Source organism: Eleutherodactylus coqui, chromosome 8 (assembly GCF_035609145.1).
Source record: "Eleutherodactylus coqui strain aEleCoq1 chromosome 8, aEleCoq1.hap1, whole genome shotgun sequence".
NCBI lineage: Eukaryota > Metazoa > Chordata > Amphibia > Anura > Eleutherodactylidae > Eleutherodactylus > Eleutherodactylus coqui.
Genome location: NC_089844.1, coordinates 208,953,141 through 209,025,229, shown reverse-complemented (window position 1 = coordinate 209,025,229; position 72,089 = coordinate 208,953,141). Strand labels below are relative to the sequence as shown.

At 48.2% G+C, this 72,089-nt stretch overlaps 3 protein-coding genes across 3 annotated transcripts; all 3 read right to left on the bottom strand.

Annotated features, from left to right (window-relative positions):
• Positions 1-44,547: 44,547 nt before the first annotated feature.
• Positions 44,548-44,988, bottom strand: LOC136577843 (histone H2A type 1-like). The gene has a single exon (XM_066577766.1). It carries the CDS (start codon positions 44,986-44,988, stop codon positions 44,596-44,598), a length of 393 nt encoding a protein of 130 aa, XP_066433863.1. The 3' UTR covers positions 44,548-44,595.
• Positions 44,989-48,145: 3,157 nt separating this feature from the next.
• LOC136578122 (histone H3) lies at positions 48,146-48,556 on the bottom strand. The gene has a single exon (XM_066578026.1). The coding sequence runs from the start codon at positions 48,554-48,556 to the stop codon at positions 48,146-48,148; it is 411 nt and encodes a 136-aa protein (XP_066434123.1).
• A 1,261-nt stretch (positions 48,557-49,817) lies between these two features.
• On the bottom strand, positions 49,818-50,498 carry LOC136578121 (histone H1B-like). The gene has a single exon (XM_066578025.1). The coding sequence runs from the start codon at positions 50,496-50,498 to the stop codon at positions 49,818-49,820; it is 681 nt and encodes a 226-aa protein (XP_066434122.1).
• Positions 50,499-72,089: the final 21,591 nt, after the last annotated feature.

Sequence of the window (72,089 nt, the reverse complement as noted above, 5' to 3'; positions counted from 1 at the left end):
TATAGGGAAAGTGCTGCTGCTACTATAGGGAGAGTGTTAGTGTAGGATCCTGTCTTCAAGAACCCCAACAGTCCTTCTTAGGGCCACATCTGACCGTGTGCATTACTGTTGTGGCTGCTGGGAGCAGTTTTGCACTTTTTTTCCCCTTTTTTTTAAATCTCGGGCTGCAGTCGATTATGCAGAGTATAGTTAAAGTGCAGCTGAGATAGGGACAGTGGTAGTGTAGGATCCTGTTTTCAAGAAACCCAACGGTCCTTCTTAGGGTTACATCTGACCGTGTGGATTTTACTGGGTGGCTACTGGGAGTTGTAGTGATTCCGTTTTAGTATTATGCAGCTTGGTGGGGTTGAGATCGCCGCAGTTACCAGCACTCTCCACTGGCTTTACAGTGTTCTCCCACTCCACACAGCCTCTATTATCTACAATTCTCTGCGAGCAGTAAATTACCCCTAGATACCAGCGCAAGACAGCGGGTTACTTTTTTCAAGCCACAGCATAGAGCCTCCGCTATCTACAAGTCTCTGTGTGCGGTGAATTAAGGCCAGGTTGGTCAGTGCTGTACAGTGGGGTACTTTATTTAGCCCCTGCTCTATTCTTAATCCGCCATGATGAGGAGTAGGTGTAAGGGTCGAGGACATGAACGTGGACGTGCAAGTGAGGGTGTGGGCACAGGCCGAGTTCCTGGTCCAGGTGAATCACAGCCGGCTGCTGCGGGATTAGGAGAGAGGCAAGTTTCTGGGGTCCCCAGCTTCATATCCCAATTCATGGGTCCGCGTGGTAGATCTTTATTACAAACAGAGCAGTGTGAGCAGGTCCTGTCGTGGATGGCAGAAAATGCATCCAGCAATGTTTCGACCACACAGTCTTCTACGCAGTCCACTACTCCCAGATAGGGACTGCAACTCTGATTCCTCTGGCTGCAACTCATCCTTCCTCCCAGCCTCCTCACTCCATGAAAATGACATATTCTGAGCAGACAGACTCCCAGGAACTGTTCTGGGGCCCCTGCCATTAGTGGGAAAAAATGGTTCCTCTCTCACCTGAGGAGTTTGTCTTGACCGATGCCCAACCTTTGGAAAGTCCCCGGGGTCTGGGTGATGAGGCTGGGGACTTCCGACAACTGTCTCAAGAGCTTTCAGTGGGTGAGGAGGATGATGATGATGAGACACAGTTGTCTATCAGTGAGGTAGTAGTAAGGGCAGTAAGTCAGAGGGAGGAGCGCACAGAGGATTCGGAGGAAGAGCAGCTGGACGATGAGGTGACTGACACTACCTGGTTTTCTAAGCCTACTGAGGACAGGGCTTCAGAGGGGGAGGCAAGTGCAGCAGCAGGACAGCTTGGAAGAGGCAGTGGAGTGATCAGGGGTAGAGGCAGGGCCAGAGCGAAGAATCCCCCAACTGATTCCCAAAGCACCCCCTCGCGCCAAGCCTCCCTGCAGAGGGCTAGGTGTTCAAAGGTGTGGATGTTTTTCAGTGAGAGCGTGGACGACCGCTGAACAGTGGTGTGCAACCTATGTCGCGCCAAGATCAGCCGGGGAGCCACCACTACCAGCCTCACCACCACTAGCATATGCAGGCATATGCTGGACAAGCACCCCACAAGGTGGGACGAAGGCCGTTCACCGCCTCCGGGTCACACCACTGCCTCGTCCCCCAACCTGCCACTCAGATCCAACTCAGGATACAGGCACGTGCGCCTCCCGGCCTGCACCCACACCCTCACCTCCACTGTCCTCCACCCCATCCAGCAATGTCTCTCAGAGCAGCGTTCAGCTGTCGCTAGCACAAGCGTTGGAGCAAAAGCGCAACTCCGCCACAACGCACCCGTACGCACAAGCTGTAAACGTGCACATTGCAAAATTAATCAGCCTGGAGATGCTGCCATACAGGCTAGAGGAAACAGAAACTTTCAAAAACATGATGGTGGCGGCGGTCACGCGCTACTCTATCCCCAGTCGCCACTATTTTTCCCGGTGTGCCGTCCGAGCCCTACACCAGCACGTATCCCGCAACATAAATCGCATCCTCACCAACACGGTTACTGGGAAGGTCCACTTAACCACGGACACATGGACAAGTACTGGCGGGCAGGGCCACTATATCTCCCTGACGGCACATTGGGTGAATTTGGTGGAGGCTGGGACCGAGTCACGTCCTACCCACACCCAGAATAGCGGGTCCTACCTCAGTGCTGGTATCTGTGGCGGTCTATGCCACCTCCTCTAAACCCTCCCCCTCCTCCTCCTTCTACGCAACCTCTACCTCTCAATTAAGAAGTGTGAGCAGCACGTCGCCAGCAGTCGTGTGCGCGGCGCGGCAGCACAGCGGTGGGCAAGCGTCAGCAGGCCGTGCTGAAACTACTCAGCCTAGGTGACAAGAGACACACGGGCCCCGAACTGTTGCAGGGTCTGACAGAGCAGACCGACCTCTGGCTTTCGCCGCTGAGCCTCCAACCGGGCATGGTCATGTATGACAATGGCCATAACCTGGTGGCGGCTCTGCAGCTCGGCAGCCTCACACACGTGCCGTGCCTGGCCCACGTCTTCAATCTGGTGGTTCAGCGGTTTCTTAAAAACTAGCCTCACTTGCCTGACCTGCTCGGCAAGGTGCGCCGCGTCTGCGCACATTTCCGCAAGTCCACCATGGACGCTGCCACCCTGAGGACCCTGCAACATCGGTTTAATCTGCCAGAGCACTGACTGCTGTGCGACGTGCCCACACGGTGGAATTCTAGACTGCACATGTTGGCCAGGCTCTATGAGCAGTGTAGAGCAATAGTGGAATACCAACTCCAACATGGGCAGCATAGTGGGAGTCAGCCTCCCCAATTCTTTACTGAGGAGTGGGCCTGGTTGGCAGACATCTGCCAGGTCCTTGGAAACTTTGAGGAGTCTACCCAGATGGTGAGCGGCGATGCTGCAATCATTAGCGTCACCGTTCCTCTGCTATGCCTGTTGGGAAGTGCCCTGCAAAACATAAAGGCTGACGCTTTGCGGTCGGAACAAGAAACAGGGGAAGACAGTATGTCGCTGGATAGTCAGAGCACCCTCATGTCTATATCTCAGCGCGTTTTGGAGGCGGAGGGGGAGGGGGAGGAGCCTCAGGAGGAGGAGGGGGAAGAGGCAGCTGGGCACACTGCAGAGGGTACCCATCCTGCTTGCCTCTCATCTGTTCAGCGTGTATGGCCTGTGGACGAGGAGGAGGAGGATGATCCAGAAAGTGATCTTCCTAGTGAGGACAGCGATGTGTTACATACAGGTACCCTGGCACACATGGCTGACTTCATGTTAGGATGCCTTTCTCGTGACCCTCGTGTTAGACGCATTCTGGCCACTACGGATTACTGGGTGTACACACTGCTCGACCCAAGGTATAAGGAGAACCTTTCCACTCTCATTCCCGAAGAGGAAAGGGGTTCAAGAGTGATGCTATACCACAGGGCCCTGGTGGACAAACTGATGGTAAACTTCCCATCTGACAGCGCTAGCGGCAGAAGGCGCAGTTCCGAGGGCCAAGTAGCAGGGGAGGCGCAGAGATCAGGCAGCATGTACAGCACCGGCAGGGGAACACTCTCCAAGGCCTTTTCCAGCTTTATGGCTCCCCAGCAAGACTGTGTCACCACTCCCCAGTCAAGGCTAAGTCGGAGGGAGCACTGTAAAAAGATGTTGAGGGAGTACGTAGCCGATCGTACCACCGCTCTATGTGATGTCTTTGCTTCATGCAACTATTGGGTGGCAAAGCTGAACACGTGGCACGAACTTGCGCTGTACGCCCTGGAGGTGCTGGCTTGCCCTGCCGCTAGCATCTTGTCAGAGAGGGTGTTTCGTGCAGCTGGGGGAATCATCACGGACAAGCGTACCCGCCTGTCAACTGCCAGTGCCAACATGCTTACACTCATAAAGATGAACAAAGCCTTGATTCCCCCAGACTTCTCTTCTCCACCGGCGGAAAGCAGCAGTACCTAAAGATTATTTTCGCTGCAACCGGATAAATAAGCATTCCCTATCACCAGAAAAAAAAGGGAGGGATTAGCTTTGTCAATCACTCTTGGATATTAGTCCTCCTCCTCCTACTCCTCCCCCTGAAACAACATGTCATCATGCTGAACTGCCAATTTTTCTGTGGCCCAAAAGGCTCTGCTTACATTTTTTTTTTTTACAATTGTTCAAAGTTTCAAAAGTATTGATACTTTACCAGAAACCATTTTTTTTCCCCACTGGGCTGCCTCCAGGCTCTGTTGAAAATTAAGCAATAGCGAGCTGTATCTTTAAAAAAATATTTTGGGGGCGTGGCCTGACTGCGGACAAAGACGGATGCCATCCTTTGAGCACCACTCTGATATAAACCTCCACAGCAATTAGAAAAGCACCAGCGGGACTTCCCTCCACCACAAAGACGTACCTGAACCTCCTGTCATCCCGATATGACCCGGCGCAAGCCTTCAAAGGCGCCCCCGCAGCCTCTTCCTGACTTCTTCTCTGCCCGCAGAGGCAGAAGAGCTCCGGCGACAGCGCTCCCCCCCCCTCCTCGGACGAACCTAGCAATGCTGCTATCGGCTCTCCCCAGAGGCAAGCTTCATCAGCAGAGAGTCCCAACACTGACCGGAGGGATGCATGCCGACTTCTAATCCTGGGAGAGGTGAGTGAGACATCGGCAGCCACACACGCAGCCCCACTATCCCAGCCAAGATGGCGCCCAGCCACATGTCACACACAGAGGACAGTCGTTCACCCTCAGCTAGCCCTGAAAAGGGGAGACAGAGGCTAGCGGAGGCAATAAACATATCTTTGCCCCCACCAAATACCGCAGAATTTTTAGAAATGGTCCCAACATCAGACCAACCTGCGTCGGAGGCCTTTATAAAGGAGATGATGCTCGCTCTAAGGAGCACTATAAGAGAAGATCCCCACACATGCTCGTCATCATTCAGCTCCACCATAAATGAGATTGAGGAAAGAACCTCCCATATAGAAAATTAAATGGAGGAATTAACTAAATCTCACAACTCCCTGATTGATGCACACTACTCTCTGGAGGAGGAGGTAGACCAAATTAAAGTTAAGATGGCGGATCTGGAAGATCGCAACAGACGCAATAATGTAAAATTTAGGGGCATCCCAGAAAAAGTCAGCCCAGCAGATTTGAAGGGCTTTCTGGCGCAATTAATGAAAAAACTCCTGCCTTCTACTCCAGATCAGGAACTCATAATTGATAGGGCACACCGTCTGCAGAAACCGAAATTCCTTCACGACAATGTCCCACGTGATGTCATAGCGCGGATCCATTTCTATCACATCCAAGAGGCACTCATGTTTGCCTCCTGCAAAATGACTGATCTACCTCCACAGTTCTCAAATATTAAATTATTTGTGGACCTATCTGCCGCTACCATACAAGCTAGGAAATCCTTCTTCCGTATAACCTCATCCCCCAGGAAAGAAAAAAATCCTTACAAATGGGGCTACCCCACCAAACTTATACTCCACAAAGAAGGCACTACATATGTATTTAACAAGCCAGAAGAAGGCAAAAAAAACCCTCATCTCGTGGGGCTTTCAGCTCACCGAAGAACCCCAAAATAAATCTGCCGCTCATCGTCCCCTAGAGCGTTCAGGAGAGAATACGCAACCTCGCTCACCCCGCTGATTTATAACCACGCAGGATCACAAACCTGCGAGAACAGCTCAATATGGGCAGCTGTTCCCAACAATTTTCTGGCTATTAAACACCGCATCCAGAAACAGTTGTATATCTGGTCATACTAGTTGGCGTTTGTGGCCAGCTATCTCTGTTATGATTGTTCATGTTGTCTTTCCCTTCCCCAACCCAACAACAGTCAGCAAAAATCCAAGGTTCCATAAGTACAACACTCAGCAGCTTCCTAAAAAATGGTGTTAAAAATACCTTCACTCAATGCAAAAGGGCTTAACTCTCCCTATAAGAGGTCAGCAGTCTGGAGAGATGCGATAGATGAAAAGGTCGACATCATATGTCTCCAGGAATCACATTTCGTCGCGGCAGCACATCCTCCCTTTCTCCACAAGACATGTCCCAATATCTTTTTATCCTGCGCTGAGAAGAAGAGAGCGGGGGTTATAATTGCAATTAAAGAAACCATAGATATAGATCTCACCGAAAAGATCATAGACCCCCAGGGTAGATATGTTATCTTAGTAGGTCTATTTAACGAGGTACAAATGACTCTAGTAAACATATATGCCCCTAATTCCTCGCAGATCTCGTTTTTAAGCAAGATCCTTAAAAAAAAGTACGTAAAGTCCAAAAAGGCAAACTTATCATATGCGGCGACTTCAATATCATCCCTGACAAACAACTTGACTCAACCAGCACCGCCAATAGACTATCACCCACCCTCGCCCCATGGCTTCACAAACGAGCACTGTTCGACTCTTATAGATGTCTCAACTCCACATCTAGGGAGTATACCTTTTACTCCCCTCGCCATAGATCCTTCTCAATCGACCTATGCTTGGTGGACAAATGGACATTAGCGGGAGTTAGAAGTGCAGACATTGGTAAGACTACATGGTCAGACCACTCCCCTATATATCTTACGTGTGAGACATCCAATCCTCTCCGCCCACCTGGGAACTGGAGAAACAATATCTCCCTCATGAGGATCCCTGAATTTAATAAGCTGATCAAAGAATCCCTGACAGAATACTTCTTGTTTAACAGGAACCCAGACACAGATGTCCTCTCCACATGGTGTGCCCACAAGGCATACATGAGGGGCATAATGACTAAGATTAGCTCTCAATATAAAAAAAAGAAACAACTCCAAATAAACAATATCCTAGCACAAATTGCTAATACTGAGCAAAAAATTCAAATCTCCCCCTCAATTGGGCTCCACAGGGAACTAATGTATCTACGCCATAAACTTCGCCAAGAATTAATAGAAGACTACGTCAAAACTCTAAATTTCTCAAAAATGAATTATTACACAGCGTATAATAAGCCTTCTAGAGTAATGGCTAGGATAATGAAACAACGCCAGTCACCATCCAAAATTCCTTATCTGGTAAGGCAGGATGGATCGGGAACGAAAATAATACATCCACAAAAAATAGCGGATGAATTCAGTCTGTTCTATTCCAATCTGTACAATTTGAATAAAGATGGCTCCACCCCTCAACCAGATATCCAGCAAATCAATAATTTCCTGGGGAAAATAACTCTCCCTACTGTCGCTGAGGACCAACTAAAGTCATTAAACACCCCTATCTCTCCTGCGGAGATCTTGGAAACAATTAAGATACTGAAAGCACACAAGGCTCCAGGCCCGGACGGTTTTTCAAATGAATATTATAGAGACTTCGCTCCGGACCTGGCCCCTTGTCTAGCCGAAACATTCAACAAAGCAATGCTCAGTGGTAGCCTACCGGAGGAAATGTTGAGAGCCACTTTGGTCACAATTCCTAAACAGGGAAAAACCCTGAATTCTCCAGCAAACTTTAGGCCAATTTCATTGTTAAATTGCGATACAAAAATATATTCAAAAGTATTAGCCCAACGCCTACTAAAAATCCTTCCACAGATTATTCATAGCGACCAGGTCGGGTTTACGAGAGGTAGGCAGGCGTCGGACGGCACCAGAAGAGTACTGAATCTGATGGCAATGGCAAAGGCGAATCATACCCCAACCATCCTTTTGGCTTTAGACGCCGAAAAAGCCTTTGATAGGCTACATTGAGGGTTCGCCTTCGCCACCTTGGAGAAATTTGGTTTCCAGGGAAATATTATCAGGGCCATTCGAGCTCTCTATGGCTCCCCCTCCGCCAGGGTTCTAGTGGATGGGGTCCTCTCAAAACCCTTCCAAATCACTAACAGCACCCGACAAGGGTGCCCGCTATCTCCATTGCTATTCGCGTTAGTTATGGAACCTCTGGCGGAGAATATTAGGCTCAATACAAACATCAGGGGGATCCCTGCTGGCGCTAGACAGCACAAAATAAGTCTGTTTGCGGATGATGTCCTGCTCCTCCTTACAGATCCCATAACATCTCTAAAAGAAGTAAGCAATACAATCCAAGAATTTAGCAAAAATTCATACTACAAATTAAACATAGACAAAACCCAGATACTCCCCATTAACATAGACAACCCCCTAAAAATCACTATCCAAAAGGAGTTCCCTTTCCAATGGGGAAAAAATACCATCCCATACCTGGGAATAAAATTATGCACCCCGCTGGCTAATAGTATCCCAGCGAACTTGATACCCTTGTTAGTTAACCTTCAAACGGAGCTAGAGTCCCTGGCGACCAAAGAGCCGTTGTGGATGGGCAGAGTTATGCTCTACAAGATGCTGATTCTCCCTAAAATCCTATATCTTTTTCGAACAATTACCCTTCCGATCCCTAGATCTGAAATCTCAAAATTTCAAAAACAATTATCTAACTTCATATGGAAGGGAAAAAGACCAAGAGTCGCCGCTCCTATACTCTACCTTAACAGGAAGCAGGGAGGCCTGGGAGTGCCGAATTTATGGTCTTACCTCCACGCGACTAATGTTAATCAAACCAGACATTGGCTGAAACCAAGGCCGGGTCCAAGCTGGCTTCAAGTTGAGACCCAATTAATCAATGACAGGCCCATCCGCTCTCTTCTCTTGGCCTCCCTCTTATCCTCTCTCCCCTCGTCTGTGCCGCCGATCCATAATCTACAGTCTATTTCCCCACCTATACAAGCTTCATTAGAATCCTGGAATTGGCTGGCTCGGAACACCAGCCCTCACACGGTGAAAACTAGGGAATGTATCCCAATTTCTACTCTCGAGTTTCTTATCCCCAACCTACACTTGGGGTCGTGGATGGAGAGGGGAATACTAAATCTGGGGGATGTGCTGCTAGATGATGACATACTGCCTTTCCAAATCCTGATAGAAAATTCAATCTCTCTTCAAGAGATGCATTTAAATACCTTGAAGTGCGGTCCTTATTACAGTCCGCCCAACTCTGGAAAGTGACGTTCACAGACGACATGCTGAGAGTCTTTAACAATCCTTCTCCGACCTCCCGCTCCCTGGTGAGAGTCTGCTACGACATGCTCTCTGGAGACATGAGAAACATAAAACGTGCTCACATTCTCAACTGGGAGAGGGACATAGGAAAGAGATTCACACCAGACAGGTGGCTCTCGGCCTTCACATGGGCCAATAAAGCAACTATCAACTCCAATATGATTGAAGTGCATATCAAGGTCTTAACTAGATGGTACTTCACTCCAGTGGCGATGGCTAGGGCCTTTACAGACTCAGACAATCATTGTTGGAGACATTGTGGCCACATAGGCAACCTATGTCACATATTTTGGAGTTGCCCAAAACTCCTAGGCTTTTGGGACAAAGTTTTTTCCATACTGAGAAAGATCACAAAAATATATATTCCCAAATCTCCTGAGTTAGCCATCCTTTTGCTAGACAATAAACATATCCCCAATTCAATGAAAAGTCTGACAGGCCACATACTCCTAACCGCCAAATTATTGGTGTCAAGGAAGTAGAAATCCGCCAAAGCTCCGAACATTTTGGAACTAAAACAGACAATCGCGGACCATATTACATATGAAAAATGATATGCCCTAAAAAACGGAAGCTATGCTAAATACCGAAATAAATGGAACCCATGGTTACAAAACTACCCTACTTAATGACTAAAAGCTGACACCATATTCCCTTTTACTCCCACCCTACTGTACCACTAACGGTTTTTTTTTCTGTCTTGTTATAAGTTAGGAACGAAGGAAAAAATAAAAATGTGTGTATATATGTATGTGTATATGTCTGTATATATGTATGTATGTGTATATATGTATGTATGTGCATATGTGTGTATATATGTATGTATGTGTATATGTGTGTATATATGTATGTATGTGTATATGTGTGTATATATGTATGTATGTGCATATGTGTGTATATATGTATGTATGTGTATATGTGTGTATATATGTATGTATGTGCATATGTGTGTATATATGTATGTATGTGTATGTGTGTGTATATGTGTGTATATATGCATGTATGTGTATATGTGTGTATACTTGTATGTATGTGTATATGTGTGTATACATGTATGTATGTGTGTGTATATATGTATGTATGTGTATATGTGTGTATATATGTATGTATGTGCATATGTGTGTATATATGTATGTATGTGTATATGTGTGTATATGTGTGTATATATGTATGTATGTATGTATATATGTGTGTATATATGTATGTGTATATGTGTGTATATATGTATGTATGTGTATATGTGTATATATGTATGTATGTGTATATGTGTGTATATATGTATGTGTATATGTGTGTATGTATGTATGCATGTGTATATGTGTGTATATATGTATGTATGTGCATATATGTATGTGTATATGTGTGTATATATGTATGTATGTGTATATATGTATGTATGTGTATATATATATATATATATATATATATATATATATATATATATATATATATATATATATATATATATATATATATAAAAGCATCTAATACTAAGTAAAAATACACATGATCAGTTTTGTTCGTGGTTTTATGTCTAAAATTCGCTTTTTTTACACAGGATATAGACATGGACTCTACAAGGCTATTACACAAGTGAAGCTATTAAACAACAATTTGCTCCATTGTAATCAAGTATGACCTACTAAATTCATGTGCACTCACACGTATATTTAATGTATGTCCTGTAAGTGTTTTTTCAAAAATGCAATAAAGAACAAATGGAAAAAAAAATATATATTTCTGGGTTTCACCTGCCCTCTCGGTTGATACATTTTCAGAGTTTCACTTGTACTCTTGTTACACTAATTTTTCTAGCCTTCGCCTATACTGTTATCTAGCTTTTTTTTTTCCGGACTTCGCCTACACTAATGGTACACCAATGTTTCAGGGGTCCGCCTATACTTCTGCTACAGAAATGTTACTGAGGTCTGCCTATACTATTACTACAGAAATGGTACTGTGGTCTGCCTATACTGTTACTACAGAAATGTTTCAGGGGTCCGCCTATACTTCTGCTACAGAAATGTTACTGAGGTCTGCCTATACTTCTGCTACAGAAATGGTACTGTGGTCTGCCTATACTGCTGCTACAGAAATGTTACTTGGGTCTGCCCATACTTTTGCTACTGGAATGTTACAGGGGTCTGCCTATACTGCTGCTACAGAAATGTTACAGGGGTCTGCCTATACTGCTGCTACAGAAATGTTACTGAGGTCTGCCTATACTTCTGCTACAGAAATGGTACTGTGGTCTGCCTATACTGCTGCTACAGAAATGTTACAGGGGTCTGCCTATACTGCTGCTACAGAAATGTTACAGGGGTCTGCCTATACCTTTGCTACTGGAATGTTACAGGGGTCTGCCTATAACTTTGCTACTGGAATGTTTCAGGGATCTGTCTATACTATTGGTGCACAAAGTCTTCCCATCACAGTGTTTTACCTATCTGGCCCAAAAACACTGACTGACTAGGGCATGAATTGTGGGCTGAGGCCAACATGTATTTTCTCTTGCGTTACCACAGTTATCCGCGGCACTGGTTTGGGCCAAACAAGAGGAGCGATACTGCACAAATAAGACGTTCACAGCTGCACTAGCATTGAAGTCCGCTCTATGCCCGCCATTGCTGAGGGTTTGTGCAGAGGCCTATGTCATGATGGAAATGCAACTGCGCCAGGTTGGGCCCATGGAACTTGGCCCTGGTTAATCCAGTCTTTGGAACGGTGAAAGCAACCGCAACAAATTAAATGAGACGTTCACTGCTGTACTAGCATCAGAGTCTGCTCTATGCCCACGACTGATGAGGGTTTGTGCAGAGGCCTATGTCCTCGGTGCAGTGAAAGTCTGCCATGTTTGGGCACTCTGATTTCTTCATGGTTCATGTCTTGGGATTCTTTGGACTCACCTATGCTTTGGGTGCACACAGACTTCCCATAGCAGGTGATTTACCTGTGTGGCACAAAGACACTGACTGACTTGGGTAGGCTGCAGAGTGCAGATGGTTCTCCCCTTGCGTTGTCGATGAGGTACCCGACACCCAAACACAATGAGTAGTGTGCGGACACATGGAGTCCCTACTGCTATGTCATTGGCGGTACCTTGGGTCACACAAAATGGAGTCTGGGACCAAGCCTGACCCAGGGCCTGCTCACATACTTCCCACACAGGGTATTGCTGCATTGTGGAAATGTGTAGAAGTGCTGGGCTGGCACCTGAGTCCCCTGTATGCCCACGTTTGCGGCTCCTGACAATTTTGCGATACAGGTGGCACGAAATTGGAATGATGATCGTACGCCAATTTATCATCAATTCTCAACAATGCACCCCCAACCCCTTCAAAAAGGGTTGCTGCCTGACCCTGCCAACCCTCTGCAGTTTGTGCCCCCAGTTCCTTCTCATCTCAGACGCACTTATAAATAGACATGACGGTGGTGTAGCTATGAAGCGAGCGTGTGGCATGAGGGCAGCTGAAGGCTGTGCAGGGACACTTTTGTGTGCACTGTGGACGCAGGAGTGCAGTGTGCGTTGGATTGGGCAGCATGTAACCGAGGAGAAGAGGCAGCAGTGTCACCTGTAGGCAGTGATTGTCCTTGGTTGCAGGTAGTGTTGTGCTTAGCTAAGATGTGCCTTGCTAATAAGGGTTTGACCAAAGTAAAAATTGTTGTGTATGTGTGTGTGTGTGTGTGTGTGTGGGGGGGGGGGGGGGCAGGCTCTTTTCCCCATTGTGACTTAATTGTGGGACCTGGCCCACTTTCCACCACACAAAGATTTCCCTTCCTTTCCTTTCCTCAAAAAACTTTAATGTCCCCTCCTGCATGTTTAGTGCCATTTTTTTTTTTTTTTTGTAAATCAATTTTTATTGACATTTTTATAATTAATTAACAGAGAGGACATGGACAGTTGTAAGCAACATCCGCTACAATCTGCATCATAGAGAAATCAAATCCAAAGTGTTAAGATCAATATAGTTGAAGATCGGGCGAGAGGAGAGTTCAATGAGTGTCATGCTGTTGAGATTTCTTCTTTCGATCCGAGGAGGCGGCATGTCTCTGCATTCTGATGCAAGCGGGTTAGAACGGTCTAGTGTCCTTTAGAGAAATCGCGGCGTATGAATTCTCATAACTATCAAATTAGTCTTAACTGCGAGACAACTACAAAATCTTTAGGAAAACGGGGGGAGGGGGGAAATAGATGGGGGAAGGGGCAGACATAGGGGGGACGGGTTAAGGGGGGGGGGTGTTATTGTGGGATCAATATATTGCAGCAATAGAATTCCCAGTTTGGTGCAGGGCACACCGTGTGTATAATAGGTCTTCCTCATAGACGGGTGGGATGTTGGGTATCTTGGTGGAAATCCAGGGTGAAGTGAGAGGGTCAGTCCAGACCGCTTGGGGGGTTAGGGCCTATGTTATCTAACTATGACTTAATGGGCTCGAGAAGCTCCAAACCGTCACGTGCGCAGTATACGCATCTTGGTCCAGAGCTTCAAGGAGCCACCTGGGGAGGGGGTTCTATTCTGTTGTGGAATAATGGAAATTGGGGTGTGCCAACCCCTCGTGAGAGGCCCCGGCTCAGTAGGTCCCGATCATGCGGCCCTCAATTGTCTCCAAGGGCCCCATGTGTTCCAGAATTTTTCATGAGAGTCTGTAGCCCAACCAGAGAGCTCCTCTAAGTTAGCAATAGAATCAACTTTTTCCATCCACTGATTTAGTGAAGGAGGAATCTTTTGTAGCCATAGTAATGGGATTAGTGCTTTAGCAGCGTCAAGAAGGAAGGCAATGAGTGGGTTCCTCTTAGGATGAAATTCTTTAGATGGTTTCCAAAGGAATAACATCTCCGGGGAAATAGTTATTCCGGGCGCAAATTTTTTTAATATCACCTCCACCTCTGTCCAAAAGGGGGCCAAGATCGGGCAGCTCCACCATAAATGGGTATAAGATCCAACGTCGCTCTCACATCTCCAGCATTTCCCATGTGGAGCTAGATTGTAGGCGGCCAACCACTGAGGGGTTTTATACCACCTTACTAGCAGCTTGTAGTGGCTTTCTTGGGCTATAATGCAAGGTGAGATGCCGTACGAGGTATTCAAAATAGTTTTAATATCGGACGGTGAGAGAGAGATGCCCAACTCTTTTTCCCATGAAAGGAGGACATTGGGTTTAGTATGAGAAGATTTTACAATGACTTGTTTACGTAAATATGAGATTTTCCTGGATTTGGAATTATTATCTGACAGGATTTTTTCAAAGCTTGTTAGGGGCCTGGTTGAGTTGAATTTTTTAAGGAAGCAGTCTAATGTTCTTTTAATGTAGATCTGTTGCAGGAATGAGAGGTTATGTCCGGGGAGGAGGTCTATTAATATTTCGTCTGTATTTTTATGGGCTAATGTTTGTAGAGCTCCTATCCTAAAATCCTTAAATTTCTCCCATATTGAGTGGGAGGCAGGGTCGTCGGAGGTGTTTAGCAGGTTAGGGATAGCTCTTATGGGGGTGCATGGAGAAGGAACTGGTGCTAAGGTGTCCTTTAAGTTTGACCATATCTCGCAAGGACCCCTGATGAGAGGATTAAAACTCTTGGATCTGCATCTATTGTTCGTGGGGAACCATAGATCTTTCAAATATGATCTCCCCTCTGAAGCCTCTGCTAGAGTGGATAAAATTTTATCTCTTGTTGGGGATGCCAGATCCATCCAGTATCCTAGTTGGGAGGCGTCATAGAAGTCGGAGACGTTGGGGAGATCTATGCCTCCTTCTGTTCTTCTTTTAATCATGAGGCTGTAGGCCAATCTAGGCCTTTTATTCCTCCATACAAATCCAGAAAAGATTGATCGTAGTGTTTTAAAGAAACTTCTTGGGATATGGATTGGAAGCATTCTGATTTTGTAAAGGATTATTGGGAGAATGTAAGTCTTTAAGATATTTTTCCTCCCGAACCATGATATTAAAGGAATATCATAGTTCCTTAGGATATTTTTAATATGACCGATTAAGGGGGGGGGAGTTTGCTTGATAGAGATCTTCTATTCTTTTGGTTAATTTTATTCCCAGAAAATCCATTGACTTTTCGGCCCAGTTGAAAGGAGATTTTTCTTTGATGACTTTGCAACGCGCTTCTAGAATTGAGATATTTAAAGCAGTGGACTTAGAAAAATTTATTTTAAAATGGGAAAGTATCCCGAAATTGTTAAGTGCGGTTTCTAATTTAGCCAGGCCTTTCTCAGGGTTAGTAATTAGGAATACTATGTCGTCGGCGAAGGCCGCGGAGGATAGAGAATGTCTCTCCCATTCCAAGCCATGGATTTCTGAGTCTAGTCTAATCGACTGGAGAAAAGGTTCTAACGCCAGTACAAATAGGGAAGGTGATAAGGGGCATCCCTGACGGGTGCCGTTTTTAATGTCGAAAGCTGGAGAGAGGATCTCGTTAATTTTGAGTCTGGCATTTGGAGAAGCGTAAAGGGAGAAGATGGCGGAGACAAAAGCTTGGGGGATGTTAAAATGGAGTAAGGTTTTTTTCATGTAGCCCCAGTCTACCCGGTCGAAAGCCTTTTCGGTGTCTGTTCCAACCAGGAGTAAGGGTATTTTAAATTTATGGGCGTACCGGATTGCATGGAGGATTCTTCTGCTGTTGTCTCTGCCCTCCCTCCCACTCACAAACCCTGTCTGTTCTTCATTTATCAGGGATGGCAAGAAGCTTTCCAGCCTTTTAGCTAGGAGTTTAGCCCATAGTTTTAAGTCAAAGTTTAGGAGAGAGATTGGGCGATAGCTGCCACATAATTCTGGGTTTTTATTGTCCTTGTGTAATAAGGTTATGTGGGCTTCAAGGGATTGTTTGGGGAGGGGGGCTCCTTGTAAGAGGGCGTTGAAAAGTTCGGTGAGTCTGGGCACTAGAATTTGCTTAAAGGAGTTATAGTACAAAAGATTTAAACCATCCGGGCCTGGACTTTTGCCCTTTGGAAAGGATTTTAGTAGGAGCTCGACTTCCCCCCGGGAGACAGGGACCATTAAGGATTCCGTGTGTTCATTATCTAGCTTAGGGAGATGGGATTGAAGCAGGAAAGTGTCGGTCTTTTTTTCTATTTCTTTTTCTTCTTCGGGGGAGGGGGGATTTTGTTGTCTAATATTATAGAGGTTAGAATAGTATTGATGGAAGGCTTTTGCAATTTCCTCCGAGGAGGTGACCTGGGATCCGTTGGGGGTTTTGATGGAATGGATGAGGTTTTTGGCACACGCTTTTTTAATCAAGGAAGACATAAACTTACTGCCTCTGTTACCTTGTGCGTAAACCACATGCTTCAGGTATAAATGTTTTTTGTTATAGCGAGAGTCTAAGCATTGTTTAAGGTCCCTTCTCAGGGCCTCCAATTCTTCTAATGCTAGTTTAGATTGGGACAGCTTCGTTAATTGTTCCAGTTTTGCTATTTTGCTTAGTCTATCGTCTATATCTTTTTGGAGGATTTTTTTTGTCCTAGTACCCAGGGCTATCAATAGTCCTCGTATGAAAGCCTTATGGGCTTCCCAGACCACAGGGACCCCCGCGTCCCCCCCTGAATTGATGGAGAAATATTCCTCCAGTAGGGCTGAGAGACGTTCCTTTTCCTCTAGAGAGTCCAGCAAGGAAGCGTTGAGTCTCCATCTCCATTCTTTGGGTTTAGGTTGGGGGAGGCGGAGGTCCACATGGACCGGGGCGTGATCCGAAATTGTAGCTACATCAATTTTGGCTCTCTCCATATGTGTAAGGAGCTCCGCACTAAGGAATATATAGTCCAGTCTTTGATGGGATTGATGTACATTAGAGTAAAAGGTATAATCTTTTGTCGTGGGATTCAGGAGGCGCCATGCATCGGTCAGGTTAAGATCCTGCAAGCTGCGAAGGAGTCTCCTGATTTTTATTTGTGAGGTATGAGAGCGCCCGGTTGAGGAGTCACTTAAAGGGTGTAGGGTTATATTTAAATCCCCTCCTAAAATCAGTTGGCCCTCTGCAAAGTGTTTTAAGATCGTCAGGTTTTTAATCAGCCAGGGGACTGGGTCCGAATTGGGGACGTAGAGGTTAGCTATAGTAGTTTTAATGTTGTTGCACATTCCCTTCAAGAATAAGGCCCTTCCCTCTCCGTCCTCAAAGGTGGCCTGACATTTGAAGTTTATGGATTTGTGTATGAAGATTGAGACCCCCTTCGAGGCAGAGGCGGGGTGAGCGCTATGGAAGGCCTGATCAAAGTATCTGCCTGGTAGTGATAGGCATTTACTTTTTTTTATAGTGGGTTTCCTGTAGAAGAAGAACACTCGTGCCATACCTCTTTGCTAGTAGAGAGACGTTGTGTCTTTTTGAGGGTGAGTTGAGGCCTCTCACGTTAAAGGATGTAACCCGTAGACTTCCCATCGTAAGATTTTTGTTGCGGGATCCAACCCTGGAGCCTAAGATTCAGACTTCTTCTGTAAATGAGAAATACACACGGTGAGTTGTTGCAAGCAGTGTTCTCCCACAGAGGAGATAGAAGGGGGTAGGGTTGAGGTATGGGAATGAGACAAGAACACGAAAGGAAAGGTAGGAGAAGGAGGAGTTATATATATCTTATTTCACGTGAAGTTATGGTATTAAAAGATAAAGTACAAGAAAGCAATGCGGATCGGTCTCGTTACTCAATTGAGACCGACCTTTATTTGTGGGCAAGAAAATGGTGCGACTGCTAAACTCCAACAGTCGCTCTAATGGGTATTAATGTCGGCCTAACCTGACCGGCACAAAAGGAACCAATCTATGTGGGTAAAGACCGGGGGTCATATGGTGGTACGAGATGCAATGTTAATCAGGGGTGACCCCCAATCGCCTCCAATCGAAAAGGAGAAACATTCTTATTGTAAGAGGAGGAAAACATAAGCAAAACATAGGAGCAGTAAACTCTGCTTAATGGTAAAGGAAACACTACTACACCCTCTATTTCCTACCCCACATTACTGCCAGGTGAGAAACGTGGCTGTGGGGTTTTGGAGTAGGTAAGGTGTAATCTAAGAGCTTTTCTCAAACTCTTGGCAGAGGAGGGGCGCCCTCCTGGGCAATATCTTCCTTCAGGTCTCGGAGCCAGTGACCTCTTCTCGGGGTTTCTTTCTTTTTCCCTAGGGCGATTTTGCGCTTCCTGACGGTTGCCATCTTTCCAGTGGTTCCAGCATCGTGAATTTAGGCAAATCTGGTGTCGGCTGCCAGCAGGGTAGCTCAATTGGATCTAGGTCCAATATCTGCCAGCATTTTTCTAGGTCGTCTGGAGAGCGAATATTTAATCTACGACCCTTGTGTGTTATGCCCAGCCCGAAGGGAAACAACCATGCATAACGAATGTCTTTCTCCCTCAGAGCGTCCAGCAGGGGTCGCAGTGGGCGGCGTTTCGCCAGTGTGGAGGGCGCCAAATCTTGAACAATTTGTAGGGATGAGCCTCTGTATTTGATGTCGTTGTGATTCCTTGCAGCCTTAAGAATTTCGGCTGTGTCTGGGACAGCGAGCATCTTGCAGATGACGTCCCTTTGTGGGTCAGAAGTTGAAGGAGGTGGCCTCAGTGCCCTGTGTACTCTTTCGATTGCGATGCGAAGCAAAGATTTCTTTCGCTACTTTTTCGAGTACCTCCGATGCCCAGGATTCTGGAAGGCCTTTTATTCGCACGTTGTTTCGCCTGCTCCTGTTCTCTATATCCTCCTGCATTAGGATGGCTTTGTTAATCTGTGCGTGTTGTTCTTTTAAGGCTCTCTCTACCTCTAGGGCATGTGATGAGATGGCTGCTGTGGAGGTTTCGAGGTCCTCTGTTCTCCTTCCTAGCTGCTTCATCTCCTCTTTAATCTCGGTAAGTTCTAGGAGTATGGGTCTCATGGTGCGTGTCAGAAGGTCCTTCATAAATCCTTTAGATATGCGCTCGTTCTCTTCCCCCTCTGAGAGACATCATCCTCTCTATCTCTTCCTCCTGCTCCATTCGGCTCGTGAGCGGGCGCCATCTTGGATGCCTCATGCAGAGGCCGAGCGCTCCTGTCTTTCAAGTAACGCTGCATATCTGCTTGCCCCTTGTTCTTTCTTGGCGTTTCTTGGGGTTCACTGCTCCTGTCCCTGACGATCTTTCCCATTTTGAAGCTGTCAGCTAGCTGCAGAAGGTCCCGGTATGTGCCGCTATCACAGAGCTCCTCTCTCAGGACTCCATGCTGCTCAGCGGTTAGGCTCCTTTTTTTTTTTTTTTTTTGCCACTAAACACGCAGGGGAGGCATTACCACTTCCTGCTGAGACGTTGCAACCCCGTGCACATCTACAGCAGTGAGTGGCTGGCCGGATCAGGTGAATGCTAAGTACTTAAACTGTTGCCGCCCGCGACTCGCCTCAGATGCATGCTGGCAGAGTTTAGCGATAGAGCTGCTGAGATAGGGAAAGTGTTAGTGTAGGGATTAGGTAGCAGTTAAGCAGGGATCCTGACTACATGAACCCAACAGTCCTTTCTAGGACTACTCTTATTGTGTGCTTTAGCATTTTGGCTGGCTGGGACCAGTAGTGCACCATTTTTTTTCCCAAGCATCCCAGCTGTATTCTGCCCACTGTTAGAGGTTTTATGCTGTGTACTACTAGGGGTTTATATTTAGTTTTGGGGGGCTCTAAGTGTTGTTGCTGTATTGGAGCATACTGTATCTACCAGTCTCTGTGTGCTTTGAATTAGCCCTAGTTATCACGCTATACAGTGGGTTATTTTTTTCTGGCCCAGCTCAAGGCCTCTCAAATTTATGAGTCTCTGTGGGCGGTGTATTAGGAATAGATTTCAGTGCTTTACACTGCTTTAATTTTTTTCTAGCACTGCATTGAGCCTCTCATATCTACCAGTCTCTGTGGGTGGTGAATTAGGCCTAGATGTCAGCGCTTTACACTGGTTCAATAGACACGTGGCACAAACTGGCGCTGTATGCCTTGGAGGTGCTGGCCTGCCCTGCTGCTAGCCTATTATCAGAGAGCGTGTTTAGTGCTGTTGGAGGGATAATCACGGAGAAGCGTACCTGCCTGTCGACTGAGAGCGCCAACAGGCTTACACTCATTAAGATGAACAAAGGCTGGATTTCCCCTGACTTCTCTTCTCCACCAATGGAGAGCAGCGAAGCATAAAGATTATTTAAAGGGGTTGTCCCGAGGCAGCAAGTGGGTCTATACACTTCTGCATGGCCATAATAATGCACTTTGTAATGTACATTGTGCATTAATTATGAGCCATACAGAAGTTATAAAAAGTTTTATACTTACCTGCTCCGTTGCTGGCGTCCTCGTCTCCATGGTGCCGACTAATTTTCGCCCTCCGATGGCCAAATTAGCCGCGCTTGCGCAGTCCGGGTCTTCTCCTCTTCTCTATGGGGCTCCGTGTAGCTCCGCCCCGTCACGTGCCGATTCCAGCCAATCAGGAGGCTGGAATCGGCAATGGACCGCACAGAAGCCCTGCGGTCCATGAAGACAGAGGATCCCGGCGGCCATCTTCAGCAGGTGAGTATGAAGACGCCGGACCGCCGGGATTCAGGTAAGCGCTGTGCGGGTGGTTTTTTTAACCCCTGCATCGGGGTTGTCTCGCGCCGAACGGGGGGGGGTTTAAAAAAAAAAAAAACCCGTTTCGGCGCGGGACATCTCCTTTAAGCTGGAACTAAAGAACCATGCATCCTATATCACCCCAAAAAATAGAGGGAAGTAGCTTGGTCTATCCTTCTCTGATCTTCCTCCTCTTCCACCTTCTCCTAAACCAGCATGACATCACGCTGAGCAGCCAATTCTTCTGCGGGCCAAAAGGCTTCGTAAAAACTATCTTTTTTTTTTTTTTTGGAGGGCTGCCTCCAGGCTCTGTTAGCAAATTAAGCAACAACGAGCTCTATCTTTAAAAAAAAAAAAAAAGGGGCGTGGCTGAAAAAGAAGACGGACGTCTCAGACTGAACGCCGTCTCTATGCAGCCTAAAAAGCAACCCTTATAGCTATCCAGCAGCAAAAAAAAAAAACACCACAATTCCTTACCCGTCAAACTTCCTAGGCACCATGCCAAAAAGAAACGTGTTCAAAGTTCCGCCGCAGAGAGTATCGGACTTCTTCCCGATGCGCCCTGAAGACTGGGAGCGTGTTGCTCACTCCAGGAGGTTGTCATCCACCACTTTCTCGGCGCCTGCAGGAGAGATGGAGAGGTCCCCTGATACAGCCGCTGCAGAGATCGGAGCGCTGGCTGCTAGCATCTCCACACAGCAGCCGACAGTGCAGAACAGCCAGGCGAGAGGAGCGGTAAGCAATGGGAACGGGATACTCACTGATCAAACTGGGAACTTCCCAATTATGGAGCCCAGGCGCTCCTCGACCCCCCCTCCTCCTTTAACTCTGCAGAAAAGCCGAACAAACGGCTCAAATAAAAATAACCATAAGGATATAAAATCCTTGCAGAAAACAGCGCTGTGGGAGACAGGAGAGGAGGGAGAGAACTTAAACAGAGATGAAACTTCTGCAGACGTGCCTGTAAAAAACACAGGGAGGAACAAAATGGCTTCTACTCCATTTTCTACTAACTCACACCAGCTTCAGTCACCCTCTAATAGCCCAGAAAAACAGAAACCCAGACTATCCACACCTCACTCCTCACAACTAAGTTCTGAAGAAGAAGAAGATTTCATTGTTAATGTCCCAATAACCAACACACCTGCTTCAGAGGACTTTATAAAAAATATGATTATAGCGTTGAGAGACACGCTGCAAAATGATATGAAACAATTGTCCTCCTCATTTCGCCAATCTCTCCTAGAACGAGGTAACCTTACTGAACATGATGAAAGCAAAATGGCAGAATTCACAATCTCGCATAACAACCTAATTGATGCGCACTATGCTTTAGAAGAAGAAGTAACATCCATAAACATAAACTAGCGGATTTGGAGGATAGAAATAGGAGGAATATATCAAACTAAGAGGTGTTCCCGAAAATATTGGACAATCTGAGCTAAAAGACTACCTCTCCAGATTTATAGTGACCCTCCTGCCAAATACCTCTGAAAATGAGTGCATAACTGATAGAATCCATAGACTGCCTAAACCGAAATTCCTATCAGATGCGATTCCACGTGATTTTATAGCGAGGGTGCATTTCTTTCATATTAAGGAGGCACTCATGTATGCAGCAAGAAAATCAAACACTCTTCCTAGCCCATACTCTGAGGTCCAACTATTCGCAGACCTTTCTGCATTCACTGTTCAAAGCCGGAAGACCTTCACAAAAATTACTACTACACTAAGAGCGATGAATATTTCTTATAGATGGGGATTTCCTACCAAACTATTAGTGCATAAAGATAACTCGCTTCAGGTAATTTCCTCACCAAAAGCAGGAGAGTCACTATTACAAAAATGGGGAATCCAGATGGTAGAGAAACCAGTGACCACAAATACGCCTCAACAAAAAAAAAGGCAAAGCCCATCATCTCGTGCGCTTCGCACCTCTCCTGATGACCAAGCCAAAGATTTGCAATACTTAATCAATATACAACCAAATTAACTGCTGCTGGTATTTCCCTAAGCCAACAGAAGAAATAGGCTGAAGAAACTTCAGGCAAACTTTTCTTTCCCCTCCAAGAATATTCAGGTGTTAAAACCTGCTCTGCTACCTGTCCCATATTGTCCTATTTTTGTTCTCTTTTGTTTTTGTTTTGGTTCTGCAGGTATAAAGAGCGTCACCGTCTAACAACGGAGACAACACAAGAAGAACAAGCTATTGAGTATCTGCTATATGTTACATACGTTGATGTCGCTATTCCACTAACTCAGATTACTAGCAAATATTTGCATTATGTAAAATGACAGTTATAATTCTTTCACAAAATGCTAAGGGCCTAAATTCACCTTTCAAAAGATCAATGATTTGGAGGGAAGCAAGGGAGACCAATGCTGATATACTACGTGTACAAGAGACACATTTTACAGACTCAACAAGTCCTAAGTTTTTTAACAAAAAATGTCCACAATTTTTTATGGCAAATACAAAAAAGAAAAAAGCTGGAGTTCTCATTGCGTTCAGGGAAAGTGCTGACTTTGTTCTACATAAACAGTTTTTAGACCCACAGGGCAGATTTATTATTTTGGTGGGCAGTTTGTCTGGACAGATGATTACTCTAGCAAATATATATGCTCCCAATAATGCACAAATATCTTTTTTGAACAAAATATATAGGGAAATTGAAAAAAATCGACAAGGAAAATTATTGATCTGTGGAGATTTCAACATCATTCCAGACAAATCTATTGATTCCACGGCTTGTCCCCACGCCACAAAACGTTTTCAAGGATAGACCTTTTTTTGGCAGATAGATGGATGCTCCCTCACGTCCGAGCTTCAGATATAGGAACAACTTCTTGGTCAGATCATTCCCCCATCTTACTGAAGCTCGAACTGGGAACTACTTATAGCAACTTAAAGATATGGCGCAATGATGTCAATTTACTCAAATCCCCAAAAAACCAAAAAATAATCGGAGATGCAATAGACAAATACTTCATTTTAAACTCAGACCCAGAAATTAAAAAAAATCTACAATCTGGAATGCAGACAAGGCAGTCATAAGGGGTATACTAATAAAAATCTGTAGCCAACAAAAAAAAGAGAGAAGAAAACAAGTAGAAGAACTCCTAGATAAAATTAAAAAAAATAGAGCAGGAAATACAAATTTCATCAGAAAAAAATTCCTATACAAACGACCTGATGGCATTTAGACGTAAACTTAGGTCAACTCTCCTCGAAAACTATAAAAAAGACTCTATGTATTATAAAGCCAATTTCTACTCTAGCATGGATAAACCTTCAAAATTAATGGCTAATCTCACAAAACCCAAAAGAGTTAAAACTAAAATTCCTGTACCTGATTGATACTAATGACCCCTCCTTTAAAATTTGTCATCCCCAGAAAATTGCTGAAACGTTCAAAGATTATTATTCCAAACTATACAACTTGAGAGAAGATCCTGACGTTCCCCAGCCCAACTCCGCCATTATTGATGCATTCTTAAACAAAATGTCCCTCCCTTCACTAAGTACTAGTACTCAAGACCTGGATAAACCCATATCTATCTCGGAAATAACCAAAATTATCAGTCAACTCAAAAACTTTAAATCTCCCGGGCCAGAACTAATAAGAATTTCTTCTGAAATCAGAGGAATACATTTGGGTGACAGGCAACATAAAATAGGATTATTCGCTGATGATGTTCTTTTATTTTTGTCAGATCCCTCGAATTCCCTGAGGAAAATAATGGAGTGCATAGAGATGTTCAACAAGGTCTCCTACTACAAATTAAACGTGGATAAATCGCAAATACTAAGCATCAACATAGACAAACAATTAAGGTCAGACATCCAAAAGGAGTTCCCCTTCCAATGGCAGCCTGAGATACCATATTTGGGCATAAAACTATGCTACCCTCTATCTAACATCATACCTATAAATTTGGGCCCTCTCCATCTTGCCTTCCAAAATGAGCTGGAACGCTTAAGGGAAATGGAACATTCCTGGCTAGGGAAAATTGTACTTTATAAGATGTTATTATTACCAAAAATATTGTATTTCTTCCGCACATTAAGCTATCCAAACCCGCGAGCAACTATATCGAAATTTCAAACACAGCTCATGGGCTCTATTTGGAGCGGAAAGAGGCCTAGAGTAGCTGCTCAGATTTTATTTCAACATTGTAAACAGGGAGGAATGGGGGTCCCTAACTTGCATTCATATTATCAAGCGACTATCTTAAGCCAATCTATGGCTTGGCTACGAGACTCAGATCTCCCGCCTTGGAGTCTTATAGAAAAACAAGCGAATAAAAATAGGTCCTTGAAATCCCTTCTGGAGGCATGCATGATAGCGACCTTGTACCCGGTTGACCAACCTCTGCTAGACATTCATGACATATCTCCACCTATGTTAGCAACGCTACAAGCCTGGAATACCTATGTCTACAAATTTAACAATTCACCAAAAAACTTAACACTTGAACTCCCGATGGAGATCCTTACTTTCTTCATCCGGGATTTGAGCATAGGGAGATGGAAAAGACGAGGGATCAAACTCGTTTCGGATTTCCTAGAGGAGGGAAAGGTTCTCCCATTTGCTGCCGTTCAGAGACCATATGGGTTAGAGATTAATGACTTTTTTGCATATTACCAAATCCAATCTTTTCTGAAAAAGAATCGGTTGTGGTCCTGGGGCTTCCCAAATGACTTGGGATCTCTTTTTACTACCTGTGCCGTTTCCCAGAGGTCTCAAACAAGAAAATTCTATGATACCCTAGCAGGAGATATGGGAATGTCTAAGAGAATTCATTTAATTAACTGGGAAACAGACGTGGGGAGAAAGAAGACACATACCCAATGGTTGAAAGCTTTTGAATGGGCTAACAAATCCACTTTGTCAGCAAATATACTACAAACACACTATAAGACATTAACACGGTGGTATTACACACCTACTAGACTAGCTAGAAGCTTCCCCTCCCAAAGCAGTGAATGCTGGAGAAATTGTGGTAATGAAGGTACACTGTTTCACATCCTGTGGGAGTGTCCTGGGGTTCAGAATTTCTGGAGGGAGGCTTTTGGTCTTATCCCTAAAATAACAGGCATCCACGTGGAAAAAAGCCCACAACTTGCACTTTTGTTACTAGACTGCGATCATATACCCAGAATTCATCGCAAATGGATTTGTCACTATTTACTGACAGCCAAACTAATAATTTCCAGAAAGTGGAAAACAGAGTCTTCTCCAAATATGAAAGACTTACTAGACACCTTGGCAGACCATTACACATATGACAAAATCTTTGCTAAATCTAGCAACAACTTGAAAGGCTTTGATAACATGTGGAAATGTTGGTGACAGTTTATGCTAACAGTTCGATAAAGTTTAAATATGTTATAAAATAAAACGACTAATAACTAGAGATGAGCGAGCACCAAAAATGCTCGGGTGCTCGTTACTCGAGTCAAACTTCCCGCGATGCTCGAGGGTTCGTTTCGAGTAACGAACCCCATTGAAGTCAATGGGCGACTCGAGCATTTTTGTATATAGCCAATGCTCGCTAAGGTTTTCATTTGTGAAAATCTGGGAAATTCAAGAAAATGATGGAACGACACAGCAACGGATAGGGCAGGCGAGGGGCTACATGTTGGGCTGCATCTCAAGTTCCCAGGTCCCACTATTAAGCCACAATAGCGGCAAGAGTGCCCCCCCCCAACAATTTTTACTTCTGAAAAACCCTCATTAGCAATGCATACCTTAGCTAAGCACCACACTACCTCCAACAAAGCACAATCACTGCCTGCATGACACTCCGCTGCCACTTCTCCTGGGTAACATGCTGCCCAACCGCCCATTTCAGTAATAGTAGCAGTCAAGACAGGCCCCAGTAACATATCACTAGCAGCAGTATAGGGGGAGCACAGTATTAGTTCCATTTCAGTAGTAATAGCAGTCTAGACAGGCCCCAGTAACATATCACTAGCAGCAGTATAGGGGGAGCACAGTATTAGTTCCATTTCAGTAGTAATAGCAGTCTGGACAGGCCCCAGTAACATATCACTAGCAGCAGTATAGGGGGAGCACAATATTAGTTCAATTTCAGTAGTAGTTGCAGTCTAGACAGGCCCCAGTAACATATCACTAGCAGCAGTATAGGGTGAGCACAGTATTAGTTCCATTTCAGTAGTAGTTGCAGTCTAGACAGGCCCCAGTAACATATCACTAGCAGCAGTATAGGGGGAGCACAGTATTAGTTCCATTTCAGTAGTAATAGCAGTCTAGACAGGCCCCAGTAACATATCACTAGCAGCAGTATAGGGGGAGCACAGTATTAGTTCCATTTCAGTAGTAATAGCAGTCTGGACAGGCCCCAGTAACATATCACTAGCAGCAGTATAGGGGGAGCACAATATTAGTTCAATTTCAGTAGTAGTTGCAGTCTAGACAGGCCCCAGTAAAATATCACTAGCAGCAGTATAGGGTGAGCACAGTATTAGTTCCATTTCAGTAGTAGTTGCAGTCTAGACAGGCCCCAGTAACATATCACTAGCAGCAGTATAGGGGGAGCACAGTATTAGTTCCATTTCAGTAGTAATAGCAGTCTAGACAGGCCCCAGTAACATATCACTAGCAGCAGTATAGGGGGAGCACAGTATTAGTTCCATTTCAGTAGTAATAGCAGTCTGGACAGGCCCCAGTAACATATCACTAGCAGCAGTATAGGGGGAGCACAATATTAGTTCAATTTAAGTAGTAGTAGCAGTCTGGACAGGCCACAGTAACATATCACTAGCAGCAGTATAGGGGGAGCACAGTATTAGTTCCATTTCAGTAGTAGTAGCAGTCTGGACAGGCCACAGTAACATATCACTAGCAGCAGTATAGGGGGAGCACAGTATTAGTTCCATTTCAGTAGTAGTTGCAGTCTAGACAGGCCCCAGTAACATATCACTAGCAGCAGTATAGGGGGAGCACAGTATTAGTTCCATTTCAGTAGTAATAGCAGTCTGGACAGGCCCCAGTAACATATCACTAGCAGCAGTATAGGGGGAGCACAGTATTAGTTCCATTTCAGTAGTAATAGCAGTCTGGACAGGCCCCAGTAACATATCACTAGCAGCAGTATAGGGGGAGCACAGTATTAGTTCCATTTCAGTAGTAGTTGCAGTCTAGACAGGCCCCTGTAACATATCACTAGCAGCAGTATAGGGGGAGCACAGTATTAGTTCCATTTCAGTAGTAGTAGCAGTCTAGACAGGCCCCAGTAACATATCACTAGCAGCAGTATAGGGGGAGCACAGTATTAGTTCCATTTCAGTAGTAGTAGCAGTCTGGACAGGCCACAGTAACATATCACTAGCAGCAGTATAGGGGGAGCACAGTATTAGTTCCATTTCAGTAGTAGTTGCCGTCTAGACAGGCCCCAGTAACATATCACTAGCAGCAGTATAGGGGGAGCACAGTATTAGTTCCATTTCAGTAGTAATAGCAGTCTGGACAGGCCCCAGTAACATATCACTAGCAGCAGTATAGGGGGAGCACAGTATTAGTTCCATTTCAGTAGTAGTTGCAGTCTAGACAGGCCCCAGTAACATATCACTAGCAGCAGTATAGGGGGAGGACAGTATTAGTTCCATTTCAGTAGTAGTTGCAGTCTAGACAGGCCCCTGTAACATATCACTAGCAGCAGTATAGGGGGAGCACAGTATTAGTTCCATTTCAGTAGTAGTAGCAGTCTAGACAGGCCCCAGTAACATATAACTAGCAGCAGTATAGGGGGAGCACAATATTAGTTCCATTTCAGTAGTAGTAGCAGTCTAGACAGGCCCCAGTAACATATCACTAGCAGCAGTATAGGGGGAGCACAGTATTAGTTCCATTTCAGTAGTAGTTGCAGTCTAGACAGGCCCCAGTAACATATCACTAGCAGCAGTATAAGGGGAACACAATATTTGTTCCATTTCAGTAGTAGTAGCAGTCTAGACAGGCCCCAGTAACATATCACTAGCAGCAGTATAAGGGGAACACAATATTAGTTCCATTTCAGTAGTAGTAGCAGTCTAGACAGGCCCCAGTAACATATCACCAACAGCAGTATAGGGGGAGCACAGTATTAGTTCCATTTCAGTAGTAGTAGCAGTCTAGACAGGCCCCAGTAACATATCACTAGCAGCAGTATAGGGGGAGCACAGTATTAGTTCCATTTCAGTAGTAGTAGCAGTCAAGACAGGCCACAGTAGCATTCCCGTTGCAGCAGTTTAGGGAGATAACAGTCTCTTTCACATTTCAGTAGTTGCAGTATAGACAAGGCCCCAGTTACATTTATGTAGCAAAAGTGTAGGCCAACCCCACACACCTTGCTGTAGCATGAGTGCAGGCGAAGCCCATAAAAATTACTAGGATTACACTGTAGGCGAGGGCCCAAAAAAATTGGTGTACCAACAGTACAAATGTACCCCAGAAAAATTGCCCATGCCCTACCAAGAGGGCAGGTGAAACCCATTAATCGCTTAGCGTACTGTGGCTTAATTTGTAACTAGGCCTGGAGGCAGCCCAGTTAAAGTAAAAATTGGCTCAGGTGCAAGTTTCAACGCTTTAATGAGCATTGAAACGTATAAACATTGTTTACAAGAGTAATATGACTGAGCCTTGTGGGCCTAAGAAAAATTGCCCGTTCGGCGTGATTACGTAAAGTTTCAGGAGGAGGAGCAGGAGGAGGAGGATGAATATAATACACAGATTGATGAAGCTAAAAGGTCCCCGTTTTTTATGGTGATAGAGAACTATGCTTCCATCCGCGGGTGCAGCCTACGTATTGTTTAGGTACCGCTGCTGTCCGCTGGTGGAGAAGAAAAGTCTGGGGAAATCCAGGCTTTGTTCATCTTTATGAGTGTAAGCCTGGAAATCCTTACAAAATGTGTTGAATCAGCACTCCAGGGGTTAATCGTGAATAAAACAGCACTTTATTCCTCAATGGTAAAAGACATAGCTGCAACGTTTCGATCCTACACACAGGATCTTTGTCAAGCATGACAAAGATCCTGTGTGTAGGATCGAAACGTTGCAGCTATGTCTTTTACCATTGAGGAATAAAGTGCTGTTTTATTCATGATTAACCCCTGGAGTGCTGATTCAACACATTTTGTAAGGATTTCCTGCTTCTTCCGGTCTTTGGGTCCAGACCTTGGCTGTGGATCGTGCACCCTGCAAGCCTGTAAGTGCTACAACATATTGATTGGAAGTGCTGTTCCCCTTCTCATCTCTTTCTATATATGAGTGTAAGCCTGTCGGCACTGTCGGTTGACAGGCGGGTACGCTTATCCCAGCCGGACTAAACACCCTCTCTGACAAGACGCTAGCCGCAGGGCAAGCAAGCACCTCCAGGGCATACAGCGCGAGTTCAGGCCACATGTCCAGCTTCGAACCCAGTAGTTGTATGGAGCAGAGGCGGCACGGAGGACGGTCGTGCGATCGGCTACGTACTCCCTCACCATCCTTTTACAGTGCTCCCGCCAACTCAGCCTTGACTGGGGAACGGTGACACAGTCTTGCTGAGGAGCCATAAAGCTGGCAAAGGCCTTGGAGAGTGTTCCCCTGCCTGCGCTGTACATGCTGCCTGATCTCCACGCCTCCCCCACTACCTGGCCCTCGGAACTGCGCCTTCTGCCACTAGCGCTGTCGGATGGGAATTTTACCATCAGTTTGTCCGCCAGGGTCCTGTGGTATAGCATCACTCTCGAACCCCTTTCCTCTTCGGGTATGAGAGTGGAAAGGTTCTCCTTATACCGTGGGTCGAGCAGTGTGTACACCCAGTAATCCGTAGTGGCCAGAATGCGTGTAACGCGAGGGTCACGAGAAAGGCATCCTAACATGTAGTCAGCCATGTGTCCTCAGGCCATACACGCTGAAATGATGACAGGCAAGCAGCATGGGTACCCTCAGCAGTGGGCCAAGCTGTCTCTTCCCCCTCCTCCTCATGCTCCTCCCCCTCCTCCTCCTCCTCAACGCGCTGAGATATAGACATGAGGGTGCTCTGACTATCCAGCGACATACTGTCTTCCCCCACCTCCGTTTCCGATTCCAAAGCGTCTGCCTTTATGCTTTGCAGGGAACTTCTCAAGAGGCATAGCAGAGGAATGGTGACGCTAATGATTGCAGCATCGCCGCTCACCATCTGGGTAGACTCCTCAAAGTTTCCAAGGACCTGGCAGATGTCTGCCAACCAGGCCCACTCTTCTGTAAAGGATTGAGGAGGCTGACTCCCACTGCGCCGCCCATGTTGGAGTTGGTATTCCACTATAGCTCTACGCTGCTCATAGAGCCTGGCCAACATGCAGAGCGTAGAGTTCCACCGTGTGGGCACATCGCACAGCAGTCGGTGCACTGGCAGATTAAACCGATGTTGCAGGGTCCGCAGGGTGGCAGCGTCCGTGTTGGACTTGCGGAAATGTGCACTGAGCTGGCGCACCTTTCCGAGCAGGTCTGACAAGCGTGGGTTGCTTTTCAGAAAGCGCTGAACCACCAAATTAAAGACGTGGGCCAGGCATGGCACGTGCATGAGGCTGCCGAGCTGCAGAGCCGCCACCAGGTTACGGCCGTTGTCACACACGACCATGCCCGGTTGGAGGCTCAGCGGCGAAAGCCAGCGGTCAGTCTGCTCTGTCAGACCCTGCAGCAGTTCGTGGGTCGTGTGCCTCTTCTCTCCTAAGCTGAGTAGTTTCAGCACGGCCTGCTGACGCTTGCCCACCGCTGTGCTGCCACGCCGCTCGACACCGACTGCTGGCGACGTGCTGCTGCTGACACATCTTGATTGCGAGACAGAGGTTGCGGAGGAGGAGGAGGGGGCGGAGGAGGAGGAGGAGGAGGGTGGTTTAGTGGAGGAAGCATACACCGCCGCAGATACCAGACAGAGGCCACCCTACAGAGGCCGAGGTGCTCAAAGGTCTGGCAGTTTTTCACTGAGAGTGTAGACGACCGACGAACAGTGGTGTGCAACCTTTGTCGCGCCAAGATCAGCCGGGGAGCCACCACCACCAGCCTCACCACCACCAGCATGCGCAGACATATGATGGCCAAGCACCCCACAAGGTGGGACAAAGGCCGTTCACCGCCTCCGGTTTGCACCACTGCCTCTGCCCCTGTGCCCCAACCTGCCACTCAGATCCAACCCCCCTCTCAGGACACAGGCACGACCGTCTCCCGGCCTGCACCCACACCCTCACCTCCGCTGTCCTCGGCCCCATCCACTAATGTCTCTCAGCGCACCGTCCAGCCGTCGCTAGCGCATCTGTTTGAGCGCAAGCGCAAGTACGCCGCCACGCACCCACACGCTCAAGCATTAAACGTGCACATAGCCAAATTGATCAGCCTGGAGATGCTGCCGTATAGGCTTGTGGAAACGGAGGCTTTCAAAAACATGATGGCGGCGGCGGCCCCGCGCTACTCGGTTCCCAGTCGCCACTACTTTTCCCGATGTGCCGTCCCAGCCCTGCACGACCAAGTCTCCCGCAACATTGTAGGCGCCCTCACCAACGCGGTTACTGCCAAGGTCCACTTAACTACAGACACGTGGACAAGCACAGGCGGGCAGGGCCACTATATCTCCCTGACGGCACATTGGGTGAATTTAGTGGAGGCTGGGACCGAGTCAGAGCCTGGGACCGCTCACGTCCTACCCACCCCCAGAATTGCGGGCCCCAGCTCGGTGGTGGTATGTTCGGCGGTGTATGCTTCCTCCACTAAACCACCCTCCTCCTCCTCCTCCTACGCAACGTCTGTCTCGCAATCAAGATGTGTCAGCAGCAGCACGTCGCCAGCAGTCGGTGTCGCGCGGCGTGGCAGCACAGCGGTGGGCAAGCGTCAGCAGGCCGTGCTGAAACTAATCAGCTTAGGAGATAAAAGGCACGCGGCCCACAAACTGCTGCAGGGTCTGACAGAGCAGACCGACCACTGGCTTTCGCCACTGAGCCTCCAAGCGGGCATGGTCGTGTGTGACAACGGCCGTAACCTGGTGGCAGCTCTGCAGCTCGGCAGCCTCACGCACGTGCCATGCCTGGCCCACGTCTTTAATTTGGTGGTTCAGCGCTTTCTGAAAAGCTACCCACGCTTGTCAGACCTGCTCGTAAAGGTGCGCTGGCTCAGCGCACATTTCCGCAAGTCCAACACGGACGCTGCCACCCTGCGGACCCTGCAACATCGGTTTAATCTGCCAGTGCACCGACTGCTGTGCGACGGGCCCACACGGTGGAAATCTACGCTCCACATGTTGGCCAGGCTCTATGTGCAGCGTAGAGCTATAGTAGAATACCAACTCCAACATGGGCGGCGCAGTGGGAGTCAGCCTCCTCAATTCTTTACAGAAGAGTGGGCCTGGATGGCAGACATCTGCCAGGTCCTTGGAAACTTTGAGGAGTCTACCCAGGTGGTGAGCGGCGATGCTGCAATCATTAGCGTCACCATTCCTCTGCTATGCCTCTTGAGAAGTTTCCTGCAAAGCATAAAGGCAGACGCTTTGCACTCGGAAACAGAGCCGGGGGAAGACAGTATGTCGCTGGATAGTCAGAGCACCCTCATGTCTATATCTCAGCGCGTTGAGGAGGAGGAGGAGGGGGAGGAGCATGAGGAGGAGGGGGAAGAGACAGCTTGGCCCACTGCTGAGGGTACCTATGCTGCTTGCCTTTCATCCTTTCAGCGTGTATGGCCTGAGGAGGAGGAGGATCCTGAACGTGATCTTCCTAGTGAGGACAGCCATGTGTTGCGTATAGGTACCCTGGCACACATGGCTGACTTCATGTTAGGATGCCTTTCTCGTGACCCTCGCGTTACACGCTTTCTGGCCACTACGGATTACTGGGTGTACGCACTGCTCGACCCACGGTATAAGGAGAACCTTTACACTCTCTTACCCGAAGAGGAAAGGGGTTCGAGAGTGTTGCTATACCACAGGACCCTGGCGGACAAACTGATGGTAAAATTCCCATCCGACAGCGCTAGTGGCAGAAGGCGCAGTTCCGAGGGCCTGGTAGCAGGGGAGGCGCAGAGATCAGGCAGCATGTACAGCACAGGCAAGGGAACACTCTCTAAGGCCTTTGACAGCTTTCTGGCTCCCCAGCAAGACTGTGTCACCGGTCCACAGTCAAGGCTGAGTTGGCGGGAGCACTGTAAAAGGATGGTGAGGGAGTATGTAGCCGATCGCACGACCGTCCTCCGTGACGCCTCTGCCCCCTACAACTACTGGGTGTCGAAGCTGGACACGTGGCCTGAACTTGCGCTGTATGCCCTGGAGGTGCTTGCTTGTCCTGCGACTAGCGTCTTGTCAGAGAGGGTGGTTAGTGCGGCTGGGGGAATCATCACTGATAAGCGTACCCGCCTGTCAACCGACAGTGCCGACAGGCTTACACTCATAAAGATGAACAAAGCCTGGATTTCCCCAGACTTCTCTTCTCCACCAGCGGACAGCAGCGATACCTAAGCAATACGTAGGCTGCACCCGCGGATGGAAGCATCGTTCTCTATCACCATAAAAAACGGGGACCTTTTAGCTTCATCAATCTGTGTATTATATTCATCCTCCTCCTCCTCCTGCTCCTCCTCCTGAAACCTCACGTAATCACGCCGAACGCACAATTTTTCTTAGGCCCACAAGGCTCAGTCATATTACTTTTGTAAACCATGTTTATACGTTTCAATGCTCATTAAAGCATTGAAACTTTCGCCTGAACCAATTTTTATTTTAACTGGGCCGCCTACAGGCCTAGTTACAAATTAAGTCACATTAACCAAAGCGATTAATGGGTTTCACCTGCCCTCTTGGTTGGGCATGGGCAATTTTTCTGAGGTACATTTGTACTGTTGGTACACCAATTTTTTTGGGCCCTTGCCTACAGTGTAATCCTAGTAATTTTTAGCCCACCTGCATTAAAGCTGACGTTACATCAGCTGTGCTGGGCACTGCAATGGGATATATTTATGTACCGCCGGTGGGTTCCGGGGAGCCACACATGCAGTCGGTCCACACGGAGTTGTAACTGCATGTGTCCACTTCTAAAGAACCCCAGTCTGACTGGGGCATGCAGTGTGGGCCGAAGCCCACCGGCATTAAACCTGACATTACCTCAGCTGTGCTGGGATTGATATATGTACCGCCGGTGGGTTCCAGGGAGCCACCCATGCTGTGGGTGCACACAGAATTCCCATCGCAGAGTTGTACCTACGTGTGACTATTTATAAAAAAACGCGGTCTGACTGGGGCATGCAGACACCTTGACAGAATGAATAGTGTGTGGCACATGGATTCCCCATTGCTATGCCCACGTGTGCAGCTCCTGATGGAGGTGGCACATGATTGGATTTATCATTGCTTCTGTACAGCATTGTAGGCTATCGCCCCGCCCCTTTTAAAGAGGGTCGCTGCCTAGCCGGGCCAACCCTCTGCAGTGTGTGCCTCCGGTTCCTCCTCATGGCAGACGCACTTATAAATAGACATGAGGATGGTGTGGCTGTGATGCCAGCGTGTGACATGAGGGCAGCTGAAGGCTGCGCAGGGACACTTTGGTGTGCGCTGTGGACACTGGGTCGTGCCGGGGGTTGGGCAGCATGTAACCCTGGAGAAGAGGCAGCGGAGTGTCATGCAGGCAGTGATTGTGCTTTGTTGGAGGTAGTGTGGTGCTTAGCTAAGGTATGCCATGCTAATGAGGGCTTTTCAGAAGTAAAACTTGTTGGGAGGGGGGGGCACTCTTGCCGCTATTGTGGCTTAATAGTGGGACCTGTGAACTTGAGATGCAGCCCAACATGTAGCCCCTCGCCTGCCCTATCCGTTTCTCTGTCGTTCCCATCGCTTTCTTGAATTGCCCAGATTTTCACAAATGAAAACCTTAGCGAGCATCGGCGATATACAAAAATGCTCGAGTCGCCCATTGACTTCAATGGGGTTCGTTACTCGAAACGAACCCTCAAGCATCGCAAAAATTTTGTCTCGAGTAACGAGCACCCGAGCATTTTGGTGCTCGCTCATCTCTAGTAAATACCTAAGGAACACCTGGAGTCCGAACAAAAGGTCTGTAACCGGAAAAGATCTGGCTTGCAAGGAAGTCTGAAGTGGGCGCATACTGGAGGTCCGATGGATACAGTTTGAAGCAAACCTGTTTCTCTTGTCTTGGACATTTCTGTTGTTTTCTTGGCTTAGTCCAAAAGGCTTGTTTTGTTATGTTTTTCATTTTTCTAATAAAATAGAGTTACAGAGATCTCTCCCATCATCTATTATACCCAGGACTGTAACAAGGGGGCGCTCTAATAACTATGTATAATATATCAGGGGTCAGTACAGAGATCTCTCTCATCATCTATTATACCCAGGACTGTAACAAGGGGGCGCTCTAATAACTATGTATAGATATATCAGGGGTCAGTACAGAGATCTCCTCCATCATCTATTATACCCAGGACTGTAACAAGGGGGCGCTGTAATACCTATGTATAGTTGTCTCAGGGGTCAGTACAGAGATCTCTCCCATCATCTATTATACCCTAGACTGTAACAAGGGGGCGCTCTAATAACTATGTATAGATATATCAGAGGTCAGTACAGAGATCTCTCCCATCATCTATTATACCCAGGGCTGTAACAAGGGGGCGCTCTAATAACTATGTATAGATATATCAGGGGTCAGTACAGAGATCTCTCCCATCATCTATTATACCCAGGACTGTAACCAGGGGGCGCTCTAATAACTATGTATAATATATCAGAGGACAGTACAGAGATCTCTCCCATCATCTATTTATACCCAGGACTGTAACAAGGGGTTGCTCTAATAATTATGTATAATATATCAGGGGTCAGTACAGAGATCTTTCCCATCATCTATTATACCCAGGACTGTAAAAAGGGGGCGCTCTAATAACTATGTATAGATATATCAGGGGTCAGTACAGAGATTTATTCCATCATCTATTATACCCAGGACTGTAACAAGGGGGCGCTCTAATAACTATGTATAATATATCAGGGGTCAGTACAGAGATCTCTCCCATCATCTATTATACCCAGGACTGTAACAAGGAGGCGCTCTAATAACTATGTATAATATATCAGGGGTCAGTACAGAGATCTCTCCCATAATCTATTATACACAGGACTGTAACAAGGGGGCGCTCTAATAAGTTTGTATAGATATATCAGGGGTCAGTACAGAGATCTCTCCCATTATCTATTATACCCAAGACTGTAACAAGGAGGCGCTCTAATAACTATGTATAGATATATCAGGGGTCAGCACAGAGATCTCTCCCATCATCTGTTATACCCAAGACTGTAACAAGGAGGCGCTCTAATAACTATGTAGAGATATATCAGGGGTCAGTACAGAGATCTCTATCGTCATCTCTTATACCCAGGACTGTAACAAGGGGGCGCTCTAATAACTATGTTCAGATATATCAGGGGTCAGTACAGAGATCTCTCTCATCATCTATTATCACAGACTGTAATCCCAGTTTTATTTATTTTTTTATAAACCTTACCACTAAGGCTGGAGTTGCTGCCAGATTCTCCTTGTTTGTTATTTTGTGTGTTGCTGACCTCTCTGAAAAGCCGGGCTGCTGGTGATTAGCACTAGTGCCTGAGCTCAGGAAGGGACTCTAAGTTACATGCCGGTACCCTAATAAATAGGGGGGGGGGGGGGGGGGGGTTTGCAACTTAGAAATCTAGGGGCAGTAGTGAGCGAGCCGGGTTAGAAACTATCTGGCATCACGACAGATTGGTGTCAGAATTCTGATAAAAGCCCTAGATTTGGTCTCTGGCAGCACACGGGTTTGTGCAGCGCAGTTGTAACCAAGTAATATGATACTTACAGAAGGTCATTTGGTTACATAGCGTTACCAACTCATAATTCATTTCTGAGTATGCAGACGCTAGCCATTATTTTGATGTGATGCACTCCGTACAACCAATCCCACTAGTCGTCAAAGACCCCAGGGGATTAAAGGACTAAGGCCTCATGTCCACGGGCAAAAGAAGAATTAAAATCCGCAGCAGATTTTATCTAGGAAATATTTGAGTGCAGTTTCACGGTGAGCTGGTTGTACGGCACTGCAGGCTGAGAACGCTACTACTGACAGGCTGCGGACAGGCCTAGATGCGTAATACAAAAATGGATGCACTACAACTCCCAGCAGGCCACAAGTATAATGTACACGGTCAGATGCAGCCCAATGGAGGAGCTTTGGGGTTTTTGTAGACAGGATCCTACTCTAACACTTTCCCTATATAAGCAGCAGCTCTTTCCCTATACTCTGTATAATACACTGCAGACTTAATAATAATAATAATAATCTTTATTTGTATAGCGCCAACATATTCCGCAGCGCTTACATAGACAGGGGGGAATACAGAAAGACAAAATACAAACATTACAGAACCACGGTTACATAGTAATCAGTTGATGGAAACAATAGGGGTGCGGGGCTCCAACGAGCTTACATACTACAAGTAGTGGGGTGATACAGAAGGTAAAGGGGCTGGAGATGTGCACTGTATGGCGAGGTGGAGAGTGAGGGGTGATATACACATAGACAATGGTCAGACATTTAGCCGTGTGACGGCAGAAACGGTGTGACTGCAGGAGCGGTTTATGATGGCTAGCAGGGATTGCAGTCAGTAGGTCAGGGAGCATGTTATCAGGCGGAGTACAGAGAGGTTTGTTTAGGGAATGCGGTATGCCTCCCTGAAGAGGTGCGTTTTTAGAGCACGCCTGAAGTTCTGCGAGTCCTGGATTGCTCGGGTAGCCTTTGGTAGTGCGTTCCAGAGGACCGGTGCTGCTCTGGAGAAGTCTTGGAGGCGGGAATGAGAAGTTCGAATTAAAGGGGCGCTCAGTCTGGTTTCATTAGCAGAGCGGAGAGCCCGGGCTGGTTGATGGATTGAGATGAGGGAGGCGATATAGGGTGGCGCTGTACTGTGGAGGGCTTTGTGGATGAAGGTAGCGAGTTTGAATTGAATTCTGTATTTAACGGGCAGCCAGTGCAGTGACCGGCACAGGGCAGAGGCATCCGAGTAGCGGCTGGACAGGAAGATGAGCCCGGCTGCCGCATTCAGGATGGACTGGAGAGGGTAGAGTCTGGTGCAGGGGAGGCCGATCAGCAACGAGTTGCAATAATCGAGCCGGGAGTGGATGAGGGCGACAATAAGCGTTTTTAACGTCTCCACAGTGAGAAAAGAGCGGATTCTTGCGATGTTCTTGAGGTGCAGCTGACATGTTCGGGCCAGAGATTGGATGTAGGGGGCAAAAGAGAGATCAGAGTCAAATATGACCCCAAGGCAGCGGGCGTGTTGTCTAGGAGTTATGGTGGCGCCACACACTGAGATGGAGATGTCAGGATGAGGTCGGTTAGTGGAGGGTGGAAATACCAGTAAGTCAGTTTTAGAGAGGTTTAGTTTTAGGTAGAGAGAGGACATGGTGTTAGAGACAGCGGACAGACAGTTAGTGATGTTTTGGAGGAAGGGTGCAGAGATGTCACGGGCAGAGGTGTATAGCTGGGTGTCATCAGCGTACAGGTGGTATTTGAGGCCAAAACTCCTGATGGTTTGTCCAATAGGGGCTGTGTAGATAGAGAAGAGAAGGGGGCCAAGGACCGAGCCCTGGGGGACCCCAACAGCAAGGGGAAGAGGAGGGGAGGTAGAGCCAGCAAAGGAGACACTGAAAGAGCGGTCAGATAGGTAAGAGGAGAACCAGGAGAGGGCAGTGTCCTTTAGGCCAATGGAGCGTAGCATACTGAGGAGGAGTTTGTGGTCAACAGTGTCAAACGCTGCAGAAAGGTCGAGGAGGATCAGTAGGGAGTAATCGCCCCTCGATTTGGCTGTCAGTAGGTCATTGGATACCCTAGTAAGGGCAGTTTCTGTCGAGTGTTGAGGTCGGAAGCCAGACTGTAGGGGGTCTAGGAGAGAGTTCTCTGATAAGTAGCTTACAAGGCGGAAGTAAACTAGGCGTTCTAGTAGTTTGGAGATGAAGGGGAGGTTTGAGATGGGTCGGTAGTTGGCAGCATCAGTCGCGTCCAGAGTCGGTTTCTTTAGCAGTGGGGATATGATGGCGTGTTTGAAAGAAGAGGGAAAGATGCCAGAGGTCAGAGAGAGGTTGAATATAGTGGTGAGATGGGAGATGACCACTGGGGAGAAGGAACGGAGGAGGTGTGAGGGGAGAGGGTCGCTAGCGCAGGTGGTGGGGCGAGCAGAGAAGAGCAATTTGGAGACTTCTTCCTCTGTCGCTGGTCTGAGTACAGACAGTGAGCAGGAGCTAGATGCAGTGCTGACAGGACTAGGGTCAGGGCTAGTCTGGGATTGGGAAGTTATTTCCTGACGGATGTCGTCTATTTTCTTTTTGAAGTAAGCAGCCAACTCTTCAGCACTGAGATCCGTCACTGGGGGCTGCGGTTTTGGGCTGAGAAGGGAGTGAAAAGTATCAAAGAGCCGTTTAGGGTTGTGCGATAATGAGGAGACTAGAGAGGTGAAGTAGACTTGTTTGGCATGGTGGAGGGCGAGGTTGTAGGTTCTGAGCACTTAGAACGCTATAGCTGTAATGGCCTGCACAGCCCGAGATGGGGAAAAAAATGGTGCACTACTGCTCCCAGCCAGCCACAACAGTAATGCACACGGTCAGATGTGGCTCTAAGAAGGACAGTTGGGGTTCTTGAAGACAGGATCCTACGCTAACCCTATATCAGCAGCAGCACTTTCCCTAACCTCTGCCAGCGTTTGTCTGAGGCGAGCCGCGGGTGGGGCCGCTTTAGGTACTCGGCGGTCCCCTGATCTCGCCAGCCACTCACTGCTGGGGGGTGTGATAGGGCTGGCACGTCACAGCAGGAAGTGGTAATGCCTTCCCCGCATGTCTATTGGCTAGACAATGACACTAAACATGCAAGGAAGAAAATGGAATTGACTCGAGTACCCCGTGGTGTTCGTCTCCAGTCCCCTAATGCTCGGACGAGTGTGCTCGCTCATCTCTAGTTATTACCTTAATTATATCAATGTGGATTCTACCATTTATATTGATTACATAGTATATCCAAAGATAGACAGACAGACATACAAACACATTTTATGCTAATGAACCCGCCTGTCTGGCAGTTGACTGTGCATTGTGATGTCCTCAATCTGGTGTGACACGGGCAGTATAGAATGATGAATACTGGAGCTTGGTGGCCATCTGAAGTCAGTCTCCACTTCGGACGGGTTACAGATTAAACAGTATTGTATTGTCGTAAATGTGCCCGGTCATATCTCCGCTTGCTGCATGTGGTGTGCTATGTTGTTGCAGCGTGTGCATCTTCCATGCTGGCACTTATAGGATCCTGCCGGTAGGGTAGATAAATTGCCCCTATGTTTTTGATGTGTCCTTACAGAATACTATATTGGGCCTGGGGGTTATGGTATCTATTAGGCAAATATCACTTTTAAGTATCTCCCAGTGTTTAATGAAGATCATTCTAAAGGCCCATTTAGACACAACGATTATCACTCAAAATCCACAGGAAGAAAAAAAGAAACACAGCAGCACTCCAAGGGTTCAGCCACACCGCTGGTGCAAGGTACAATGCAATAGCCCAGTTAGGGTCCCGACTCCCTGGGTCCACTGTTGATCAGCAATGTAGAGAGGAGGAACTAGGCAGCATTCATTAGCAGTCTTCTTTAAGTTAGCTTGATAAAGACCCGAGCACAGGGTCGATACGTGGCTGCTTGCTTTCCCATGGCTATTTAATAAAGAAGACTTCAAATGAATGCTGCCTAGTTCCTCCTCTCTATCACTCAAAATTCACGCACACGGCAGTTCATGGGACAGTTTTGAGCGTTCTCTTTGCATAAGCGTGTAAATGAAGGCTCACGCTGTATGCAGAATACAAGCGGGACCGCTATCTTCTCCATAGAGCTGCTGTCTTCTCAGAGCGCTCAGCTGATATCCCGCTAAGCGCTCCTAGCGGGGTATGCAGAACACAGCTGGAGCGCTTGTCTTCTTCATATTCCGGCTGTGTTCCCCAAGCAGGATACCAGCTAAAACAATAGTATCAGCAGTATCCCACTGAGAATGCAGCATGCAGCATGGATAAGGCTCATCGTGGTCTTTCAGCTAGCTAAATGGGCCTTTATTGAAACATGTCTGCTTGTTGTAGCCAGTATAGCTACTGGGGAAGGACAATCATTTTAATAAGACCCTTTCTTATTGAGGGGAGGAGAGGGAGAATAGTGCCCGTGTAGTCATGCATGCCATGTATTTTATGTGGATGCGCCGTGCTAAGGGTCTAGTACTCTGTTGTATGCATTGCACAGCTGCAGCATATAAGGGGCTAATGTCTGAAAGTGGCTGGGATATGTCTGCAAAAGTACCAATATCTGTACCGTCACAAGATGTCTGCCTTCTATAAATGCGGGTGATTGAGGCGTGCTTGAGGAGTCCATCCTCTTCAACGGTTAGGAGTGAAGGGTCCTGTGGTACCTTGACGCTGTTGGGGCATGGTGGTCTGGATGCAGGTCCAGACCTGTTGCCTTGTTATGAAGGACAGGGGTTAATGCACCATGTGCAGAGACTGCTGGTGCTGCCTGTCTTTGATGCATGCTGGATTAGTCATGCCTGGGAGTAGGGTGATGTTGTGGTTTCCCATTCACTCTGCCAGTTCCCATGTGCATAGTGGCTATATATTCTCACGCCTCCCCTTGCTCAGTGCTGCTTATTCTGTTCCATAGTGGAGTCCCTGGAGTTTGGAGCTCTTCTGTGCTGGGTGTATTTCTACTTGCAGAGGAGTAGCTGTGGGTTCCTTTTCAGTTGCATTTCTGTTTTTCATTTCTGTGTTGCTTGCTGTTCGGTTCATCTCTCCAGGGGTCCTTTCAGGGACAGACAGGGCCCAGGAGGAAGACCGTGGGGCCGTCTCTATCGAGGCTACTACTCTTCTTTAAGGCAGGGTCCCTTCACCCCCCTTACTATGTTAGGGCCAGGCTTCATCCTCCCTGGAGCGGTGTTACCATTCAGCATAGCATGGTGTGCGGCTCGTTCCTACAGCGCATGCGTTCCCTGTCGCCGTGCTGAGTGTGGTACCCTGGTGTCGCACAGGCTTTTCATCAGGGTTATGCATTTCAGTTGTGGTGCACACTGCTCTTTGGTGCATATCTATCTACCAGAGTAGTTGTGAACATCACCCTGCGCCGGTGCTGAGCGTAGTGCTTGTGAACCATTGGGGCGTCACACCCGCAGCAGTCAGGAACACGGCGATCCATGGGCAACCATATATATCCTGGCAATGATCTCACCTATGTAGCAGGTTATGTTAGCTCCCGTCTTATATGTCTTGTTGTGTCCTCTTCGGAGGTTAATAATTCTGCTTTCTCCATAACACAAAGGCTCTTCTCAGAGCCGCCCACCACTTCCAAGGAAAGGCTGTAATCCAACTCCTTGTGGGGTCGTCAGCAGCGGTGATAGTCTATGCGCTCTGACATGATACAGCCGGGGTGTAGCAGCCTCCCCGTCAGGGTGCGCTTCAGGCTGCGGTCACGGCACGCTTTTACACCCCTTAAAGGGGTTGTCCCGCGGCAGCAAGTGGGTCTATACACTTCTGCATGGCCATAATAATGCACTTTGTAATGTACATTGTGCATTAATTATGAGCCATACAGAAGTTATAAAAAGTTTTATACTTACCTGCTCCGTTGCTGGCGTCCTCGTCTCCATGGTGCCGACTAATTTTCGCCCTCCGATGGCCAAATTAGCCGCGCTTGCGCAGTCCGGGTCTTCTTTTCTGAATGGGGCTCCGTGTAGCTCCGTGTAGCTCCGCCCCGTCACGTGCCGATTCCAGCCAATCAGGAGGCTGGAATCGGCAATGGACCGCACAGAAGCCCTGCGGTCCATGGAGACAGAGGATCCCGGCGGCCATCTTCAGCAGGTGAGTATGAAGACGCCGGACCGCCGGGATTCAGGTAAGCGCTGTGCGGGTGGTTTTTTTAACCCCTGCATCGGGGTTGTCTCGCGCCGAACGGGGGGGGGGGTTTAAAAGAAAAAACAACCCGTTTCGGCGCGGGACAACCCCTTTAACCTATTTAGGGCAGGCAGGTTATGTTTATAATACGCGAGGAGCTGGGCCTGAATTAATGAGTGTGGTGAAGGGTTAACAGACCTGCCGTTGGAGGTCGGGTGGTTTTAGTGCCGCCTATGGGCGGGGCTATAGTCAGATTCTTCCCGCTCATTGGCTGATCACCGGAGATTTTGAACTTCCCGCTCAGTTGATCGCGTCTCCCGCTCTTCCTGTCCTCCACCCATCCATGTAACACGTGTAATCAGTGACCAGGCCGTCTGATATAGAGGCGCTCGGGGCTGGAGGTAAAGAACACTCAGCTACAGCCCCCTAATCCCAGCCCTACGACGGGCGGTGGAATCCTCTACCTGCTCCACCCGTAACGCAAGAGGACGTCTAATCCCTGTAGGTTTACTATAATCCAAAACCAGCCTGTGCCGTGCAGGGCTCTGGGAAAGCTGGGTGATATAGCTCCACCTCCATAAAAAGTGCATGGCTGTGGATAACTGGGTGACATGATGAGCGCACTTCTAAGGGGGCGACCGTGCAGAGCTCTGAGAGGGCTGGATGATGCGGCTGCAACGCTTTGTAAGCATACGGCCCACGCAGGACCCTGAGAAAGCTGGGTGTTCTATCCGAAACACAACACGAGCGTTCCGATTCTTGTATATACGTGAGCAAACAGAGGATCCTGTTAACCCGTTATCGCAAGGACTGGTGAGCGAGTCCTACAGCCGCCCGTCCTCTGGACATGAGGTCACCTAGAGCAGGACGATTGTGCGCTTCTGCCGGTGACAGGGATGGCCAAATTGGCATCCGCCCCAATCTCTGCCTCCTTGTGGAAAGTCCTGTACAGTTAGTTTCCCGGTGCAGCCGGCGTACCGGCCACCGAGTATCACAGCATAGAAGCGGCGCAGCTCTGTTGTAAGGAGCATGTGGGTGGCTCTTAGAAGAGCCTTTGGTTCTATGGAGGGATCGGCGCGATCACTTGCTCTTGCTCGTCTTGCTGCTCTCGGTCTTCTTGGGCAGTAGCACGGCCTGGATGTTGGGCAGGACGCCTCCCTGGGCGATGGTCACCCCACCGAGCAGCTTGTTCAGCTCCTCGTCGTTGCGCACAGCCAGCTGGAGGTGACGGGGGATGATGCGGGTCTTCTTGTTGTCCCGGGCGGCATTGCCAGCCAATTCCAGGATCTCAGCGGTCAGATACTCTAGCACTGCTGCCATATAGACCGGAGCGCCGGCGCCCACCCTCTCAGCGTAGTTGCCCTTGCGGAGAAGCCTGTGTACACGGCCGACAGGGAACTGCAGTCCTGCCCGGGATGAGCGAGTCTTGGCCTTAGCACGGACTTTGCCTCCTTGTTTGCCGCGTCCAGACATCTCCTAGCACCTGAAAGCAGAATTAGGATAAAACACCTTGAAAGTTGTGATAACGAGAAAGCGCAGTTCTGTTGATTTTTATAACCTGCTGCTCCGCCCTCCTCTCCGCTAATTGGGTAGCTTTCAATCCACGCAATACAGGCCAGACTTGAGGAAGAACCAATGAGCTGCACTGGGCGTGGCTAATGACGCTCACAGGGGTCACATGTTTTGCTACTCCAGCAAAGGTTGTGTATACACAACGAAGGTGTATGTATACATCGGCTCGGTTACTTAGTCCCCTGCGTTGCACAACTCGTCTTTGTCTCTGTGTACCGGAGTTGTTCTCTGTCTATGTACTGGATTTGAGGAGATCTTCCCTGCAGCGCTACACAACTGTATCTCTGTCGGGGGTCGCGATGCTGATTGCGCTGCAGATTAGGGATACGTGCGGTGACCGAAGCCGCGCTATGCGGACGCCTCCATAGAGGTGGGCGCTACGTGGATTCGGTGATGCAGCTGCGGACAATTAGCCATTAGAGAAGCGGCAGCGTTTTTGCCACCGAGGTACCCGGAGCACAGTGCGCCCATGACTGGATTATGCTGTGGGGTCGGCGTGGTGGCTACACGAGGCGGTCGACGTCGGAGGGAGATGCCGACCACAAGTAGCAGCTGTACTGGAGTGCTCGGAAGGCAGAAGACTCCAGGGGATATGCGGGTCTGCGCCCTAAAGCAGTGGGGTGCACAAAGGGAAAGGGGTAGTAGGCAGACGATATGCTGGGGGCTGTAGTACATTGTAGTGAGTAGCGGAGGCAATCGGGGATGCCTGAAAATAAGAGGCTTGAAGCACTGGGGGTGCTAGGAAAGGGGAGGGGGGCCAAGAGGAGAATAGCCTCACCTTCTCCAGCTGCTTATGTAGAGACGCCCATGCCCCTTTTGAACCCTTTTATCGAAGTTGCCATCAGCCACGTCCTCGGGCTGACAGTTCCACACTCTCACTGCTCTTACAATGAAGAACCCCCTTCTATGTCGGTGTAGAAACCTGAGGGGACCACAGTGACAGCGGAACCGGAGAGGGGATGGCAGTCACCAAAGTGGCAGCCTTCCCGGGTGCAGGGACCGGAGGGGAGCGAGAACCAGAGTGGCAGTGCCCGGATAAAGCCGCCGCACGGGGACTGGGAGCATTGACCAGAGTGACAGAGGCCGCATGTGGAACAGAAGAGTACCGGGAACCAGAGGGGCAGTGCACCGGCTACAACAGCCGCATGGGGAACGGGAGCGGAGACCAGAGTGGCCGCGGCCGCAGGGTGAACGGAAGCGGAGATGGCAGTCTGGCATGGAGAACAGCGGGCATCCCTTCACAAAGAGGCGCAGGCTGGATTTCTCAGAGACCAACCTCTTCCCTAGATTAATTTAGTGCTCCGGCTAGATCACCCAGGTCCCCCAGAGTCCCGCAATGGGAAATCAGTGCAGCACTCTGGGAGAGCTGGCTGCTATGACGGCAATTCTATGTAAAATAATGGCTCCGCGGGTCCCTAGGAGAGCTTCGTGCAATCGCAGCACTTCTATATGAGAGGACGGCCGTGCCGGACGCCTCCAATATGGTAGCACTACACGGATTAGCTGGCAGGCCGTATGCTTTAGTACAAGGAGGACATACAATCAGTGCGCCGCAGCCTGCTTCCTGGTAGAAGAGAAGATTCCCAGGGATTAGGGGTCATCATGGTGGGGGGTATTTTTAATAGAACGCTTAAATCTCTGTTACTCGCAATAACTGAAGTATGTATGTGCGCATCTAGGCATTTATTCACTTTGTCCCCGCCCCCTCTCTCTAGTATTAGTTACGACCACTCATTTTAATGATACAAAGACCTTGCGGGAAGGCGTCATGAGGGGAACACGGCTGATAATAGCATACGCAAAGAACAAAAATGGGTATGAAGGTGGGCACCCGAAAATGGAGATTCAAAGGGTTAAATGGGTTTGAGCCACTAACAATGCCAACGCATAAGGGGTGATGGCAGGCATCCGATATAGGGCGGATTACACGTATCAGAACAGATGGGCAATCAGACAGCAGCGGCGACCCCCACAAAAAGTTGTATTACAGCCTTTCCTTGGAAGAGGTGGGCGGCTCTGAGAAGAGCCTTTGCGTTATGGAGAAAGAGCAGAATTATTAACCTCCGAAGCCGTAGAGAGTGCGGCCCTGGCGCTTGAGGGCGTACACCACGTCCATAGCGGTGACGGTCTTCCTCTTGGCGTGCTCGGTGTAGGTGACGGCGTCGCGGATCACATTCTCCAGGAAGACTTTCAGGACGCCGCGAGTCTCTTCATAGATGAGACCGGAGATACGCTTGACGCCTCCCCTGCGAGCTAGACGGCGGATGGCAGGCTTGGTGATGCCCTGGATGTTATCACGGAGCACCTTCCTGTGCCGCTTGGCGCCGCCTTTCCCAAGACCTTTCCCTCCTTTACCGCGACCAGACATCTTCCACGTTGCAAGCAGAAAACAATTGCCAACCAGTTCAAGCGTCCTCCCTTATCTACGCGACGAGCGGACCAGATTGGAAACAGTAACAAATGACGCAAGTTTAGGCGTTCCTATTGGGGCAATTACATGTTGGCCACTCCCCTCTCCTTGCTGATTGGTTTAACACAGAACCGTTTGGAATTTTGAATTGACCGCGTATTCTTACAATTCTTAACAGTTTCCCGGCCGGTTCCCAATCCCATTATGCGGTATTAATTAGTGTAGTTTTGTGTATTGCTGTCTTTCTTCTTCGTACAATGAGATAATATCCACATAAATACATCCTCAACACTAATCCCTTCCCGGCCCACAGGCACAGATAGATGCCTCATACGGACACGTTTGATCAACCACGTTCATAACAGTCTGCCGGGGAGTCAAATCTCTTTCTACATTTAAAAGATGAGAGAATGGCATAAATTAACTGAGGAACTGACTAGGTCACTGAAGGGGTTAACAGACCACCTCCTGCTGACGACAGAACATTATAGGGGAGAGGCGGCACCAGGGTACACCGCGCACAGGCTGGCTGTGTACCCGAGTGGGGAATCGGAAGAATGACAGCGGAGGACAGGATGCAGCTCGTTTGAGGAGGATTTGGTGGCTCTGAAAAGAGCCTTTGTGTTCCATGCGGTGCCCAGAGCAGATCTAAGCCCTCTCTCCGCGAATCCTGCGGGCCAGCTGGATGTCTTTGGGCATGATGGTGACCCGCTTGGCGTGGATGGCACACAGATTGGTGTCCTCGAACAGTCCTACCAGGTAAGCCTCGCTGGCCTCCTGCAGGGCCATGACCGCTGAGCTCTGGAAGCGCAGGTCAGTCTTGAAGTCCTGGGCGATCTCTCTCACCAGGCGCTGAAAAGGAAGCTTACGGATCAGCAGCTCGGTGGACTTCTGGTAGCGACGGATTTCACGGAGAGCCACTGTACCTGGACGGTAGCGGTGAGGCTTCTTCACTCCGCCGGTGGCAGGAGCGCTCTTCCTGGCGGCCTTCGTAGCCAGCTGCTTGCGGGGAGCTTTCCCTCCGGTGGATTTACGAGCGGTCTGCTTGGTTCTGGCCATAGCTCTACTGTAGAGATGCACACAGATGTGATATGATGGGAGCCGTAGAAAGAGCAGAGCCTTTATACCCTACTTGCTCTTCCCTATTGGCTCTTAGAAACAACGCCCCCTACATCTCATTGGCTTTTTCGAACAAACCACTAGCCCGCCAAAACGCTTGATGCCCGCGACCAATCAGCGTTCGGCAGAGGCTGGCCCCACCTCACCCTATCAGGCCATTGCATGATACGTACGGGTGTCTGTGAAATCATGTTCTCAGCTGCTTCCCTGCATTGATATGTCCGCAGAGACACACACTCCACGCTGCACGGCAGTCTCCCCCATTAGAAGCTGTGCTGGTTTTATTGGAAATGCATTAGGTCGGCGAGTCCCCTCCCCCTTCACACTCAGCCCGGCATCCATACACGCGTTGTATAGGTCACAGTGCCCCACAGGAACGGGGATGATGCGGCGACAATGTCTCGTATTACTTCCCCTCTACAGCCTCCCCCTCGCTCCCTAGACTCCCAACTGATATGAAGTCCCCTGTAGCCGCTATGGGGCGCTGCTATCTAGAACAGAATTCGAGGCAGTGATAATACAGCTCTGCGGTGAGAAGGTGGCGGCTCTGAAAAGAGCCTTTGTGGGGTAAATGCATGGGCGGCTTCAGCTTATTTCTTAGCCGCACTCTTCTTGGCTTTAACCCTTTCCAGTCCAATGTCGGGCCTGCCCCGACATCATCATTTTCCTCCACAGCTCCGATGTCGGGGCAGGCCCGACACTGCAGTGCAGGAGTGGATCTGCACCCGATCGTCAGGCACATCGGGTGCAGATGCACTCCTTTACTGGTCGTCATCGAGGACCCCCGAGGAGAAGGCAGAAAGGGTTTTTAACCCTTTCTGCCCACTTCTTTATACATTACATAGCGCTCAATTAGCGCTATGCAATGCATAGATTCCGGCCGGCGATCATGTGACCGCCGGTGTTACCTGACCCCCGGCGGTCACATGAACGCCGAGCCGGGAGCCTGCACCGTGCAAGGACCTGCTTACCTGACCAGCGTCTTGTGCATTCTCCTTCTGTCTCCCGACCCGGCGATCATGTGACCGCCAGGTGTCACCTGACCCCAGCGGTCACATGATCGCCGAGCCGGGAGGCAGAAGGAGAATGCACAAGACGCCGGTCAGGTAAGCAGGTCCCTCCCTGCACCCTCCTGAACTCTGTCAGATCAGGAGGGTGCAGGGAAAATGTATTTTTTCTCACCTGTTCTCCCAGCTCCAATTTATTTGGAGCTGGGGAGAATGGGTGAGAAAAAATAAATGGATTGGAAAGGGTTAACAGCCTTCTTAACCGGACTCTTGGCAGCTTTGGGTTTGGCCGCCTTCTTTGCCGGACTCTTCGTCACCTTCTTGGGCTTTGGGGCGGCCTTCGGCTTTGAGGCTTTCTTCGGGCTCTTGGCCACTTTCTTGGCGGCGGCCGCTGCAGGTTTCTTTGCTTTTTTCGGGCTTTTGGCCGGAGCCTTCTTGGGCTTCTTAGGAGATTTCGCCGCTTTCTTGGCTCCAGCGGGCTTCTTGGGCTTGGCCGCAGACGCTGGCTTCTTTTTGGCCGGCTTGTCCTTAGTCTCCTGCTTCTTGTTCAGCTTGAAGGAGCCGGAGGCGCCGCTGCCTTTCACCTGGAGCAGGCTGCCCTTGGTGACCAGAGACTTGACGGCCAGCTTCAGGCGGCTGTTATTCTTCTCTACATCGTACCCTCCGGCAGCCAGAGCCTTCTTCAGGGCGGCTAGAGACACCCCGCTGCGCTCTTTAGAGGCGGACACGGCTCTGACGATCAGCTCCGACACGCCGGGACCGGAGGACTTCTTGCTTTTCTTGGCGCCCCCTGCGGCGGATTTCTTCGGCTGCTTCTTGGATTTGGCAGCCGGCTCGGCGGCAGGAGGAGCGGCGGCTGGCGCGGTTTCTGCCATTGTGTGCTGCGGAAATCAAATAGTAAAACTCTCCTGGAAGAGAAACTCTGAGAGCGGCGCTGGTGGCGCCTCTTATATGTACAGCGGCCGCGCTCTGATTGGCTCGTGAGCAGGCCCGTCCTGAGCTGCTATTGGCTGAATCTGAGCACTGCTACTGCCTTATCCCATCCAGGCCTCCTCTCCGCTCCGTTCTCCTCTTGTGCTTCCCTGCCCGGGATAAGAGTCCGTTACCGGTCAGAACCGGACAGGAGAGCTCGCTTTCAACGTGACTCCTCACTCTCTGACATCTCATGCAACCGTTTATAGCCGCCGCTGGCGGAGGTTCCGGGGAGGAGCGGAGAGGAGGCCACGAGATCTTCGCCATAGTTCTCCCGATCTGCACATCACCGCCTATCTGCGGAGATAAAACCGCTGCGGGAGCGCCTTCCCTCTATTCCCGGCCCTTGTCACCATCCCCGGGATCTACTCCACAATCTCCATCGTGCAGAAGCTGATTGCACAATGCGAGGACGACCTGGAGCTGCCGAGAGCCCAGAGGTGTAGCACAGGCGGCGCCTCCGCTCACTGCCAGCTCCCGGGTGCTGAATGTATACTGTATATACTGCAGACTTCTCTATACTGCGGGGCAATGTAAGATGAGGAAACCCAGTACCCCCCCTGTACACTCAGACGATCGGGAATGCCACACGTTATCGTCCCTTTAATACCCCGGACATGATGGGTGTGGTTGTCCACAAGAAGAAGCGATTCTTCTTCTCTGCAGGTGCATCTCCTCCCGCGGGCTGCTGCCCGTTCTATATCATCCCAGGGATATCATGTGCTGGACGTGACGGTCATTGCATCGGCTCTGTAGTTCCCATCAATCGTTGACGGTGAAGATGGAACTTGGGATTCTGCTGAAGAGCGGTGGCATCTAACAACGCTCTAATCGGGATGTAGATCGCCAAGAAATGACGCCTGAACAAAGCCTTCTACCCGCGGGTCTCCTGCAGCCGGCGATGGCCTGTCAGTCACTGATGTCCGAGCGGAGCAGTGATACAGCGGGACTCTCAGCGCCAGATCCAGTGCCGCAGTCGGTGACATCGTACAGAACCCGCAGGGAGGGTTCTACTGTAGATCCCCGGGGCAGCAGATGTTGTACAGTGTCCGCTGGGATTCCTATGGCAGAGCGTGTTGGTCCAGAAAGCTTTCACAGACCCTGAAGGACCATCGGTACTGTGAGACCCCCGCTTCCCCCACAACCCCGTCCTCCATACCCTTCCAGATCGCTAATCAGCTCTTCTATTTAGCGCCCAAGGAGGCGACCCAGAAAGAGAGCAGTGTCAGGGGCCTCCGTGGGGAGGAGAGGATAATAAATACCATCGGGTGCCATCAAGAAGCTTCACGGAAGAGCTCCCTGTCCGGGCTGCCCCATGCGTGACTTCCCACGGGACACCGGCCTAGCTATGTACATTTAACCCTTAACCCACTAGTCTCCGGTCACTGTATCTACCTGCAGTCATACATGTAAAGGCAGTAGCCGCAGTACACGGTGCGGCCGGCGGGTCAATAATCTGCTCACAATGAACAACATGGACATACAATGGAGAACAATACAATAAATGAGTTCTGAATGTAATGTTTATGTAAAGGTCACCGTGTCCGTACAAAGGGTCTAGTGTTCTTGTGTCACATTGTGTGCAAGTAGTAGCGGTAAAGGGAAACCTTTAGGCTGATATCTTGTCACGGAGTGTTGTTCAATCTTTGGCAATCCGTTCTGATGCCCCGATAATAGTCGGCCCTGATATATGCACCCCGTCTACCCTGATACCCTGCCTCCATGACCTTCACATCTTGGTGGGATCGTCCACCTTGCTCATGGCTGAGGGCACCAAGGTTTTCCGGGAAGTTACCACGATGGCTGAGCAGAAAATGCCCCTCGATGCTGATGTTGCAGCATTGTGTAGCTCCGGACAAACTCTGGACAAACCCTCATTAGCAAGGCACACTTTAGCTCAGCACCACACTACCTCCAACCAAGCACAAGCACTGCCTGCGGGACACACCGCTGCCTCTTCTCCAGGGTCACATGCTGCCCAACACCCCCCCCCCCCCCCCCCCCCGCACGACCCTGCGTCCGCAGCGCACACAACAGTGAGACATTGACATTCGATCTTCATTCCAATCATGTGTCACCTCCGTCAGGAGCTGCAAACGTGGGCATGCGTTACATAGCAATGGGGAATCCATGTGCCCGCACAGTATTCATTTTGTCTAGGTGTCGCATAGCTCAATAGACACTGCAAGGGGAAAGCCATCTGCACTCTGTCCCCTACCCAAGTCAGTCAGTGTCTTTGTGCCAGACAGGTCAAACACCGCAATGAGAACTAAGTTTGCACCAACAGCATGGGTGGTTCCTAGGCAACCCAAGACATGAACAATAGATAAATCAGAGCGGCCAAACATGGCAGACTTGCACCGCGCCGATGACATAGGCCTCGGCCCACAGCTTCAGCAATCGTAGGCATGAAGAGGACTTCGATGCTAGTTCATCTGCGACGGGCTCATTAATGCAGTTAGCTTTCCTTTCACCGCTCCAATGACTGGATTAGCAGGAAAAAGTTGCACAGCCCCAACCTGGCGCAGTTGCACTTCCCCCGTGACATAGGCCTCGGCCAACAGCTTCAGCAATCGTAGGCAGGAAGCGGACTTTCACTGCACCCAGGACATAGGCCTCTGCACAAACCCTCAGCAATCGTGGGCCTAGAGCGGACTCCCATGCTAGCGTAGCTGTGCACATCTCATTAGCGCTGTATCGCTCCTCTTGTTTGTCCCAATGCAGCGCCCCAGATAGCTGAGGTAACGTGAGATAAAGTACAGGTTGGCTTCGGCCAACACTGCATGCTAGTCAGTCTGGCCTTTTTTCATAGTCACAGGAGGTACAACTCCGCTATGGGAAGTCTGTGTTGACCCACAGCATGGGTGGGTCCCAGGAAGCCACCAACGGTACATAAATAAATCCCATTGCAGTGCCTCAGATAGCTGAGCTAACGTGAGATAAAATACAGGTTTGCTCGGCCCACTCTGCATGCCCTAGTCAGTCTGGGTTTTTTTCATAGTGCCAGGCAGGTACAACTCTGCTATAGAAGCTGTGTGGGTCCACAACATGGGTGGGTCCCTGAAAGCCACCGACGGTACATACATAAATCCCATTGCAGTGCCCCGGATAGCTGAGGTAACGTGAGATAAAATACAGGTTGGCTTCGGCCCACACTGCATGCCCTAGTCAGTCTGGGTTTTTTGGGGGGTCAGATACGTAGAACACTGCGATGGGAACACTTAGTGCACCCATACTATACACAGACCCCTGTAATATTCCTGTAGCAAAGGTATAAGAAGACCCCACTAACAGTTATGCTGCAGAAGTCCAGGGAGATCCTATTAACACTTCCGCAGTAATAGTATAGACGGACCCCAGTAACATTTCAGTAGCTGCAGTATAGGCAGAGCCCAGTATCAGTTACATTTCAGTAGTAACAGTATCGACAGACCCCAGTAACATTACCATAACAGCAGTATAGGCAGAGCCCAGTAACATTTCAGTAACAGCAATATAGGCAGAACCCAGTATTAGTAACATTTCAGTAGTAACAGTATAGACAGACCCCACTAACATTACAGTTAAAGCAGTATAGGCAGAGCCCAGTAACATTTCAGTAGCAGCTGTATAGGTAGAGCCCAGTAAAATTTCAGTAGCAGCAGTATAGGCAGACCCCAGTGACATTTCCGTAGCTGCAGTATAGGCAGAGCCCAGTAACATTTCAGTAGCAGCAGTATAGGCAGAGCCCAGTATTTGTAACATTTCAATACTAACAGTATAGACAGACCCCAGTAACATTTCAGTAGCAGCAGTATAGGCAGAGCCCAGTAAAATTTCAGTAGCAGCAGTATAGGCAGAGCCCGGTAACATTTCAGTAGCAGCAATATAGGCAGAGTGCAGTATTAGTAACATTTCAGTAGCAGCAGTATAGACAGACCCTAGTAACATTTCCGTAGCGGCAGTATAGGCAGAGCCCAGTATTAGTAACATTTCAGTAGTAACAGTATAGACAGACCACAGTGACATTTCCGTAGCTGCAGTATAGGCAGAGCCCAGTATTAGGTACATTTTAGTAGTAACAGTATAGTCAGACCCCAGTAACATTTCAGTTTCAGCAGTATAGGCAGATCCCAGTATTATTAACATGTCAGTAGTAACAGTATCAACAGACCCCAGCAACATTTCAGTTGCAGCAGTATAGGCAGAGCCCAGTAACATTTCAGTAGCAGCAGTATAGGCAGAGCCCAGTATTTGTAACATTTCAATACTAACAGTATAGACAGACCCCAGTAACATTTCAGTAGCAGCAGTATAGGCAGAGCCCAGTAAAATTTCAGTAGCAGCAGTATAGGCAGAGCCCGGTAACATTTCAGTAGCAGCAATATAGGCAGAGTGCAGTATTAGTAACATTTCAGTAGCAGCAGTATAGACAGACCCTAGTAACATTTCCGTAGCGGCAGTATAGGCAGAGCCCAGTATTAGTAACATTTCAGTAGTAACAGTATAGACAGACCACAGTGACATTTCCGTAGCTGCAGTATAGGCAGAGCCCAGTACCATTTCTGTAGTGGAAGTATAGGCAGACCCCTGTAACATTTATGTAGCAGCAGTATCAGCAGAACCCTGTATCATTTCTGTAGCAGCAGTATCAGCAGACCCCTGTAACATTTATGTAGCAGCAGTATAGGCAGACCCCAGTACCATTTCTGTAGTGGAAGTATAGGCAGACCCCAGTAACATTTCTCTAGCAGCAATATACGCAGACCCCTGTAGCATTTCTGCAGCAGCAGACCCCTGTAACATTTATGTAGCAGAAGCATATGCAGACCCCAGTACCATTTTTGTAGCATCAGTATAGGCTGTGAGGAAAGAGGAGCAGCAGCCAGAGGATTCAGAGTTTCAGCAGTGGATGGCGTAGAAGACTGGGTGCCTGATACATTGCTGGATGCATTTTCTGCCTTCCACGACAGGACCTGCTCACACTGCTCCGTTTGCAATAAAGGCCTACCACGTGGACCCACAAATTGTGATATGAAGCTGGGGACCCCAGAAACTTGCCTCTCTCCTAATCCCGCAGCAGCCAGCTGGGATACACCTGGACCAGGGACTTGGCCTGTGCCCACACCCTCACTTGGACCTCCGCATCCTCGCCAGCGTCCACATCCTCGACCCCTACCCCTCATCATGGTGTATTGCGAATAGAGCAGACACAGACCGCTGTAAATAATTATGGAATCATATGCGTACACTTTCACGCAGAGAGCGGAATCCTAACGCTAACTCCAGGCAGAAAAAAATGGAAGCAATGCAATAGTGATGCACCAGAACTCCCGCCAGGCACCCAGTAAAATGCAGACGCTCAGCGGTAGCCCTAAGTAGGAGCTTTTTGTTTTTTTTTTGTCAAAGAATACAGGCTGGATAGTGTGTATATCACATTCCCTCTATCAGTCGATGTGGCCGTATGCTGTGCGTCTCTAATTCACTGCAGACACAGCCCGGTGTAAATGATCTTGGAATTATGTGCGTAGACTTTGTCACTGAGAGCGGTATAGTAAGGCAAACTCCAGGCAGAAAACAATAGTCAGGAAGGCCGCAAACAGGCCTAAGTGCAATAGTGATGGACTACAACTCCCATCAGACAACCTGTAAAATGCACACGGTCACAGGTAGCCCTAAGAAGGACCGTTGGGGTTCTTGTACACAGGATGCTACACTACCACTCTCCCTATCTCAGCAACGCTGTCCCTATACTATGCAGTACAGACTGCAGCCTGAGAACGCTATAGCTGTAATGGGGCTGCACGCCCGATATACAAAAAAAAAAAAAAAAAAAAAGCTAAACTGCTACCAACAGCCACAACAGTAATGCACACGGTCACAGGTGGCCCTAAGAAGGACCGTTGGGGTTCTTGTACACAGGATCCTACACTACCACTCTCCCTATCATAGCAACGCTGTCCCTATACTAAGTAGTACAGACTGCAGCCTGAGAACGTTATAGCTGTAATGGGGCTACACGCCCGATATACAAAAAAAAAAGCAAAACTGCTACCAGCAGCCACAACAGTAATGCAGACGGTCATATGCGGCCCTAAGAAGGACCGTTGGGGTTCTTGTACTCAGGTTCCTACACTAACACTTTCCCTATAGCAGCAGCAGCACTGCCCCTGATCTCTCCCAGTGTGTGACTGTGGAGAGCCGCAAGCGGACCCAAATTAAATACTCGGGGGTCACTTGATCTGGCCCGCCACTCACTGCAGGGGGGTGGGATAGGGCTGGAACGTCACAGGAGGAAGTGGTAATGCCTTCCCTGCATGTCTATTGGCCAGAAAATGGTGCTAACATTTCAGGGAAGGAAATGGAATTAATATAATATAATAATCTTTATTTGTATAGCGCCAACTTATTCTGCAGCGCTTTCAGGCATGGATAAATGCAAAACAATACAACAATTACAATATAAGGTACATTTGGTTAGACACAAATGGGTTGGGGGTGGTACAGGAGGTGCAGGGGTTGGGGAACACAGGCAATAGGAAATTTTATGTACAGATCATTTATCAGAAGGCAAACAGGGTGGAGCACCATAGGGAGGGGCGAGGGACTATGTCAGGAGATTTGGTATGCTTCCCTGAAGAGGTGCGTTTTTAAGGCACGTCTGAAATTTCGTGCATCGGGAATTGTCCGGATGCCTTGGGGTAGAGCGTTCCAGAGGATGGGTGCTGCTCTGGTGAAGTCCTGTAGGCGAGCATGTGAGGTTCATATTACAGGGGTGTTTAGTCTGAGTGTGTTAGCCGATCGGAGTGAGCGGGCTGGGTGGTGTACTGACAGGAGGGAGGCGATGTATGGTGGCGCAGCGCCATGCAGAGCTTTGTGAGTGAGGTAGAGGAGTTTAAATTTAGTTCTGCAGTGGATGGGCAGCCAATGCAGCGACTGGCATAATGCAGAGGCGTCTGAATAACGACTGGATAGAAAAATGAGTCTAGCTGCTGCATTTAGTATGGATTGGAGCGGAGCGAGTCTAGTGCGAGGGAGGCCAATGAGTAGCGAGTTGCAGTAGTCGAGCCGGGAGTGAATGAGCGCAACCACGAGCGTCTTTAGCGTGTCCGTGGTTAGGAACGGACGTATTTTAGCAATATTTCTGAGGTGCATGTGGCATGTTTGGGCCAGAGATTGGATATGGGGGGTAAAGGAGAGGTCAGAGTCCAGTGTGACCCCAAGGCATCGGGCATGCCGTCGGGGGGTTATGATGGTGCCAGACACTGGAATGGAGATGTTGAGGGGAGGTTGGTTAGAAGGTGGAAAGACAAGGAGGTCAGTTTTAGAGAGGTTTAGTTTGAGAAAAAGGGAGGACATAGTGTTAGAGACAGCAGACAGATAGTCGGTGATATTTTGGAGGAATGGTCCAGAGATCTCACGAGAGGAGGTGTATAGTTGGGTGTCGTCAGCATAGAGATGGTATTGGAGGCCAAATCTGTGGATTGTTTGTCCAATTGGGGCAGTATAGATAGAGAAAAGAAGGGGACCAAGGACCGAGCCCTGGGGTACCCCGACAGCGAGAGGAAGTGGAGCAGAGATAAAACCAGCAAAGGAAACACTGAAAGAGCGGTCAGAGAGGTAGGAGGAGAACCAGGAGAGAGCAGTATCCTTTAGACCAATAGAATGGAGCATAGTGAGAAGGAGATTATGGTCAACAGTGTCAAATGCAGCAGACAGGTCAAGGAGGATTAGTAGAGAGTAATCACCTCTCGACTTTGCAGTCATCAGGTCATTTGTTACTTTTGTAACGGCAGTTTCGGTCGAGTGTAGAGAGCGGAAACCAGACTGGAGGGGGTCGAGGAGCGAGTTGTCAGAGAGAAAGCGAGTAAGCCGGGAGTAGACCAGGCGTTCCAGTAATTTGGAGATAAAGGGGAGGTTCGAGACGGGTCGGTAGTTAGCAGCATTAGTCGGGTCCAGGGTTGGTTTTTTAAGCAGAGGGGATATAATGGAGTGTTTGAATGAGGAGGGAAAAGTGCCAGAGGTTAGGGAGAGGTTGCAGATTGTGGTAAGGTGAGTAATGAGAGCTGGGGAAAGGGAGCGGAGGAGGTGAGAGGGGAGAGGGTCGCTGGCGCAGGTGGTAGGGCGGGCAGCGGAAAGGAGCCTGGAGACTTCTTCCTCTGTCGTTGGTTCTAGCGTAGATAGTGAGTAGGTGCTGGGTGCAGTGCTGATGAAGCTGGGATCAGGGCTAACCATGCAGCTTTCAGAGATTTCTTTTCGAATGTGGTCGATTTTTTCTTTGAAATAGGCAGCTAGTTCTCCAGCAGTCAGGTCTGTCGCAGGGGCCTGTTCCTTGGGGCTGAGGAGGGAGTGAAAGGTCTCAAAGAGTTGTTTGGGGTTGTGGGATAGTGAGGAGACAAGGGAGGTGAAATAAACTTGTTTGGCATGGTGAAGGGCTAGGTTATAAGTGTTAAGCATGAATTTGAAGTGGAGGAAGTCTGCCGGCAGCTTTGACTTTCTCCACAGCCGCTCGGCGCACCTAGAGCACCGTCGGATGAAGCGCGTTTGGGACGTGAGCCAGGGTTGCCGTGGTCTGCGTTTGACAGCTCGCGTCACGGGCGGTGCCACTTCATCCAGGGCATGGCTGAGGGTGGTGTGGTAGTATTCGGCTGCCAGGTTAGGGCAGGGGAGGCGAGAGATGGGCAATAGGGAGGACTGAATAGTTTCAGCAAACTGTTTAGTGTGGACAGACTGGAGGTTCCTAGAGGTGCGATAGATAGGAGGGTCAGGAGAGATGCTAGGGTGCCTGATGGAGAAAGAGAGAATTGACTCGAGTACCGCGTGGTGCTCGTCTCGAGTAATGAGCATCTTGAGTACCCTAATGCTCAAACGAGTATCAAGCTCGGACGAGTACGCTCGCTCATCTCTATTAGTTAGAATATTTAAAGCCGGCCCGCCCGCGGCTCGCCTCAGACACACACTGGGAGTGTATTGGGAAAGTGCTGCTGCTGCTACTATAGGGAGAGTGTTAGTGTAGGATCCTGTCTTCAAGAACCCCAACGGTCCTTCTTAGGGCTACATCTGACTGTGTGAATTACTGTTGTGGTTGCTGGGAGCAGTTTTGCACTTTTTTTTTTTTAAACCCCTTAATGATGCGGCCATTTTTCTTTTTCAATTTTCGTTTTTTCGTCCCCCCTTTAAAAAAATCGTAACTCCTTTATTTATCCATCGCCGTGGCTGTATGAGGGCTTGTTTTTTGCGGGATGAGTTGTATTTTTCAATGGTGCTATTTAAAGTACCATATAATATACTGAAAAACTTTTTAAAAATTCTAAGTGGAGTAAAATGAAAAAAAAAAACGACATTTTGCCATATTTTAGTGCATCTTGCTTCTACGGCGCACAAACGGCAACAAAAACTACATGATAACATTATTCTATGGGTCGGTACGATTACTACGATACCAAACTTGTATCGTTTTTTTTTACTACACTGCTCTTTTTTTTTTTCAAAGACATTAAATTTTTTTCAATTATTTTCTGCTGTCATTTTGTGCGCGCGATAACTTTTTTTATTTTTCCGTCGATGTAGTTGAGCGAGGGCTCATTTTTTGCGGGATGTCCTGTAGTTTCTGATCGTACCATTTTGGAATACATACGACTTTTTGATCGCTTTTTATTGCGTTTTTTCTGGGAGACAGGGTAACTAAAAAAGTGCATTTCTGGCGTTCTTCATTTTTTTTTCCGGAAGATGTTCACCGTGCGGGAAAAATAATGTACTACTTTGATAGGTCGGACTTTTACGAACGCGGCGATACCAAATACATATTTTTAATTTATTTTTTAGATTTTTTAATAATAGATATGGCAAAAGGGGGGTGATTTAAACTTTTACAACTTTTTTTTTTTCAATTAAAAAAAACTTTATTGATTGTTTCTTTTACATTACTTTGAAGTCCCCCTGGGGGACTTTAACATGCGATGCTTTGATCGCTCCTGCAGTATGACGTAATGCTATAGCATTACGTCATACTACTTTTTGACAGGCAGTCTCTCAAGCCACCCTGTGTGGATGGCTTGACAGGCAGTCTGTTAAGGCAGCCCTGGGGCCTTTCATTAGGCCCCCGGCTGCCATGACACCTGCACGGCTTCCCCGATCTCACCGCGGGGGGGGGGGGGGCGCGGGACCCCAAACAGCGTTCGGGGGATTTAAATGCCGCTGTCTGAATTGACAGCGACATTTAAATGGTTAATAGTCGCGATCAGCCGTGCGGCCACTCGTGGCTATTGCCCGCAGGTGTCAGCTGTTATAAACAGCTGATGCCCGCACTGTATGAAGAGAGGTTGCATCGCAATCTCTTTTCATACATACCCCGCGGCCACAGGACGTACCGGTACGTCCTTGGTCGTTAAGGGGTTAATCTCGGGCTGCAGTCTATTATGCAGAGTATAGGGAAAGTGCTGCTGAGATAGGGGCAGTGGTAGTGTAGGATCCTGTTGTCAGGGAAAATTCTGCATACAGCACCAATCAGTCCCACCCCAATGCCCCGCTGCTGGCGGTAAATAAGAGACACTACACACGGAGGTCTGGTATAGTTCCTCACATGGGGACATGACTGCACGCTTTATTACAGATTACATGGGGTCTTATACCCTTTGGTCTCATCACTAGGAATGGGTAATGGTCTCATTGGCTCAAATTCACCGCACAACCATATATGGGAAGTCCGGATTTCCGGCCTGAGACAGTGAAAGTTATACACGTAGTAGTACAGTTGTTATCTAGATACGGCGCTTCTGGGAAAACAGCCAAGCATGCGGCCTTCGTGTCCGGTTCTTCTTTGCGTTGTTTAAGATACATTTTGTCTTTGCCTTGCAAGGCCTTTGGGATATCTGATGTAAGGCGACAGATTAAGTTTTTTCTCATTTGGAATTGAATAGAACTTGCATACAAGTATAAAAGCATAACAAACATATGGCAATATATACATATACCCTCACAAACCCCCCTAAAAACTTAATATGGAGATCAAGCACCAGGCCTTGCACTCTTCCTCGGTTGCCTCTCCCTTGCGTAAGGGTTTTCCCACTGCCCGTAAGGCCCTACTCCTAGGAGGGGGTATCCCTACCTCACCTCAGAAGGAGGCCATGGATTCCCTGGGCTCATTTCCGGGCATCCATGCCCTCTATCTGTACAAGTTAACACCCCGCAGGGTGTGCCCTCGCTCGAACCTAAGGTCTTCTGCACTATCCCTAGGCAAATGGGAAGTCCACTGACAATTCATCTTAGGAGATCGGGGCAGGCGCAGTACTAGTACATTTCTCCATTCTTCTGGTAACGTACGTGGTTGGCATTATCGGAACTGGCTCTTCATCTTTTTCAAACAAGGGAAATTTTGGTGTCACATTGTCCAGTCCCTTACTCATACTCTTTTTGATAAAAGAGATAATACACGTACAGGAAGTTACATACCCCACCTCTTTCTGCTAAAATCATATCCAGGGCCACTGTATTTTGGAACGCCATGGATGCAGAGGGCCCTAACTGGTCAGCTAACCCTTGTAAAGCATCCTTGGTGTAGTTTACAAACCTCTGCTGATTGTAATAGATATAATTCATCCAATCTACATTATTATTAATAGCAAATAAGGACTCATAACCTGCTTTAACCTGATCTCTAAAATTAAATTCATCTGGCACCCCCCTTGGCACTCCTATTGCATCTATGTATACATGTGGATCAAAGTTACCACCTGGAGCATCAACTTCTCTCTTAGCATGATGCGGTGTTGGATTCTCACCCTCAGTGTACTCTTCATATTGCACATTTGATTGTATTAATTTGCTCTGATCCCTGAAACAGGGGGCTAGTGTACAGTAGTCAAAGGTGTGTGTTAGAGGAATTGTACCACATTATAGCATGTAAAGGATATACAGGATCATGAGTTCTTGCAGTGCGAGGTGTGGATCCCAGTGGGCTTTCCTTCGAGCTTGACTGCAGTTGGGGTGGAGAGCAGCATCTGGTAGGGGCATTCAAACAGGATTTCTCTCTCAAACTTTTTCACATAGACCCTGTCACCTGGTTTCAGATTGTGACACTCATCTGTAGGACCTGGGAGAGAAGCAGAGACTGCAGAATGCATTATTGACAATTCCTTGGAGAGACCTATGACAAAATCAACAGGAAAATCATTCCCCAATCTCTGCTACTGTGGCATGTACCCTCCTGGAAAAAAGAAAAAACTAATGGAAGACACTCAATTCAAGATTTGCCCATTTCCTCCATTGCCTTTTGTATCTACTTTCCCACAACTCCGTGGATGGTAGGGTGTGTGAAAAGCCTGGAATATACCCAAAACAGACATGATGTGTTGCATTATTTCACCTGTGAAGTGTGTACCTTTGTTTGACTCAATCACTTCCAGTACCCCGTATCTGCGGATTACCTCATTCATGAGCCTCTGTGCGGCCACCCGCCTATTTACCTTAGCAACAGGGTAGGTCTCCGACCTGAAAAGAAATCAACAACAACAAGCACATATTCATACTTCCCAACAAGTGGGAGCTGAGTGTAGCCAATTTTGCAATCCCTGAAATGGGTAGAGTAACCCCGGCAAGTGTGATGTGGCAAATTTACTTCTGCCCTGTTGCTTACGGCAAAGATCATGCAAAATTGGACAAATGATGCAGCAGTTAGAGAAAACCCAGGAGCCACCCGTCCTTGTTCAAGCGTCGACATCATTGCTGCATTGAGAGGTGCGTATTTCCGTGCATCAGCTGGGCCATCATGGGGCACAGGGACCGTGGTAGGCAAGTGCTGTTGACTGTTCACCATACGCCGTCCCTTTTTAGTCCATTTTTCCTTTTCTTCCTTGCTGGCTTGTAACTGTAAAGTCTTAAGCATATCAAAGTACAAGTTTTTAGCAAAGTCCAATGTTTTTATCAAAGTCCAAAGTTTTGTCAAAGTCCAAAGTTGTTAGTCAAATTCTTCTTTTCTTTCACGGCTTCAGGGCCGCTGCCTTTGCTGTGTTGTCTGTGATGACGTTGCCTCTTGTTTCTCCGGTGTAGGAATTGGTGTGAGCTCTTCACTTTGTTAGGTAGAAGTAGAGCCTCCGTGAGACTCTGCACCGCTGCACCATTCTTAATTTGCTGTCCTGTTGAGGTAAAAAACTGTCTGGCCTTCCATGTTGGGCCGTAATCATGAGCTATGCCAAATGTTTACCGGGAGTCAGTGTAAATGGTTGCTGTCTTACCTTCTACCACTCTACACGCCTCAGTAAGGGCCTGCAGTTCCGCTTCTTGTGCTGAGACATGCGGAGGCATTCTGCTTTTAGGACATCTTGTTGTGTGACCACTGCATATCCAGTGTGGAGTCGTCCATCACCCTTGGTACCATCTATAAAAAACAACTCAAAATATACATTGTTAACAAGGGTTTCAGTAACTTTTTAAAACTTAAATTTTCTTGTTGCATCAATGCTAGACAATCCTGCTGATATTCTATTTCAAAAAGATCAGAATCTTGTTGCAAAAAATTTAAAAATGGCTGATTTGCAATACCTAGATCACCTATGCCCCCCCCCCCCCTTGAACCAGGGTACTCAATTGTAAGAAGAGTAGCCGGGTTTAAGGTATTACAACATTGTAAAAAAGATTTGATGGATGCAGATAAGACCTGTAAGATGTTAGCACCAATAACAGAGACATGAGTTACATCAGGGCAGAATAATCTACAAACACCTATTAATATTGGAAATGTGATATCCTTTAAGCAAATTCATTATTAATCTGATCCTGCCTGCAATGTCTTATCAAATTTGAGAGATAGAAAAAAAAAAACAAAAAAACTTTTACTAGCTGCTCAAGATCCTCACCCCCTCCCTTGTGGACAAGAGGGATGAAACATTACATCCTTTACATCATCTAGCTCCACCCCTTCGATATTGGCTGCTTGCGTCTTTTTTCACAACTTCATTTAAGCTTTACAGTCCGCACGTCCACATCACAACCAAGTAAAGTCTTATGCATAGGGGGGGACTTTTATCCCCAGTCAATATCTGCATCACACATTTTACATTCATCACAGCCTGAACATGGGTCACTAACTCTCATCCATCCATGCGCTCAAGTTTGCCCCGTCACCCCCCATTGAAGGTGTACCAGTACATACAGATGCACAAACAAAAAAAGTTTGACAAACAAACATACATCAGTTGAAAGACATTGAGGTGAGTGCTATAATGTTATAAAGTACATGATTCTATTGAGATGAGATTGTGAATGAGCGCTATTTTTGACAAATTATGTGAAAAAAAATTGCTGAGTGACTGAGACATTCTATCTTTCTTATCTACTGAAGCTATTATATGTTATATTAAACGCTGAAGTATTTTAGAATGCGTGGGTATCTTTCAGCCCCCCTGCCTTTCCTTCTCTGTGACCCTGAGCTGAAAGCACCCACCTTTGCAAAATAACTGTTATCTCTCCGAATATGCATTCACTGACTGAACAGACTTGTTTTAGTTTAACTATTCCCTGCATTTGAACTCATAATTAACACATATGCTGGGACCTTCTGACAATGCAACATGTTCTGCATTGTCAACCCCTGTATTCTTAAAAGCCCCCACAGGATGTGAGTGGGGTATAACTTTCTTACATGTATGAAAGAGACCAAGACATGTCCATTTGTGATCAGAACCCAGTAAGAATATACCTTAGAAATTGCTATATTTCCTGCCTTGTAAGACAGTATAATTAATTAAATTAATTTCAATTCATTTTAAGCAAGCAAAGATAGTTTTCAGGGTTAGTATTGCATTCTCTCTCGCTGTTATCTTCTTGATCTTGGAAACCTAGACACAAGCTGCAGCTTCAAGTAAACAATCCTTCTCCCAGTAAAAGCGAGCTCAGTAGAGATGAGTGAACGTTATTCGAAACGAGCACCACGCGATGTTCGAGTTACTTTCACTTTCATCTCTGAGACGTTAGCGCGCTTGTCTGGCCAATAAAAAGACAGGGAATGTGGTGGAAGCCCAGTATATATCTATATGGATCGGTGGGCCTTGGCAGTAGATAGTTGTCAATTTAACATTCTGTATACATATTCGCTTTCTGTCTTGCTACAAATATAATGTTCTTACAGTTATGCAATAGGTACTTCCGCTCATATGAAAATATCTGTTTTATAACTCTGCTGACATGGGGAAGCCAACATGAAACTTCTGTTCTCAAAACGCTGACAAGATAATATATAGTATAAACACGTTACATTTTCCATCTGTTTTGCAATTTTGGAGGACAGTTAACTCAGACATGGACAACCGCAGCTACCGCAGAAATTACCCAAGCAATTTTACTGGAAACGTATGCAAATAACATGGGAGGTTTGTGCAATTTATAGTTCATGATGTAACATCCAATCATATCGAAGGAACCACACGTGGCTCCAAGACAACCCACTCATTTCATCCACCACCTGATGGCCAATCACAGATGACCGGAGGATGGAAGAATTGCAAGATGCTTATCCAATAATTAAACAATACGTTGTATCTATGTAATCTTTGACCTGCCCAGATGGGCGGATGTGTTAAACTCTTAAAATAGGCTACACGCCGATCATTAAAGTTAGAATTGAGGAAGCTATGCATGCTGAACCTTGTGTCAGTGTGAAAACTTCTTATGCGCATTATCAATTCAGAATTAATATGGAAGGGTGTAAACATTCCAAATTGAGTAAGCTGTGGTTCCGCAAAGGAAGGTTCCTCGACAGCTGGTGGCCCGTACGGGGAGTGATCGATGGGTTCCATAGAGCTTGGACAGGAGACACGGACATATGCGACCTTGGACTTTGTGGGCCCAATAAAAAATCTTCAGAACACGGTAAGATAAATTAATTATCTATACCTGTGTGGCTAAGTTCAGACTCGCCTATGTGCCGTGCCAAGGCCAAGTGATTTGGAACCAAACGACAGGTATTTATAAGTCTCGATCACTCGATAAGAACCTGTCATAAGATATAAAGGAATGTTTACATGCCTGTTGTCTTGAGAGTACTAGTTAATTGGTGACATCAATAGCTGCCCCCGGGAGGGCCTGTACGGGGTGTTTCCACTCCTGAGGGAGGAGGGAGCCGTTCAGGTGGCCTGTCGCAGAGACTCAGCAGTCCTGAGGCCTGTTTGTAGGGCCCAGGGAGGGAGAGACTGCCAGAGAAAAGTCTGATATGGGATTTCCGCTCCTGCTAGGCCTGCTTGTAGGGTCCGGGAGAAGGGAGCTATCAGACAGTATCCCGAGGGGCAGTGAGACTAAGCCAGCCGTACTGGTGCTCTGTCTATTTGTGTGTGTCCACAAATATTTGTTTATCGTTTGAACGTGCACGAGTAGATCCCTCCGTCTGAGGGTAGATTGATAAACTGTGTAGCGACAGAAATGCTAGAGACTCTAGGGCGGGGCATATTATGTCCGGCGTCTGAGGAGACTTCTATAATCATAAATCTGGCAGCCATGATTGAAATTGAAAGGCAGCGAACATTGTACCGAGGTTAATTCTTACACCCTCCAGGAAAGTGTGGAAGGGGTGGAGAGTCAAGTTATCATTGATTAAACAAGCAATCTTTCTGTGTGTCCTACCTGTCAGTATGATAAAGTTAGTGTGCTTGTCTGTTGTGTAGAGCTAATCCTGCTGAGTTGTTATGTAGAAATAGTTTGTTTGTCTATCATATAGAATTAGTATCAGTCCTGCTCAACTGTAAGAAGGGATTGTTAGCAATGAGCAATGAGCAATGCATTGGCTGGGTTATAGCCAAGATAATGCACCGTACACAGCGGCACGCTGTGGGTTTGGACTTCATAGGTTGCATTTTTGGATCCCTTCTAGTAAAAGACAGACTACTAGACTCTGTTGCTGTTGAATTGTTAAATGTTGAAAGTATAGGCTTGTGCCCGTAAGTGAATGTATAAAAAGGGTTAACTGAATGTGTTTAGAGGGGGAAAAAAAAAAAAAAAAAAAAAGCTGCTAACTTCATTTAAAAAGAGGAAGTGGAACTCTTAATAGAAGCAAAGCAATTCTTGTGCTGTAACATTTGTTAGTTATTCAACTAATGTTGGATGATAAGACTACTCGTATGTTTTGTTATGTAATATAATCCTTGTTATACATCCGTCACACAAATGTAAAAAGTTGTATGCCACTCACATCCTGAGGGGGCTCTTAAGAATACAAACTGTAACTGTAACAGACGGCGTAGCCCACCATGCCCACAAGAAAATACGTCTATGTTTGCCAAGTCCCCAATTCAATTGTAACCACATACAATGTTAGGTGGTCACCGCTGTGACCGTAAGGTTACAACATAAGATTTATGCATTAGACGTTAGAAGACAACCCACTCATTTCATCCACCACCTGATGGCCAATCACAGATGACTGGAGGATGGAAGAATTGCAAGATGCTTATCCAATAATTAAACAATACGTTGTATCTATGTAATCTTTGACCTGCCCAGATGGGCGGATGTGTTAAACTCTTAAAATAGGCTACACGCCGATCATTAAAGTTAGAATTGAGGAAGCTATGCATGCTGAACCTTGTGTCAGTGTGAAAACTTCTTATGCGCATTATCAATTCAGAATTAATATGGAAGGGTGTAAACATTCCAAATTGAGTAAGCCGTGGTTCCGCAAAGGAAGGTTCCTCGACAGGAAGGCATTACAACTTCCCCCTGCGACGTTCAAGCCCTGTACCACCCCCCTGCAGTGAGTGGCTGGGGAGATCAGGTGTCACCCGAGTATTTAAATCTGCCCCGCCCGCGGCTCGCCACAGATGCGTTCTGACATAGCTTAGGGAAAGTGCTGCTGATGCTGGAGTTGCTGTAGGGAGAGTGTTAGGAGTATTTTAGGCTTCAAGAACCCCAACGGTCCTTCTTAGGGCCACATCTGATGGTGTGCAGTAGTGTGGAGGCTGCTTTTTGCAGTGTTGCACTTTTTTTTTTTTTTGTATATGGGCCGTGCAGAGCATTGCGCCCTGCAGTAATTATACATAGTCCAGGGCCAGTAGTGGTGGTGAGGCAGGGACAGAAGACATATTTAGTGTATATAGGCAGTGGGCCTTTCCAAAAACATTTGGGAAAAAACATCTATTTGGGCTGCTTGTGACCGTCCTCTGTGTACTGGGTCTCTGCTGGGGGTAGTTGTCCTCCTACTTCATACGCAGCCAGCGAAGTGTTACAGCAGGCTTGCACAAAATTATTTCCTGGCTCTGTGTTGGCTGTCACATCAGCGCTGTATTACAGTCCACAGTGCAACACTCTGCAGTTATTTGACATACTCCAGGGACAGTAGTGCTGCTGAGGCAGGGACAGAAGACATATTTCGTGAATATAAGCAGTGGGCCTTTCCGCAAACTTTTGTGAAAAAAATTCTATTTGGGCTGCCTGTGACCGCCCTCAGTGTACTGGGTCTCTGGTGAGGGTAGTTGTCCAAATTCATACGCAGCCAGCTAAGTGTTACAGCAGGCTTGCACAAAATTATTTCCTGGCTCTGCTGTGCGTTCCGTAAGCGAAGTCAGCCTCCAACCACAGGCCAATAAGCGGCACATTTAATTACAGCGTTCTGTTTCTGCACTACTGGTAATACACCATGCTGATGGGTAGGGGTAGGCCTATAGGACGTGGACGCGGGCGAGGACGCGGAGGCCCAAGTCAGGGTGTGGGCACAGGCCGAGCCAGTGCGGTGGCCAGGTGTAGAGGCAGGGCCAGACCGAATAATCCACCAAATGTTTCCCAAAGCGCCCTCTCGCGCCATGCCACCCTGCAGAGGTCAAGGTGCTCAACGGTGTGGCAGTTTTTCACAGAGACGCCTGACGACCGACGAACAGTGGTGTGCAACCTTTGTCGCGCCAAGATCAGCTGGGGAGCCACCACCACCAGCATGCGCAGGCATATGATGGCCAAGCACCCCACAAGGTGGGACGAAGGCCGTTCACCGCCTCCGGTTTGTACCACTGCCTCTCCCCCTGTGCCCCAACCTGCCACTGAGATCGAACCCCCCTCTGAGTACACAGGCACTACCGTCTCCTGGCCTGCACCCACACCCTCACCTCCGCTGTCCTCGGCCCCATCCGGCAATGTCTCTCAGCGCAGCGTCCAGACGTCGCTAGCGCCACTGTTTGAGCGTGAGCGCAAGTACGCCGCCACGCACACGCACGCTCAAGCGTTAAACGTGCACATTGCCAAATTGATCAGCCTGGAGATGCTGCCGTATAGGCTTGTGGAAACGGAGGCTTTCAAAAGCATGATGGTGGCGGCGGCCCCGCGCTACTCGGTTCCCAGTCGCCACTACTTTTCTCGATGTGCCGTCCCAGCCCTGCACGACCACGTCTCCCGCAACATTGTACGCGCCCTCACCAACGCGGTTACTGCCAAGGTCCACTTAACAACAGACACGTGGACAAGCACAGGCGGGCAGGGCCACTATATCTCCCTGACGGCACAATGGGTGAATTTAGTGGAGGCTGGGACAGAGTCAGAGCCTGGGACCGCTCACGTCCTACCCACCCCCCGAATTTCGTGCCCCAGCTCGGTGGTGGTATCTGCGGCGGTGTATGCTTCCTCCACTAAACCACCCTCCTCCTACGCAACCTCTGTTTCGCAATCAAGATGTGTCAGCAGCAGCACGTCGCCAGCAGTCGGTGTGGCGCGGCATGGCAGCACAGCGGTGGGCAAGCGTCAGCAGGCCGTGCTGAAACTACTCAGCTTAGGAGAGAAGAGGCAGACGGCCCACGAACTGCTGCAGGGTCTGACAGAGCAGACCGAGTACTGGCTTGCGCTGCTGAGCCTCCAACCGGGCATGGTCGTGTGTGACAACGGCCGTAACCTGGTGGCGGCTCTGCAGCTCGGCAGCCTCACGCACGTGCCATGCCTGGCCCACGTCTTTAATTTGGTGGTTCAGCGCTTTCTGAAAAGCTACCCACGCTTGTCAGACCTGCTCGGAAAGCTGCGCCGCCTCAGCGCACATTTCCGCAAGTCCAACACGGACGCTGCCACCCTGCAACATCGGTTTAATCTGCCAGTGCACCGACTGCTGTGTGACGTGCCCACATGGTGGAACTCTACGCTCCACATGTTGGCCAGGCTCTATGAGCAGCGTAGAGCTATAGTGGAATACCAACTCCAACATGGGCGGCGTAGTGGGAGTCAGCCTCCTCAATTCTTTACAGAAGAGTGGGCCTGATTGGCAGACATCTGCCAGGTCCTTGGAAACTTTGAGAAGTCTACCCAGATGGTGAGCGGCGATGTTGCAATCATTAGCGTCACCATTCCTCTGCTATGTCTCTTGAGAAGTTCCCTGCAAAGCATAAAGGCAGACGCTTTGCACTCGGAAACGGAGGCGGGGGAAGACAGTATGTCGCTGGATAGTCAGAGCACCCTCATGTCTATATCTCAGCGCGTTGAGGAGGAGGAGGAGGAGGAGGGGGAGGAGCATGAGGAAGAGTCGGAAGAGATAGCTTGGCCCACTGCTGAGGGTACACATGCTGCTTGCCTGTCATCCTTTCAGCGTGTATGGCCAGAGGAGGAGGAGGAGGAGGATCCTGAAAGTGATCTTCCTAGTGAGGACAGCAATGTGTTGCGTACAGGTAACCTGGCACACATGGCTGACTTCATGTTAGGATGCCTTTCTCGTGACCCTCGCGTTACACGCATTCTGGCCACTACGGATTACTGGGTGTACACACTGCTCGACCCACGGTATAAGGAGAACCTTTCCACTCTCATTCCCGAAGAGGAAAGGGGTTCGAGAATGATGCTATACCACAGGGCACTGGTGGACAAACTGATGGTAAACTTCCCATCCGACAGCGCTAGTGGCCGAAGGCGCAGTTCCGAGGGCCAGGTAGCAGGGGAGGCGCAGAGATCAGGCAGCATGTACAACGCAGGCAGGGGACCATTCTCCAAGGCCTTTGCCAGCTTTCTGGCTCCCCAGCAAGACTGTGTTACCGGTCCCCAGTCAAGGCTGAGTTGGCAAGAGCACTGTAAAAGGATGGCGAGGGAGTACGTAGCCGATCGCACGACCGTCCTCGGTCACGCCTCTGCCCCCTACAACTACTGGGTGTTGAAGCTGGACACATGGCCTGAACTCGCGCTGTATGCCCTGGAGGTGCTTGCTTGTCCTGCGGCTAGCGTCTTGTCAGAGAGTGTTGTTTAGTGTGGCTGGGGGAATCATCACAGATAAGCGTACCCACCTGTCAACCGACAGTGTCAACAGGCTTACACTCATCAAGATGAACAAAGCCTGGATTTCCCCAGACTTCTCTTCTCCACCAGCGGACAGCAGCGATACCTAAGCAATACGTAGGCGGCACCCGCGGATGGAAGCATCGTTCTCTCTCACCATCAAAAACGGGGACCTTTTCGCTTCATCTATCTGTGTATAATATTCATCCTCCTGCTCCTCCTCCTGAAACCTCACGTAATCACGCCAAACAGGCAATTTTTCTTAGGGCCACAAGGCTCAGACATATAATTTTTCTAAACAA

Coding starts and splice junctions, on each gene's coding strand:
- LOC136577843 (XM_066577766.1), bottom strand. CDS start 44,988: ATGTCTGGACGCGGCAAACAAGGAGGCAAAGTCCGTGCTAAGGCCAAG.
- LOC136578122 (XM_066578026.1), bottom strand. CDS start 48,556: ATGGCCAGAACCAAGCAGACCGCTCGTAAATCCACCGGAGGGAAAGCT.
- LOC136578121 (XM_066578025.1), bottom strand. CDS start 50,498: ATGGCAGAAACCGCGCCAGCCGCCGCTCCTCCTGCCGCCGAGCCGGCT.